The following is a 64,865-nucleotide window of genomic DNA, read 5'->3' as shown; positions in this document are numbered from 1 at the left end:
GTCAGGGCATGGGGGCGGGTATGTCAGCATTGCCTCCATGGTCCCAGCCACTTAACAATCAGATGCCTATCATATGTCCATTCCCCTTAAATTATAACCCATCCTTTGCTGCTGAAGACACTGTAATGTACTAACAATGTGTTGATCATAAAATCAACAAGAAGGGAATTGTAGAAGGGACTTTAGTTGGTGGATTAGTTGCATTAATACCCTGTATTCATTTTAACCAGCTGCTTGACTATATTTCACGGAAATAGGCACTTGGCAAAGCATGATGGATATTTAGCCTTATTTTTAGTCAAGAAGTGCTGTATGAAACAGTCAGAAGGTCATACAATGTAAACAAGCATACAGCTGCACATTGTTTTGCTGACAGCAGACAATTAATATTTTTCTTAGGCGAGGAACTCAAGGTCTGTTATTAAACTCTAACTCTGGCCTTCTCACTTTTCTGTCTTTTTGCTAATCTAAAGAATGCATTTTGTCCTAGATATTGCTTACTGTATCATATAAATTGCTTGCCTTACTTCTGTAAAGGGGGGACATTTGGAATGACGGTGGTCTCTCTAATCCCCCTACGAACTTTGTGTTAAATAAAGGATCTTTGACGAAAACTCGAAGTGCTGACATAATTTCTTCAACAATGCCCTCATAATTATGTAGAAGTCTATCAGGTCACCCCTCAACCTCTGTCGTTCCAGTGAGAAAAAACCAAATTTATTCAACCTCTCCTCATAGCTAATTCTCTCCATACCAGGCAACATCCTGGTAAATGTCTTCTGGTCCCTCTGTAAAGCCTCCACATCCTTCGGGTAGTGTGGTGGCCAGAATTGAACACTATACTCCAAGTGTGGCCTAGCTAAGGTTCTATACAGCTGCAACATGATTCGCCAATTTTTATACTCACTGCTCTGGCCAATGAAGGCAAGCATGCCGTATGCCTTCTTGACTACCTTCTCCACCTGTGTTGCCCCTTTCAGTGACCTGTGGGCCTGTGCACATGGATCTCTCTGACTGTCAATACCCTTGGGCGTTCTACCATTCACTGTATATTCCCTACCTGCATTAGACCTTCCAAAATGCATTACCTCACATTTGTCCCGATTAAACTCCATCTGCCATCTCTCCGCCCAAGTGCGAGGTGATTCATTTTGGTAGGAAAAATTTGAATGCGGATTACAGGGTCAACGGCGGGGTTCTGAGGAATGTGGAGGAACAGAGAGATCTTGGGGTCCATGTCCACAGATCTCTGAAGGTTGCCACTCAAGTGGATAGAGCCGTGAAGAAGGCTTATAGTGTGTTAGCGTTTATTAACAGGTGGCTTGAGTTTAAGAGCCGCGGGATTGTGCTGCAACTATACATGACCCTGGTGAGACCACATTTGGAGTATTGTCTGCAGTTCTGGTCACCTCACTATAGGAAGGATGTGGAAGCATTGGAAAGGATATTTACCAGGATGCTGCCTGGTTTGGAGGGTAGGTCTTATGAGGAAAGATTGAGGGAGCTAGGGCTTTTCTCTTTAGAGCGGAGGAGGATGAAAGGTGACTTAATCGAGGTTTATAAGACGATGAGGGGGAGTAGATAGAATGGACGTTCAGAGACTATTTCCTCGGGTGGATGTAGCTGTTACAAGGGTCATAACTATAAGATTCAGGGTGGGAGATATAGGAGGGATGTCTGAGGTAGGTTCTTTATTTAGAGAGTGGTTAGGGTGTGCAATGGACTGCCTGCTGTGATAGTGGAGTCGCACTCTTTAGGAACTTTCAAGTGGTTATTGGATAGGATATGGAGCACACCAGAATGACAGGGAGTGGGATAGTTTGATCTTGGTTTCGGACAATGCTCGGCACAACATCAAGGGCCGAAGGGCCTGTTCTGTGCTGTACTGTTCTACGTTCTATGTTCTAAGTTTCCGAACAGTCTAAATCCTGCTGTATCCTCTGATAGTCCTCATCGCTATCCGTAATTCCACCAACCTTTGTGTCGTCTGCAAACTTACTAATCAGACCAGTTACATTTTCCTCCAAATCATTTATATATACTACTCTTTGCATTCTATTAATTAACTAATCCTCTATCCATGCTACTACTTTACCCTCAACGCCATGCATCATTATCTTAGGTAACAACCTTTTGTGTGGCACCTTATTTGACACAATCCAAGTGGCAGCTACTGTAGAAGTGGATTTCATTTGGAACTTCGCTGATAGGGTTAATATAACAGTTCTGAAAAGCTCTGTGAAAGAGATGTCAACAGGTCAAGGGATGAAATAAAGGGAGCGTGTTCTGACCGGCATCTGTGAAAGCAGAGATGTCAGAAGGTTATGGGATGGAAAGAGGGGAGTGTGGCTTTAGTACTATTTAATGTTCTGACCGGCATCTGTGAAAGCAGAGATGTCAGAAGGTTATGGGATGGAAAGAGGGGAGTGTGGCTTTAGTACTATTTAATGTTCTGACCCGCATCTGTGAAAGCAGAGAGGTCAAAAAGTCAAAGAATGGAATGAATGGGAAGCGTTACTTTATTGCAGAGATAGCACAATTAAGCTCGTTTGACCAGTTGAGACAAATAAACATTGAAATGTAAAAGGAATGGGCTTTGGAATGAGTTAAGCCAGATGGCCATGGGATACAAAAACCTTTATTAATAGTGACTTGTGCTAATGATTATGTCAAAAATAACCTCCCGACCTCGAAGAATAATTCCATATATGTACATGTTCTGGATCCTTGCCAAATCATAGGTGTATCTAGGAATTTAAGGGGACCACCCCTAAGCTGTAAAATGTATAAAAATACAGTCCTTATTCTGGGATTTTGGCACTTCTCGAAGGTGGTTACCCGACTGCTTAGAGATTTGTCCCGGCCGTAAATAAACGAATATTCGTTACTGACGTGTTCGAGTGTTTTACTTCTGGACTGACGATCAGATACGTGAAAGTGCAATTCACATTTGGTGGCCCGTACGGGGATCTCCAGAGGGGTCTGCGCAACTAACCGGCGTAATCGACTGAGCTCGTTCAAAGTAGAGGACGAATTTGGCCCCCAACGTGAGTAAAAATTTCTTTTCCACCTTGGTATTCGCCTACTACTAGTTTGATCGTTGCTCAGCCTTGCCGTTGGTTTGTCGAGAAGCCTCTGCGAGATCCAGGTCAGTCCAGCGAACCCGTTTTAAAGAGGGTAAGTGAGTGAACCCTGCGGTTATCGTCTCTAGGGGCAGCCTGGGACTGCCGCCGTGATTCCAGGCAGCGTTCGCTGGAGTTACGGGCGGGGTGGCCAGGACTGCTAGGGGCAGCCTGAGACTGCCGCCGTGATTCCAGGCAGCGTTCTCTGGAGTTACGGGCGGGGTTATCAGGACTGCTAGGGGCAGCCTGGGACTGCCGCCGTGATTCCAGGAAGCGTTCGCTGGAGTTACGGGCGGGGTTGCCAGGACTGCTAGGGGCAGCCTGAGACTGCCGCCGTGATTCCAGGCAGCGTTCGCTGGAGTTACGGGCGGGGTTGCCAGGACTGCTAGGGGCAGCCTGAGACTGCCGCCGTGATTCCAGGCAGCGTTCGCTGGAGTTACGGGCGGAGTTCTCAGGACTGCTAGGGGACGATTCCGGGCTGTGGGCTCCGGACGGGACTGCCGCCGTGATTCCAGGCAGCGTTCGCTGGAGTTACGGGCGGGGTTCTCAGGACTGCTAGGGGACGATTCCGGGCTGTGGGCTCCGGACGGGGACTGCCGCCGTGATTCCAGGCAGCGTTCTCTGGAAGTTACGGGCGGGGTTCTCGGAGCTTATCCCCCGGTATAACCCATACTTTCACCGAAGAATTTTACCTACTTACCCCTTAATAGCATTGGTGTCCTGGGTCCTGCGTTATTAAGGAAGTGAAGTAAGCTAATAACCACTTAAAATCTGGGTCTTCTTGAGTTGTATTAGCTGTTTAAACTCGGCTGCTTTCCTTGTCTTTCTCCAGCAGGCTGCGTCTCTCTCTCTCTTCTATCTCTCTCTCTCTCTCCTGTTGCTGTGCAGAGTGCTGCTGCTTCTGCTCCCTGGGTTTATATTCTCTTTCGAAGAGTTATTAAGTTTTAACGACTGTATTGTATATGGGCTTGTTTCACTTTGATAGTTTAAAAGTATCTTTGATGTAAATATCTTACTACAACTCGTTATTCATTTCAGGCATATCGTCTCCTCTCAGATTTGATTTCAAAAATGCTTTTGTTTCAATAGTTAACTTTTATTTCTGTGATTTCAAATCGTTTAATTTTCCAATTGTCCCCAGTTCATAACTTTGCCTTTGATTTTGACTTAAATGATGTTTCTCGTAGCCAGGTCATCTCCAATTTTCTTTTAATTAACTTGATGTTCGTAGAATTTTACCCCTTAAATTGACACTAAATTCGACTGAGCATCTTCCATTCTTTCCAGCTGTTTACTAAGAGAGTTTATTTCAATTAAGGTGTGAAACTTTGCTCTTAGCTGTATGCTAAAATTTAACTTGGTTGTGACTTGAAAGACTTGCCTGTTTTAAACATTCGTCACTTAATGCAATTGAAACTCTCATCCATGCTTTTCAGATGCTTCCTGAGATAGTTACATTCCATGAAGGTGTGAGCCATTGTTTTAGCTTACCACATGAAGCCTGTGTGTCTGCTGAGACCTGCTTGTGAGCAAGAATCTGCATTTTATAACCCTGCTCTTTGCAGATGCTATTAACCTTTTGTGGGATCTTTCCCTGTACCCTCTTAAACCAGATATTGCCAGACTTTCATGTTTCAAATGACACATTTTTCTGTATTATCAAGAACCCACCGCAAAGAAATTAATTGCCTTGTGGAGGGAATACTGTCAGTTAATGAAAGATGCATCTATACTGGCTAGCTGGCAGGCAAATGCCTCAAAATTGGGTATTGGCCTCACCAAAGGGGGAATTGTTAAAACAGTAGAGGTCTTAAAGAGGGAATGTAAAGAATATAAAGAACGTAAGAATGCTACTCCTACCCCGGCGCCGGTCAGCAATGCGAAGCAAGGTTGGGAGGAGGGGGACGATGGGGATGAGGAACATCTGTTCAATTGCGGGGGACGTCAGAAGCCCCCACAGCCTCCGCAGCCCCCACAGCCCCCACAGCCTCCACAGCCTCCACAGCCCCCACAGCCACCTCCGCCACCGCCCCTGGAATGTGATCAGTATTATGAGTAACTCAGTATGTTCAGAACTACATTGGTCTCAGAATAAACAGATAAAGAATTTGTGCTGGGCAGTTTCGAAACTGCTGCGTTGAAATTGACACTGCATGGCTCCGCAGGGTCCTAGTGCCCGCTGATCACAAACAGTCACTAGCAGAACCGCCTCAAGGAGGCACTCCTCCAGGCCCCTGCCCTTGGTCGACCCTTATATGATCGCCCTTTTCAGCTCTATTGCACAGTCCTTGCCGACTGCGCCACAGCTGTCCTGACCCAACGCCACGGCGACCGCTGTCGCCCGGTTGCATACTACTCCTCTAAACTCGATCCGGTAGCCCTTGGCTATCCTATCTGTACCCAAATTCTTGCAGCTATCTACAACAGCCTGCAATCGGCTGCTAATATTACCCTCCAACAAGATATTACTGTCTATAGTTCCCATTCTGTTACGGCCTTTTTGGGACAGCTACAGACTCAGCATCTCACGATGGCTCGTCAGAACAAATATGAGATTGCTCTCCTTAATAACCCGAAATTCCAGTTTGCCCACTGCACCACTATCAACCCTGCTGACTTTTTGACGCATCCTCCCACAGACATGCTCGACCCAACTCATGACTGTCTGCAACTGTTGCAGGAAGTCTCCTCGGTTCGAGACGACCTCTCCGATATACCCCTCCCAAGTGCAGATTGTTCCTTTTTCACCGATGGAAGTTCTTCCGTCGGCGAAAGGGGGGATAGACAATCTGGCTATGCAATCATCGATCAAGACGGTGATGGAAAAACAGAGGATTTCTAACCTCCGCTGGTACACCCATCTCACACCAGCAGTTAGTAACACAGTTATTGCAGGCCCTTATGCTCCCAGACAAGATAGCGGTGATAAAATGCGCAGCGCATACAGATAGCACGGGACTGGTGGAAACGGGCAACAGGAGAGCGGACGAGAAGGCAAAAGAAATTTCTAAATCTGGCAAACTAATGGTGCCTAGAATGATGAGGCAGACTAAAACCCCCCCGGAAAAGTCTCCCTCTGAAAAACCTATGCCAACCATTGCTGACATAATCCAAATGCAGGAGAACGCTCCTGCAACTGCTGTAAATATGTGGAAAAACTTAGGATGTATATATGATATCGAAAATAAGCTGTGGGTCACCCCGGTAGGACAAACATGTATGACCGATGCATTAGCAGCCTGGGTGACCGAATGTGTACACTTTGCAACTCACTGTGGAGCTCGTGCCACAGGGGACATATTGTTAAAAAGCTGGTGGCACCCACGACTGCAAGAAATGGCCCAACAAATTAGCAGTCGGTGCCTAATCTGTCAACAGCACAACCCCGGGAAGGCCGTCCCCTGTGATCCTGGCACAACCCCCTTACCTGAGGGTCCATTTGAGACCCTACAAATGGATTACATTGAGTTGGAAAGATGTCAATGCTATAAATATGTGTTAGCCATTGTGGACACTTTTAGCAAATGGATCGAGGCCTACCCGACTACGGATAACAAGGCCTCGACAGTAGTTAAGGTGTTAATGCGAGAAATTGTTCCGCGATTTGGAATTCCAGCCCGGCTGAGCTCTGACAATGGTCCCCACTTCATAGGTTAAATCAATAAGGAATTCTGTGCTCTGCTTGGAATAAAGCAACAGTTTCATTGTGCCTACAGACCACAAGCCGCTGGAGTGGTGGAAAGGGCTAATCAGACTCTAAAGACTAAACTCGCTAAACTACAAGCAGACACTGGGGCCACTTGGCTCAAACTCCTGCCTTTAGCACTCTTCCAGCTACGTGCCACCCCCGCAGGAAAAACTCGCCTAAGCCCAGCGGAAATACTATATGGCAGACCCTTTCGAACGCCTTGGGACAGCAGTGTTCCACGGAATGTTCAATTCCATTACATGACTACCGAGATGGCTAATTATATATTAACACTAACTAGAATTTTGAAAGGATTACACTCCCGAGTTCGTGCCACCCAGGAAGAAGTCCCATCCATTACTCATGACGTCTCCATCAACCCTGGGGATTATGTCCTAATTCGAAATTGGACAATTAAAGGTTGGGAACCTCGATGGGAGGGTCCCCTACAGGTTCTACTCACTACCCCCACTGCAGTAAAAGTGGAGGGCCGGAGAGCATGGGTACATATGCACCATTGTAAGTTAATTAAGTATCCATGATGTTCTAAACTTTTCCTTTAAGTCCTAGGAACACGAGTACCAGGATGAGGCCCCTCTTCGCCGTCACAATACTCGCCACCCTGCTCTCTCTCGCTACATCCGAAAGAAGGAGATGCCTGTACGGAAGCCGACACCCACCCATGTGCCGGGAAGGAACCCCACAATGTGGAACAACGACAGATCTCCGATGGATCACCACCGCTATCAGAAACTGCCCGACCACCGTTCCTCCCGACGACCAGAAGCGCCGATTCCTGATTACGTACATGGTTCTAATGTACGATCGCCGCACATGCAGGTGGAACCACCGGTGCATTGATAAGGACAGGGTACAAATTTTACCATCAAGGACTACTCACCCCTACTCGCCTTCCAGAAGGAAGCGGGCAACGCACCATGTAACGGCAAATTCATTTCTGTTTATGTCCTATGTCTATGCTAAGAAAGTGGGTGTCTCCTCTTGCTGGGTATGTACACAGGTCCCGACCCATGCCCATGGAGGCGTTCCCTTGATATCTGTTCCTTTCTCGATCGAACAGACGGCTGAATGGGTTATATTCCAGACAGTTCAGAGAATATCACGCGTCTGGTAACCCATATCAGAGATGGAGTACAGCGCTTGCGACTCGCCGGTCAGGCTGACTGGTGGAGCTGGATGTGGTCCAATTCTTGGGCCACTTTACATGAAATAAAGGGAGCGTGTTCTGACCGGCATCTGTGAAAGCAGAGATGTCAGAAGGTTATGGGATGGAAAGAGGGGAGTGTGGCTTTAGTACTATTTAATGTTCTGACCCGCATCTGTGAAAGCAGAGAGGTCAAAAAGTCAAAGAATGGAATGAATGGGAAGCGTTACTTTATTGCAGAGATAGCACAATTAAGCTCGTTTGACCAGTTGAGACAAATAAACATTGAAATGTAAAAGGAATGGGCTTTGGAATGAGTTAAGCCAGATGGCCATGGGATACAAAAACCTTTATTAATAGTGACTTGTGCTAATGATTATGTCAAAAATAACCTCCCGACCTCGAAGAATAATTCCATATATGTACATGTTCTGGATCCTTGCCAAATCATAGGTGTATCTAGGAATTTAAGGGGACCACCCCTAAGCTGTAAAATGTATAAAAATACAGTCCTTATTCTGGGATTTTGGCACTTCTCGAAGGTGGTTACCCGACTGCTTAGAGATTTGTCCCGGCCGTAAATAAACGAATATTCGTTACTGACGTGTTCGAGTGTTTTACTTCTGGACTGACGATCAGATACGTGAAAGTGCAATTCACACTACCACTTCCATAAACATTCACTCCCTCCACCACTGGAGCAGCCATGTACTCATCCACAAGATGCACTGTAGGAACTAACCAATGATCCTTATCAACTTCCAAATCCATGACCACTACCATCTAGATGAACAAGAGCAGCAGATATCTGGGAATACCACCACCTGGAGGTTCCCCTCCAAGTCACTCACCATCCTGACTTGGAAATATATCGCTGTTCCTTTTCTGTCATTGGGAACTTTCTCACTATCAGCACGGTGGGTGTACCTACACCTCAGGGATTAAAGCTGCTCAAGAAAGTACCTCGCCATCACCTTCTCAAGTTCCACTGGGGATGGACAATAAATGTTGACAGGACCGGCAATTAACCCTAATGCCCACATCCATTTAATGAATTTTTAAAAAGATCTTCATATAGGTATGATAATCTTCAACTCCACTTTCCTGTCCTATCCGCTTAATCCTTGATTCCCTTAATGAGTGAAAATCTGTCTATTTCAGCCTTGAACAGACTTAATGACCCAGACCCAGTCTCTACAGCTCTCTGCATAAAGAATTCCACAGATTCATTACCCTCTGGGAGAAGAAATTCTTCCTCATCTCAGTTTTAAATGAACAACCCCTGATTCTGAGATTATGCCCTCTGGTCCTCGACACTCTCACAAGGAGAAACAACCTCTCAGTATCCGAGCTTCACTAATGTGTATATCCATGATGTTTATCCTTTATAGAAGCTTAAAATGTAATAACTTTAGATGTTCCTTGAAACTTTTTCATTGGAATTATTATTGAGTTGCTGTGCAATACAATGGCCCTTATATACCACTGCCATCGTCTACAATTCTACTCATCCTAACACCTTTTCCCACGACTGTGCCAGTTTTCAATTAGGGAAACAGTGCTGCATTAACATTTTAAAACATGAATTCCGTTTTCCTACACTTGTTCCAGTTTCTTTCCACATTTAAACTAGATGGTATTAAAGTTTAACGTTGCAAAAGGCCTCGGTGAACAACCTGTGTGCATTTAAATTACAATTCAAAGCATTTTCACAATTCCTGAGCATCTACATCATTTCTGTGCTTAGCAAAGTAAGAATCTCGCCAATTGATCAGCTTTTCTTTTCAACACAATAACGCCAGGTAAATCTGGACACACCCACTCTGATACATGAAACTTATCTGGATTATTGGAGCCCATTCTTCACCGCTGGCAATTCACTGCAGACGTTCTCTTCTTTCTGGAAAGCAGGTTTGAGCGACTGAGTTAGAATGATCTATTTTGCTTGTAGTTCAGGAATCATTACCGAAACAAATGGTTCTATTAATGGTCTAAATAATATCCGTGATGTTAGAAATATTTGTCACTTGTAAATGTGACCTATCTATTCTTTTTTTTAAAAATGTGCAGTAATTTACCAGGCTTGTGGATTTTTATATATTTTGTTTTCTTGGATTTTCTATGAGTTTTGGGTCTACCTTTAAAAAAGGATTTAAGTTGGTTAACGGGCTGGTCACTTGCCCCTTCATAGCTAGTTTGGTGAAGAATGTCAGGAGTGTTTTCGACAATTAAATCTTTCGGGAATATTGTTATGTCTGTCCAAAGCTGGATTTCTGTACTTGATTTTTTCGGGATTAAACTAAAGATGTCGAAAGGGCGTTTGTGCTATTCTGAGATTTTAGGGGCATTAATGGATGAGGGAACAAATTTCCCTGGGGTTTGCTGGAGCGAAGCCGCCCATCTAACAGAGCTTGGATCAGTCAACACCCCCAGACACTAACATCCAGATAGTGGCACAAACCCATAGAGTATTGTATGTGTCTGAATTTTGGAGAAGTGTATCTCATATATTTAGTTATTGTGGCGCTAACAATTGCACACAAAGACTCGAGACATGTACAATCGAGGCTTTATTGCTGTGTGATGCTATTTTTGCGGCTGCAACTGTGGAATAGGATCTTAGTGACTCACACGCATATTTATACACAAGCTCCCTGTGGACGGAGCTAGCCGGCAGGGGCTGTGGTGATAACCACTGTAGATATGCGTACTTGCAGTAGGGGGATGTATGGCTGTACCTGTAATACAGGTTCCTCCAGTAAGCCCCTGCCGGCTAGCTCCGCCCACAGGGAGCTTGTGTATAAATATGCGTGTGAGTCACTCAGACTCTAGTCTTCAGTTGCAGCTGGAGGAATAGCATCACACAGCAATAAAGCCTCGATTGAACTTGTCTCCCATCTTTGACTGTAATTGTTAGCGCCACAGGAGCTTACCGGAGGAACCTGTACTACAGGTACAGCCATACATCCCCCTACTGCAAGTACGCATATCTACAGTGGTTATCACCACATTCACCCCCTGTAAAAAAATGAGTCCAGCGGGGGTGACATGTAACTATAGTACAAAGGATGATATATTTACAAAAGGGTTCAAACAAAGAAAACCAAGAGTCCATCCGGTTAGCAGGTTACAGGTTGAGCCGAATCGGCGGTCCAACGTTCCGCTGTGATTGGCGTAGCTGTGGTGGCGACATCTGCCCAGGCGATGATGGCAACGATGGTGCAGGCGCTGGCGGTGTTGGTGCTGGCTGCTGGCGGGATGACTCCGAGAGCGAGCCGAAATCTTCCGTGTCCTCCAGTGTGGGCAGGGGGACAAGGGATGGACCTGGTGGGGATGAATACGGGGGTGCCGGGGAAAAGGAGGGTGGCACAGGGGGGAAAAGGGGCGTGGGCATGGGATCGGCACCTGAGGTAGCCAGGTCCCGGAGCGAGACTGTGTCCTGGCGGCCGTTGGGGAACTCCACGTAGGCATACTGAGGGTTGGCGTGGAGAAGGCGTACTTTGTCCACCAGGGGTTCCGCCTTGTGGTGCCGGACATGCCTACAGAGAAGGACTGGGCCCGGAGTCGTGAGCCAAGTCGGGAGTGACACCCCGGATGTAGACTTCCTAGGGTAGGCAAAAACACGTTCATGGGGTGCACTGTTAATTGTGGTGCACAGTAGTGACCGAATGGAATGGAACGCGTCAGGGAGCACCTGCTGCCAGCGAGCGGCTGGGAGGTTCCTGGACCATAGGGCCAACTGGACGGCCCTCCATACCTTCCCGTTCTCCCTCTCTACCTGCCCGTTTCCCCGGGGGTTGTAGCTGGTCGTCCTGCTGGAGGTGATAACCCTGCTGAGCAGGAAATGACGCAGCTCATCACTCATGAACGAGGATCCCCTGTCACGGTGGATGTAGTCGGGGAAATTGAACAGAGCGGAAATGGAATCCAGAGCCTTGATGACGGTGGCAGACGTCATATCCGGGCATGGGATGGCGAAGGGGAACCTAGAAAATTCATCGACCCCACTAAGGATGTAGGTGTTGCGGTCGGTGGAGGGGAGGGGCCCTTTGAAGTCCACGCTGAGGCGTTCAAAGGGGCGGGACACTTTCACCAGGCACGCGCGAACTGGCCGGTAGAAGTGCATATGACAAAACTGTACGTGAATATGTTGCTAGAAAAAACAGAAAAAAGAGTATTTTGTGCTTCATGTAGTATGTATTCTCATAGGTGTCTAAAATAAAAGATTATATTTACTGTGGTCTTTTCTGTTTTATTTCATCATTCTGTGATGCATCATGCATGTATATAATATTTCCCTAATTTTCATCCCCCCATAACTGGAAAACTATAAGGCATAGGAATTTTTTATTCACACCAATGACTTTGACATGTGAGATAATCCAGGACAGCAATTTTAATCAAAATCTGAGATGTAGTGGTTAAATTTAAAAAAAATTTGTGGTGATCTGTCGTGAAGAAAACTAACAGGCAGACAGTGCAGGGATCCCTCGTGGCCGTTCCCCTTCAAAACAAGTATACCGTTTTGGATGCTGTTGAGGGGGATGACCTACCGGGGGAAGGCCCCAGCGGCCAGGTCTCTGGCACTGAGTCTGGCTCTGGGGATCAGAAGGGAAGGGGGGAGCATAGAAAAGCAATAGTAACAGGAGATTCAATGGTTAGGGGAATAGATAGGAGATTCTGTGGTCGCGAGCGAGACTCCCGAAAGGTATGTTGCCTCCCGGGTGCCAGGGCCAGGGATGTCTCTGATCGTGTCTTCAGGATCCTGAAGGGGGAGGATGAGCAGCCAGAAGTCGTGGTGCACATTGGTTCCAACGATGTAGGTAGGAAAAAGGGTGTGGAGGTAATAAATAAGTTTAGGGAGTTAGGCTGGAAGTTAAAGGCCAGGACAGACAGAGTTGTCATCTCTGGTTTGTTGCCGGTGCCACGTGATAGCGAGGCTAGGAATAGGGAGAGAGTGCAGTTGAACACGTGGCTGCAGGAATGGTGTAGGAGGGAGGGCTTCAGGTATTTGGATAATTGGAGCGCATTCTGGGGAAGGTGGGACCTGTACAAGCAGGACGGGTTGCATCTGAACCAGAGGGGCACCAATATCCTGGGGGGGAGGTTTTCTAGTACTCTTCGGGAGGGTTTAAACTAATTTGGCAGGGGAATGGGAACCGGATCTGTAGTCCAGCAACTAAGGTAGACGATAGTCAGGACGCCAAAGCACGTAGTGATGCAGTGGGGAAGGTAACAATGACAAAGGAGAGTACTTGCAGGCAAGGAGATGGGTTGAAGTGTGTATACTTTAATGCAAGAAGCATCAGGAATAAGGTGGGTGAACTTAAGGCATGGATCTGTACTTGGGACTACGATGTGTGGCCATCACGGAAACTTGGATAGAAGAGGGGCAGAAATGGTTGTTGGAGGTCCCTGGTTATAGATGTTTCAACAAGATTAGGGAGGATGGTAAAAGAGGTGGGGGGGGGGGGGGGGGGTGGCATTGTTAATTAGAGATAGTATAACAGCTGCAGAAAGGCAGTTCGAGGGAGATCTGCCTACTGAGGTAATATGGGTTGAAGTTAGAAATAGGAAAGGAGCAGTCACCTTGTTGGGAGTTTTCTATAGGCCCCCCAATAGCAGCAGAGATGTGGAGGAACAGATTGGGAAACAGATTTTGGAAAGGTGCAGAAGTCACAGGGTAGTAGTCATGGGCGACTTCAACTTCCCAAACATTGAGTTGAAACTCTTTAGATCAAATAGTTTGGATGGGGTAGTGTTTGTGCAGTGTGTCCAGGAAGCTTTTCTAACACAGTATGTAGATTGTCCGACCAGAGGGGAGGCCATATTGGATTTAGTACTTGGTAATGAACCAGAGCAGGTGATAGATTTGTTAGTGGGGGAGCATTTTGGAGGTAGTGACCACAATTGTGTGACTTTCACTTTAGTAATGGAGAGGGATAGGTGCGAGCAACAGGGCAAGGTTTATAATTGGGGGAAGGGTAAATACAATGCTGTCAGACAAGAATTGAAGTGCAGAAGTTGGGAACATAGGCTGTCAGGGAAGGACACAAGTGAAATGTGGAACTTGTTCAAGGAACAGGTACTGCGTGTCTTTGATATGTATGTCCCTGTCAGGCAGGGAAGAGATGGTCGAGTGAGGGAACCATGGTTGACAAGAGAGGTTGAATGTCTTGTTAAGAGGAAGAAGGAGACTTATGTAAGGCTGAAGAAACAAGGTTCAGACAGGGCGCTGGAGGGATACAAGATAGCCAGGAGGGAACTGAAGAAAGGGATCAGGAGAGCTAAGAGAGGGCTTGAAAAATCTTTGGTGGGTAGGATCAAGGAAAACCCCAAGGCCTTTTACACATATGTGAGAAATATGAGAATGACTAGAGCGAGGGTAGGTCCGATTAAGGACAGTAGCGGGAGATTGTGTATTGAGTCTGAAGAGATAGGAGAGGTCTTGAACAAGTATTTTTCTTCAGTATTTACAAACGAGAGGGGCCATATTGTTGGAGAGGACAGCGTGAAGCAGACTGATAAGCTTGAGGAGATGCTTGTCAGGAAGGAAGATGTGTTGCGCGTTTTGAAAAACTTGAGGATAGACAAGTCCCCTGGGCCTGACGGGATATATCCAAGGATTCTATGGGAAGCAAGAAATGAAATTGCAGAGCCGTTGGCAATGATCTTTTCGTCCTCGCTGTCAACAGGGGTGGTACCAGAGGATTGGAGAGTGGCGAATGTCGTGCCCCTGTTCAAAAAAGGGAATAGGGATAACCCTGGGAATTACAGGCCAGTTAGTCTTACTTCGGTGGTAGGCAAAGTAATGGAAAGGGTACTGAGGGATAGGATTTCTGAGCATCTGGAAAGGCATTGCTTGATTATGGATAGTCAGCACGGATTTGTGAGGGGTAGGTCTTGCCTTACAAGTCTTATTGAATTCTTTGAGGAGGTGACCAAGCATGTGGATGAACGTAAAGCAGTGGATGTAGTGTACATGGATTTTAGTAAGGCATTTGATAAGGTTCCCCATGGTAGGCTTATGCAGAAAGTAAGGAGGCATGGGATAGTGGGAAATTTGGCCAGTTGGATAACAAACTGGCTAACCGATAGAAGACAGAGAGTGGTGGTGGATGGCAAATATTCAGCCTGGAGCCCAGTTATCAGTGGCGTACCGCAGGGATCAGTTCTGGGTCCTCTGCTGTTTGTGATTTTCATTAACGACTTGGATGAGGGAGTTGAAATGAAAAAAAATGAAATGAAAATCGCTTATTGTCACGAGTAGGCTTCAATGAAGTTACTGTGAAAAGCCCCTAGTCGCCACATTCCGGCACCTGTCCGGGGAGGCTGGTACGGGAATCGAACCGTGCTGCTGGCCTGCTTGGTCTGCTTTAAAAGCCAGCGATTTAGCCCAGTGAGCTAAACCAGCCTCAATGGTTGGTTTGAAGGGTGGGTCAGTAAATTTGCAGATGATACGAAGATTGGTGGAGTTGTGGATAGTGAGGAGGGCTGTTGTCGGCTTCAAAGAGACATAGATAGAATGCAGAGCTGGGCTGAGAAGTGACAGATGGAGTTTAACCCTGACAAGTGTGAGGTTGTCCGTTTTGGAAGGACAAATATGAATGCGGAATACAGGGTTAACGGTAGGGTTCTTGGCAATGTGGAGGAGCAGAGAGATCTTGGGTCTATGTTCATAGTTCTTTGAAAGTTGCCACTCAAGTGGATAGAGCTGTGAAGAAGGCCTATGTTGTGCTAGCGTTCATTAGCAGAGGGATTGAATTTAAGAGCCGTGAGGTGATGATGCAGCTGTACAAAACCTTGGTCAGGCCACATTTGGAGTACTGTGTGCAGTTCTGGTCACCTCATTTTAGGAAGGATGTGGAAGCTTTGGAAAAGGTGCAAAGGAGATTTACCAGGATGTTGCCTGGAATGGAGAGTAGGTCATACGAGGAAAGGTTGAGGGTGCTAGGCCTTTTCTCATTAGAACGGAGAAGGATGAGGGGCGACTTGATAGAGGTTTATAAGATGATCAGGGGAATAGATAGAGTAGACAGTCAGAGACTTTTTCCCCGGGTGGAACACACCATTACAAGGGGACATAAATTTAAGATAAATGGTGGAAGATATAGAGGGGATGTCAGAGGTAGGTTCTTTACCCAGAGAGTAGTGGGGGCATGGAATGCACTGCCTGTGGTAGTGGTTGAGTCGGAAAAGTTAGGGACCTTCAAGCGGCTATTGGATAGGTACTTGGATTAGGGTAGAATAATGGAGTGTAGGTTAAGTTCTTAAGGGCAGCACGGTAGCATTGTGGATAGCACAATTGCTTCACAGCTCCAGGGTCCCAAGTTCGATTTCGACTTGGGTCACTGTCTGTGTGGAGTCTGCACATCCTCCCCGTGACTGTGTGGGTTTCCTCCGGGTACTCCGGTTTCCTCCCACAGTCCAAAGATGTGCAGGTTGGGTGGATTGGCCATGAAAAATTGTCCAAAATTCTATGATTAACCTAGGACAAAACTTCGGCACAACATCGTGGGCCGAAGGGCCTGTTCTGTGATGTATTTCTCTATAAGAAGATAACAGTGGTTACCCAGACCTCGTTGCTGGTTGCGAAGGAGCCCCCATAACAGTTCAAGCTTCAGGGCCCCAAAAATTTAGGTCCGCCTCTGATCCTAACCAAATGCACACCAGTTTCTAAACGGAGATAATACAAAATATTCCAGGTTGTGTTTTTGCATCAAATGTGTGAAGGATTGAGAGTGACGGTTTCTGCAGAATTTCTGTCAGTCAATATATGAGCAGTCACATTCGGAGTAGAATGTTTTCTCTTTTATAAATTTCGAGCATCCAATTATGTTTTTTCCAATTAATTTAGCATGACCAATCCACCTACCCTGCACATATTTTGGGTTGTGGGGGTGAGACCCATGCAGACACAGGGAGAATGTGCAAACTCCACGCAGACAGTGACTCGGGTCCGGGATCGAACCCTGGACCTCAACGCGTGAGGCAGCAGTGTTAACCACTGCACCACATTTCCACCCTCGGGGGTGAATGTTTAATGGAATCTTTAAACATCATCTACCATTGAAACTGCTATAACCCTCAGTAGATCCACGGGGACAAGCCGATCAATCTCCCCGTGGGGCTCATGGAATGCGAACTCCCCCCTGCTGAAGGGCGGAGGCCCAACTGTGGGTTCCTTAATTCCCCGAGATAAAATAGGGAGCCGGCATCTCAGGATGGTCCCGCCTGGGACTTGGAGTGTGGCTTAGTCGCTGTATTTCCTAACTGTGAGTCGGAAATAACCTATTTCTGACTCACCTTTTCGGGACTTCTCATTGACTACAATAGAAACTAAACCCTGTGCAATTCTATCGGAAGTGGTCAGAACAAACCTGCAATATTTTCTTTGCCCAACTAGTTTGGGATTGCACAGCTCAACGCTGACCTTTGAGGGCCGTTGGTTGGCCATTGTGTCAGAACACTCTCATTGGGGGATACCAGGGGTTGGCTCAGTTTGAATACAGTCGATTTTCCTGTTTGGAAGAATTGATTTATTGGTCACGGTGCTGGTGGTGGAAAGTTTTGGAGCTCAAACATATAGAATTACATAGAATTTACAGTGCAGAAGGAGGCCATTTGGTCCATCGAGTCTGCACCGGCTCTTGGAAAGAGCACCCTACCCCCTACCCAAGGTCAACACCTCTACCCTATCCCCATATCTCAGTAACCCCACCCAACACTAAGGGCAATTTTGGACACAATGGGCAATTTATCATGGCCAATCCACCTAACCCGCACATCTTTGGACTGTGGGAGGAAACCGGAGCACCCGGAGGAAACCCATGCACACACGGGGAGGATGTGCAGACTCCACACAGACAGTGACCCAAGCCGGAATCGAACCTGGGACCCTGGAGCTGTGAAGCGATTGTGCTATCCACAATGCTACCGTGCTGCCCAAACATGTGGCATATGCTGAGATAAAAATTAGGAAAGGAGTGGGAAAGAGGGGAGTGTGAGACTGAGGGAGGGAAAATGGAGAGAGAGAGACAGAGGGGAATATGGAGAAAGAGAGAGAGAGACAGGGGAAAATGGAGAGAGACAATGTGAGAAAGGGGGAAGTGTGAGGGAGTTATAAAATGGAGACAATGTGGGAGAAAGCGGAGAATGTTAGAGAGACAGAGGGGAAATGGAAAGAGCCAGGCTGGGTGCGGATGGGGGGGGGGGGGGGGGGGGGGGGGGGGGGGGAGTAGTGTGAGGGAGACAGGGGAAATAGAGAGTGTGAGAAACAGAGGAGAAAATGGAGAGAGAGCGAGAGACAGTGTGGGAAGGGGAAGTGTGATGCAGACAGAAAGGAAATTGGAGAGAGAGTGTGGGAAAGGGGAGAATGTGAGGGAGCTAGAGGGGAAATGGAAAGTAAGAGAGACAGTCTGGGAAGACCGAAGGGTGTGGGGAGAGAGTGTGAGAAAGGAGAGGAAATTAGAGTATTTATGAGCTTAATGGCCCCAAGTACCAGCACAGTAGAGTTGGGTCTCCAGGTGAGATCCTCCTTGTGTGAAACAAATGGACAAGTCACATAAATGAACCTTTGGAGGTTTGTGACTCAGGGTCTATCTCTTGTTAGCCCATTTATACATTAATATCAGTGTGATTTGTTAACGTGCCTTTATTGTTCTGCAAAGATCTGTCCCCAAAATGCTTCTTAAAGAATCAGTATAACCTGTTGTGTTGAGGTTAACAAAATAAAAGGATGTACAATAATGAATGGAGGAATGTTCTGATTGCAATCAATGGCGGAAATTAATAAACAAAACTTGTTGATAAATCCGGGAAGCTGATCAGACTTGACAAACAAGAATTTATCCATTCCAAAAAATGAAGTTGGACTAAAGAAAACAAGTACTAAGTTTATCTCCAATTGGTGTCACTATCAAACGTTTGGCATGCTGATGGACTTGCATTTCTGGAAAAATAGGTGCAAAGATTGGATTACTAAATCCAAAATGAATACAAGCAATTAATTTTCATAGTATCCATATAATCCCTACAGTACAGAAGGAGATCATTCGGCCCATCATTGTGGGCAGCAGGGTAGCATGGTGGTTAGCATAAATGCTACACATCTCCAGGGTCCCAGGTTTGATTCCCAGCTGGGTCACTGTCTGTGCGGAGTCTGCACGTCCTCCCCGTGTGTGCGTGGGTTTCCTCCAGGTGCTCCGGTTTCCTCCCACAGTCCAAAGATGTGCGGGTTAGGTGGATTGGCCATGCTAAATTGCCCTTAGTGAAGTAAAAAATAAGGTTAATGGGGGTTGTTGGGTTACTGGTATAGGGTGGATATGTGGGCTTGAGTAGGGTGATCATTGCTCGGCACAACACCGAGGGCCGAAGGGCCTGTTCTGTGCTGTACTGTTCTATACTCTATCAAGTCAGCACCAACCCTCTGAAAGAGCACCCTACCCAGGCCCAGTCTTCCACCTTATCCCAGTAACCCCACACCTCAGTCACTACCATTCCACCTAACCTGCATCTCTTTGGACTGTGGGAGGAAACTGGAGCACCTGGAGGAAACCCACGCAACCATGGAGAGAATGTGCAAACTCCACACAGTCACCCGAGGTCAGAGTCAAACCCGCAACCCTGATGCTGTGAGGCAACAGTGCTGACCACTCGTGTAGGGATGAGGGTGGGGGTGAAGGTGGTATGGGGGTGAGTGTGGTGTGGGGATGAGGGTGGTGTGGGGGTGAGAGTGTGGGTGCAGGTGGTGAAGGGCAGCAGGTCTGGTGCTCCCCGTCGTGTCTTCTTCTGTTCCCGCGGTTGTGTGCAGCTTTCTCCTGGGGGGGGGACGATACAGAAAATGACAGTGTGACAAATGACAATGCCACGGACACAGTGCTACCTAACCACCCTGGCCGCCCTGAGGAGTTTGTGCAGTTTTTTCATGCCGTCCAGACGGTGTTACTGATGATGCTCACCGCCTCTGCCATCTGTGCCCAGGCATGCTGAACGGTGGCGGCTGGCAGCCTCCTTCCTGGGCCGGGTTCAGAGTGGCCTGCCTCTCCTCCATAGCATCCAGGAGGATCTCAAGCTTGACATCGGTGAAACATGGGGCCGCACGTCTTGCTGCCATCTGAAATGAAAATGAAAATCGCTTATTGTCACGAGTAGGCTTCAATGAAGTTCCTGTGAAAAGCCCCTAGTCGCCACATTCCGGCGCCTGTCCGGGGAGGCTGGTACGGGGATCTTGTTGGCTGGGATGGTATGTGTGTGTGGGGAGTGAAGTGTATATGCGGCTGGAACTAGTTTACAGTTTGTTAATAGCATTAGTATTGTTTTCCGCCCATGTTATTGTCATTTAATCAATCTTAATTAGTCATGAACTTGACATTGCAATGCACTGGAACGTAACAGGCTGCATTGTAGCTTTATCAGTGTGTCCAGAAAGATGGCAAAGTTATTTGGGCATTGGAATTCAGAAGTGGTATGGTGTTGTAATCTACTTTCACTTCTACCACTTACTGGTATACATTATCTAAATTCAAAACAATAATTTGCAAGTGGAGAACTGAAATTATCAAATATTTTTTTTCTAAGCAAGTGCAATGATCACCAAGCCAGATAATAGCTTTTGCAGAGGCTAAATGGAGCTCTGAGCCCTCCAGTACTCTGTAGTTGAGTAGACAAAGGCAAGAGCTGATGTCCGGTGGGCGGAATTCTCCGCAAGGCCCGACGCCGTCGTGAAACTCGGAGAGGTTCACAACGGCGTCGGAGGCCTCTCCTTGACCCCTATTCCCCCCCCCCCCACCCCAACCCGGGGGGCTAGGAGGGCCGTGCCGTAAATCTCGGCTGCGGGGTCTTGTCGCTGGTGATACCATGGGCGGGATTCTCCGTTGCCCGCCATTGAAATCGGGAACAGTGATTTGGCAGAGAATGGCTCCCGTCGTCAAAATCAGGGCAGGCACCGGTTTGATGCCGGGTCGCGATGACCCGACCCCTCCAAATCCGCGTCATCAGGACGCACACCGCGTGCAATCGCACCCCCTTGGAATGTCATTATCCAGCCCACCCACGATGCTCCGCCCACTATGAGCTGAGTTCCCGAGGGCCACGTGTGTTCTCAGTGGTCAGGTGCCTTGTTTGCCGGCTGTGGAGAGACAGAGAGGGCTCGCGGACAGTGTCTAGCGCCGCCATACCCGGCCGAGATCCGTGCCACTGGCCGGGGGAATTCTGCCAGAGCTGGGGGAGTGGTAAGGGATGGCCAGGAGGTGGGCTGTGGGGGTGGGTGGCCGCATGGTTCAGCACGTCTGGTGCCATATTTTCCGGTAGAATCGGTGTGTGTGTGGGGCGGGGGGGGGGGGGGGGGGGGGGTTGTAGGCATACGCGTGGCTGCAGCTTGTCAGTCCTGTGCATGTGCACCATGTGACCAGGCGATTCTCCAACATTTTCCGCGCGTTCGCAGGTGTTTCACGCTGCACCAGTGCTAGCCCCTCACCGGTAACGGAATCGGTGAAGGTTTGGGCTGGTTTTCCCATCGTGAAACACAACGGCGTCTCCATTGACGTCGGCACTTAGCCTCAGGAACGAAAAATCCAGCCCCATATCTTTTCAGCTGCAGCAGCTTGAGGTCCGAGTTTCAGAAGTAGAGTAGCAGCTGCCATCACTGTGATGCATCTGTGAGACTGACAGTTACATGGAGAGCGATAGCGTGTTCATAAATGTGGTAACTCCATAGCTTAAGACTGTGCAGGGAGAGATGGAACACGTGACCACCAAACTGTCAAAACCGACCAGGGATGTAGTACATCTCAACCAGTATTCAGCTTTGATGAGGGCGACGGCTCATCTGGGGGATGCAGTCAGAACCAGGTCCATGGCACCATGGTGGCTCAGCTACACAGGGTGGGTACAAGGAAGGCTGGAAGAGCTACAGCGATAGATGATCAGAATATCTAGATGGGTTTTTTTAATGGCACAGATGCGATGGGCTGATGGGCCTTTTCTGTGCTGTAGATCTCTATGACTCTATGATTCGATTGTTAGGGAAGCAGATAAGTGCTGTTGTGGCCACAAAATGTGATAGCAGGATGCTGTGTTGCCTCCTGATGCCAGGGTTAAGGATGTTACTGAGTGGCTGCAGATCACCCTGAGTGGGGAGATTGAACGGCGGCAATCGTGGTTCATAGGGTGACACAGTGGTTAGCACCACTGTCTCAGAGTGCCAGAGGCCATGATTCAATTCCGGCCTTGGGTGAGTGTGTGTGGAATTTGCAGTTTCTCCCCGTGTCGGCGTAGGTTTCCTCTGGCTGCTCCGGTTTCCTCCCACAGTCCAAATATGGGCAGGTTAGGTGGATTGGCCATGATAAATTGCCCCAGATTAACACAAAGATATGTAGGTTAGGTGAGGTTACGGGGATAGATCTAGGTAAGGTGTGTAGCCACCTGGGGTAGCCACGTCCCGATTCCAAAATGGATGTCCGCAAAGAATGCAGGGAAATTTGGCCAGCCACAGGGAAACAAGCAGGTACAAGGTTTTCTGTGTATTAAGATTTGCAGAACCCAGACAGAACCGAAACCAATAGCCATCTACATACTAATGAGCAATCCCCAGAAACAATCAGAAACATTGAATCAATCGAGACCAAACCAGACTCCCCGGCGCCAGCGGGAGCTAGGACAAAGGAAGGCCAACGGACTCGTAGGACCCTCCCAACGATCAGAGATCGACTCCAGTATTGGAGAAATCGATAAAACCGATTAGGACATGGTCCAATCAATTGGGATCAAGTCCGGGGTCCGCCCAAAAGGGCGCGAAACCCCTGGGGACTATAAAGTAGAGTCGCCAAGTTCAGTTCGCTCTCTTGGCAACTCTCAAAGAACTCTTGACTGTGACTCTCAGCGAGGAGAGACCTGCCTAGCAGCTGCACCAACCAAGTAAGTTTCCAGTCAACGCACGCTACGAGATAGGCGCTCCTAGCTACTATTCCATACCAGCTTGAAGCCTGCAGACTCAGAACCGGACAACGGCCATTGTTCCTCTGACCTGGTGGGCCATTCGAAAGCTAAGTATAGGCCTTTAGTAGCAGTGATAGTTTAGTAAGTAGAGTTTTATGCATGAGTAGCGATTGACTGTATGTATAATAAATGTGTTTTGATTTGAAACTTACTAACTGGGGTATTGAGTTATTGATCAACACTTGGCTTTGAACCTCGTGGTGGTATCAGAAAGATACCTGGCGACTCTAGAGCAAAGGTTATTAAAACAGAGCAATCAAGTAAAAGCATAACGAGCAACAGGTGCTCTTCAGAGAATTGGTGCAGACTCGATGGGCTGAATAGCCTCCTTCTGCACTGTAGGAATTCTATGGATTCTATATTGGAACAAATGGTATAGGTTGGAAGGGGGATGAGGGCCTGCAGTCAGAATTGAGGGAGCCAAGTAGGAAATAAGCAAACTGTGTCTCAAAAGTAAGAATCCCCAGATAACACCCAGAACCACATGCAATTGAGCGCAGGAAAAGGAGAAAAAGACAGATGAATATGTGGTTGGAAACTCTCTGTATAGGGGAGGAAACTGGCTCTGGGGAACTCCACAAGCTGGACAGGTTGCACCTCAAGAGAGGTGGGATTGAGTTCCTTGTGAGATGTTTGCTAGGCATATTGGGGAGGAGTTGAACTAGTTTGGCAGAGGGCAAGGGGAGCTGAGAGTAGGTTCTGTATTATTTATTGTGTCTGAATAAAGCTCGTAGTCTTACAGTTGAAGTAGATGCTTTACTTCCATGAGTTTGTTCTCTTTCCAGTGCTGACACTATGTTACATCTGAGCTTCCGTTCCTGTGAAGAGTTCCTGTTTGTCTATGTATATATACATCTCTGGTGCTCCCTCTGGTGGTTACTTAGTTGTAGTGTATTTACATTAACCCCTGTGTACATACAGTGATGTGTATTACTACATCCCCCTTTTTCTTTTACATATTTTCTGTACTTTGTTAAAGAAAATTGTACAAAACAAGTAGATAAATGATGATATGTACAAGTTGTGATGATATTGATGATTATACACAGCCAATTAATATTTATGGGGTAGGGGCTGGGTTGCAGGGGTGGTGGGGTGGGGGCACCTATACGGCCAGTGTGGCCGCAGAACCAGGGGCCAAGGTGGATGGTCAGTGGAGTGTGTAGCAAGATGGTTGCCTTGCAGGTGGCGGCAATGTTGGACACCGCCCAAGTCCAAAGGGGGTTATCCTGGCCTCATGCCCTCCCCCTGTCACTCCCTCTGGCGCAGGGCTCCCCCTGCCTACACCCAGCCAGCCGGGCCAGCATCAGGAACACAGCCCACCGTCATTCCTCTCCATGTCCTACCTCCTCTCTCTCCCTCATCAACCATGGCACCTGTTTCCCTAATCTTTCGAGGCACAAATGAACCTCGCCATCAGGAATTCTCCCCAGTGGAGATGGAGCATCACGGAGGCCCCGGAGAAAACTGGGTCAGGCCCGCTAATGATATGCCAACAGCTTTAGAACAATACAGCACAGAACAGGCCCTGCGGCCCACGATGTTGTGCAGAACTTTTGTCCTCGATTAATCATAGATTATCATAGAATTTTGGACACTAAGGGCAATTTATCATGGCCAATCCACCCAACCTGCACATCTTTGGTCTGTGGGAGGAAACCGGAGCACCCGGAGGAAACCCACGCACACACTTTACCCTACATGCTGAATAGAACACATTGATGCCACTATCATGGCACCAGAGAATTTTGTGATTTGGCGTGTAACCAGCACGCACCACAATTTCAGCGCCAGAAGCGATTCCCTGCCCAATTTCCCGATTCTGGCGTCAGCCAACAAAGAATCCGGCCAATGGATTTTTCAAGGACAGTCAGCATGGATCTGTTATCGGAAGCTCGTGTCTGATTTACTTGGTTGAATTTTTTGAGGAACTATCAAGGATGATTGATGAGGGTAGTGCAGGGGATGTGATGTGCATGGATTGTAGAAAGGCTTTTGATATGGTCCCACATGGAAGACTGTTTAAAAAAGTAAAAGCCCATAGGATCCAGGGGAATGTAGCAAACCAAATACAAAATTGGCTCAATGCTAATATGGGCCAGGGTTTAGAGAACCTCAAAGTGTATCATGGAGTTCACCTGACCCACAACTTTTACTAGATTGTGGTATGGGGAGCATACGGCCCACTCTACAGGTGTAGTGCAGCAGACATTCAGCAGTATTTTATATTGTATAAACAAAACAATGTTTATTCTATGAACTCAAGTCAACCTTTTTAAAACATACAGTGAACATCTTAGCAACCATCAATTCAAATACAATCCCCAAATAATACAACATTCTAAGTAATACTTAAACTTTCCTTTTAATATCCATAAGACAACAAAAACCTTTTAACAGAAGCACATCCGGTTTAAATTCAATACTGAGAACAATTATCACTCTGAATTCACCAAATGATCAAGAGATAGTCTTTAGATTGCCAAGTGATCGAAATTATACCTTCTTTGACTGGCTTCAGCTCCAACACTAAAACAAAACCAAAAAACACAGATACACCCAAGCTTTTCTCAAAGCAAAACTAAAAGCTGACAGACAGCCCAGCTCCACCCACACTCTGACACCACTGATAAACACCCATTTCTTAAAGGAACCCTCACATGACAGTGCTCAGTGCTGGGTACTCTGCTTTTTGTGGTATATATTAATGATTTGGATATAAATGTAAAGGATATAGTCAAGAAATCAGCAAAAGGCACAAAAATTGGCTATGTTGATAATGAGGAGGATTTCTGTAGACTGCAGGAGGATATCAATGGACTGGTCAGATGGGCAAATAAGTGGAAAATGCAATTAAACCTGGGGAAATGTGAGGTGATGCATTTGGCGAGGACAAACTAGGCAAAGGATGACAATATAAATGAGAGGAGACTCAGAGGTATAGAGGAAGTGAGAGACCTTGGAGCGAATGTCCATAGATCCCTTAAGGTAACAGAACAGATTGATAACATTGTTAGGAAGCCATTTGGAATCTTTTCATTTATTAGCCCAGGTTTAGAATACTTAAGCAGGGAGATTGTGCTGGAATTATATAAAATACTAGTTAGGTTACAACTTGAGTACTGTGTGCAGTTTTGGTCTCCCCATTACAGAAAAGATTTCATTGCATTAGAGAGGGTTTAGGGATTTACGAGGTGTTAAGAATCCTACTGATATTACATACAAGAGTGTCTCAAAACCCCATAGTATACCTTGAAACACTGGTTCTTAGTGTCGAATTTTTGTTTGGAACAATGTGAGGAACCAGTCCAGTCAATGTGCAAACAATTAAAAATAATATTTATGAAAGTAAAAGAAAATTTTAAAAAATACGACAAAAGACTAACTCACACCATGACAACTAACTACATGAATAACTAAGCACGCCTCTTGTTCCCAAAACATACACACATTCCCTGAACTCATTGAGAAACCCCTTTCCCAAGCAACATCAAATTTTAGCAACTCTCAAGGTCAAATCCAGTTAATAGTTACCACACAATATCGCTAAGGTGACAAAGTCTCTTCCTGGTTCAGTGAAGGCACAAAACTGCGCCCGTTAGAGGAGAATATCTACAATCTGCCCTGGCTTTAAATGTTAGATGGCTCCATGGCTTGGATAATAGATGGAAGAGGCCTGTCTGACTGTTGACAGGAAACTAGCTGCCTTCCCTAATGCATGTGCTTGCAGTTGTATTGTTCAATCACTTTGCTTTTCTCCTCTGTGGACTCAGCTGTCCAGAAGGGTATGCTCAAGTTCCTTGCCTTTTGAAGTTGTAATTTGTATAACCATATTTTTGACATGATCAATGTCTCTTTTAAATTAAGAGGCATGAAGGGTAAAATGACCTCCTCAGTGCTCTATCATTCTGTGATTGTAGGATTTAAAGTGGGAGGGATAAATCCCGAGAAAGAGAAATATATAAACTGAGAATGCACAGGGATGTAAGCAAGGAATTAAGAGAAAAGTGTCGGAACAGGGAAACAGAGATTGAGATGTAACTTTACAAAGTTTTGACTTTGCATTTTGATCATAGCTCTTTTCTGCTTTTCTTTGAATGTAATTAGCAGTAACCCGAAGTCTGCTTTTAAATTATATGGCAGCAGTACAACGTTTTAGTCACAAATTTGATAAATAAACACGATGCAATCAGCCATAAACTCAAGGCTATGTGGAGCAAGACTAATACACTCACACAGTCAGGGAGTCAGCAGTGGTAACCAGGCAAGTGCTGGCTGATGTTGCAGGCCGTAAAACAGCTCAAGGGCCTGAGTCTGGATGTGGGCGGCCATTTCGCGCGCTTTTCCAGGGCTCCTGCGCATGCGCGCAACGACCAAGGGGACGGTGAGGCCGACGACCGCACTGCGCAAGTGCGCACATCGTTCAACCGCACCACGGAGCGTCCTGACGTCGGTGCCATGACGTGCAGCAGCTGTGGCTCCGGCCACTTAAAGCGGCAATGTCCCGCGAAATCTCAACGCTGTCTCCAGTGTGGAAGCTTGGCCACTACGCAGCCCTGTGCAGAACTGATCAACTGCCCAACACACAGTGATCCCATCCTCAGCGCAGGAACGTCCGGTCAGTACAGCAACCCGTGGCAGACTCCGACTCCGACATGGTTCCAGATCCGAGGGCCTCACAACCCCATTCCGGGTGGGCATCGTCACCAAGCATACAATGCTTTCCGCCAACAAGGTGAAACAACTCCCAGTGATGAGCATTGATCCGGACGATGAGTGATGTGCCACCCTTACGGTCAACAAGGCTCGCATACGCTTCAGGCTGGACACTGGCGCTTCAGCGAACCTCATCTTGAAGTCTGACCTTGATTCAATCCGTGTCATGCCGACCATTCTCCCACCGGCCTGCCAGCTTCTTGACTACAATGGCAATGCCACTGCTGCCAGTGACTCATGCCAGCTTGTGGTATCCCATCGCTCGTCCAAAGCAATCCTGCATTTTGAAATTGTAGGATCCAACAGAGCTTCCTTGCTTGGTGCTCAGGCCTGCAAAATCCTGAATCTTGTGTAGCGGGTTCACACCATGTCGCCCGCTGAGGCAACGGCCTCGCCAGATGTCAACTTCCAAACCCAATTAGATGACATCATAGCACAAACCACAGCGTCTTCGCAGGTATGGGCACACTCCGCTACCGATACAAGATACTTCTGAAACCGAATGCCACACCTGTGGTTCATGCACCGCGTCAGGTGCCGGCACCCCTTAAGGACCGCCTCAAGCAGCAGCTGCAAGACCTCCAGGACCAGGGCGTCATTTCTAAGGTCACAGAACCCACAGACTGGGTTAGCTCCATTGTTTGTGTCAAAAAACTCCGCATTTGAATCGACTCCAAAGACTTGAACCGTAACATCATGAGGGAACATTACCCAATACCTAAACGGGAAGAGCTCACCAGAGAAATGGCTCACGCCAAGTTTTTCACAAAGCTGGATGCCTCCAAGGGGTTTTGGCAAATACAGCTGGACACGTCCAGTCGAAGGGGGTGCACATTTAACACCCCGTTTGGTTGTTACTGTTACAACCGAATGCCCTTTGGCATCATCTCCGCCTCGGAGGTGTTCCACCGAATAATGGAGCAAATGATGGAGGGCATCGAGGGGGTGCGAGTGTATGTCGATGACATCATTGTCTGGTCCACAACTCCTCAGGAGCACATCGATCGCCTCAAATGAGTGTTCCATAGGATCCACGAGCATGGCCTCTGACTCAACAGTGCCAAATGCTCGTTCGGTCAACCAGAAATAAAGTTCCTGGGTGACCATATTTCGCAGTTCGGTGTGCAGCCAGATGCAGACAAGGTGTCGGCGATCAACGCCATGAAGACCCCGGAAGACAAGAAGGCGGTCCTCCGCTTCTTAGGGATGGTCAACTTGCTTGGGAAGTTTATCCCCAACCTTTCATCACACACCAAAGCTCTCCGACATCTTGTTAAAAAGACAACCGACTTCCGCTCCCCGCTCATGAGCGGGATAGGCGTGAGCTCAGGGCGAAACTCACCAAGGCCCTGGTACTGGCATTTTTTGACCCTGCCAAGGAGACGAAGATCTCCACCGACGCAAGCCAGGCTGGCATTGGGGCAGTACTCCTCCAGCGGGACGCATCCTCCTCCTGGACCTCAGTCGCATATGCATCCAGAGCCATGACGCCCACTGAGCAACGATGTGCTCAAATTCAGAAACAATGCCTGGGCCTCCTCACAGGGATTGACAAGTTCCATGATTACATGTATGGACTCCCCAGATTCACAGTCGAGACGGACCACAGGCTATTGGTTCACATCATCCAGAAAGACCTCAATGACATGACACCATGCCTACAACGCATCCTCCTCAAACTCCGCCGCTACGATTTCAACCTGGTCTACACCCCAGGCAAGGAGCTCATTGTGGCCGACGCACTCTCTAGATCCATCACCACGCCGTGCGAGCAGTCGGACTTCGTCCGTCAGATCGACGCTCATGTGAAGTTTTGTGCATCCAACTTTCCGGCCACTGACGAAAGGGTCGTACAGATTTGTCAGGAGAAGGCCAGGGATCCTTTACTCCAGTGGGTCATGCGCCATCTCACAGATGGTTGGCAATAGGGGCAGTGCCCACAGTTCTACAATATAAAAGACGATTTGGCGGTGGTGGATGGCATACTAATGAAACTGGACAGGATAGTAATCCCACAGAGCATGCACAAGCTGGTCCTCGGCCAAATCCACAAAGGTCACCTGGGAGTCGAAAAGTGTCGCCGTCAAGCCTGAGAGGCAGTATATTGGCCTGGCATCAATCAGGACATCGCCAACACTGTCCTCAATTGCCCAACGTGCCAAAGGTTCCAGCCGGCTCAGCCGAAAGAGACTTTGCAGCCACATGAACTGGTGTCCTCCCCATGGACCAAAGTTGGTATTGACCTCTTTCAAGCAAAGGGCCGAGACTATGTCCTCCTCGTGGACTATTTTTCTAACTACTCCGAGGTGGTCAGACTGACTGACCTCATATCAGCAACAGTCATCAAGGCGTGCAAAGAGACTTCCGCCCGTCATGGTATTCCTCTAACCGTCATGACTGATAATGGCCCGTGGTTCGTCAGCCAGGAGAGGACGGATTTTGTCCGGCAGTACAATTTTACGCACGTCACTTCAAGCCCCCACTACCCCCAGTCAAATGGGAGAGCTGAAAAGGGGGTCCACATTGTAAAAAGACTTGTGCAAAGCTGCTGACTCGGGTTCAGATTTTAACCTGGCGCTGTTAGCCTACAGGGCGACTTCTTTGTCCACTGACCTTGTCCCCAGCACAGCTGCTAATGAACCGCACACTACGGACGACGGTGCCGGCAATCCACATCCCGGACTTTGACAATTTTCCGGTCCTGCAGATGATGTAACAGTCTCGGGCCCAATGCAAGTCGGTGTACGCGCCCACGCCACAGATCTCCCTGATCTGGTCCCTGCTGACCGAGTTCGTGTTCAGCTACCTGACGGTGGCTGGTCTGCCACAGCTGTGGTGGTCAAGCAAGTGGCCCCGAGATCATACCTCGTTCGCATGCATGATGGCTCCTTTCTTCGGCATAACAGGCGCCACCTGACCCGCCTCGCCTGCTGGTTCCCCAGGACGCGCCCTTCCACGAGGCCACCGTTCTGCCAGTTCTTTTACCGCCCTCTACATTGGAGGCAGCTCCATCCATTCCAGTGCAGGCGGCCCCTGACCCACCCTTGAGGCGTTCAACCAGAATTTGTCGCCACTATTCACACACTCACTATTTATTGACCTATACACATTTTTTTAATTGTGAAAAAAAAAGGTGGGGATGTCATAATATACAGACAAGTATATGATGGTGCACAGACAGGCATTGATTGACACACAGGATGACCAATTAACACACAGATCACAGCAACCAATCACCAGACAGGACACGACCACTATAAAGCCAGAGGGCACTAGTTTTCCCGCTCTCTTGAGATCCAGCCTCTGAGACAGTCAGAGCCCATGAGAAACAACTAGAACATACACCATGTGGTAGTAAGATAGTCTGGTCAGGTTAGCCTCAGGTCTCCAGTCAACTCAGCATAGTGTCAACCCACAGTTAAAGCATGTATGATAGTTAACTGTTCAATAAAATAGAGTTGCATTTCTTCAAGTGTTGGAAGCCTGTCTCTCTTACTGCTGCAGTAAACGCAGTCCTCGCAGACTTACCCAACACATCATTACCGTGCTGCCCCACATGACGCTGTGACTAGGACACCACCCTCAGGGTCTGCAGCACATCAGCCAGTGACTGCGCCATTTCCGCCTCGGCCTGTGCCACATTGGCCTGCACTTGGGCAATGCCATCGATTGTGACAGGGCCACGCTAAGGAGTGCCACTGCAATGTCCAGGTGGCCCTGACACATGGCTGCCGATGACATGGCAGCATTGTCCTCGTCTCGGCTACCGCTCGCACAGAGTGCCCCTGGCCTTGGACATCTTAACCCATGGCCAATACATTCCCCCCCCCCCTTCCAAGACTTCCACCACGGATGGAACCCATGCAGTGTTGGCTTGGTTGGCACGTATGATCGGCACCACCTCCTGCTCCTGCAAACGTTTGGATTTCTCCAAATGCATCTGCAGGTGCTGGATGCTCGCCGACAACCCCTCGTACAGTCCCTGGCTGTACGATTGTGTCTCCATGATTGATGGGACCGCCCTTTCCAGAAGCCCAAATCCCACCTGGATGGCAGCTAGTCCCTGGGGTTGGTCCGCCCTCTGACCGTCCGCCCCCTCTGGGGTTCCTACCTCCACCTGATGCACTGGAGCATGTGTGTGATGCGCACCAGAGAGTGTCCAGGAGCCTCTTCACTAAGGTGCCCAGCCAACATGAGTGCCTTGGGAATGGTGGAGGGTGTTGGAGACAGCTGTGATGGGAAGTCAATCTCGTCCCCAGACTGATGCTCCGGGTGTCTCTGATTGCGGGTCAAGCACTCCGATCATGTCCGCATCCTGCTCCTCCTCGCTCCTCTCCTGGGGCTGGGGTTGTGGTTGGGGTCGGGGGACACCAGAAGAGTCTTTGTCATTGCCATGTGATCCTGTAATACGCAAGACATGACATATGATTGGACAGATGATAGTAGGGGTAGAGGGTGGTGGTGGATGGTGTTAAGTAATGAGTTAACAGACATTCCAATTAGTTGTCTCATTTATATTAAACATCCAATAAATGACACTGATATGTAAAGGGGCTTCAGGTGACCTTTGAGTCAGGTGATGTGATGATAGAGTTCGTCGAACAGATGGGGCAGTGTGGAAGGGTTAATGTGGGGTGGAGGACGGTGCGGGGGGGCGGTTTAGGGTGGTTTTGCAGCAATGGAGACAGCTTGTCAATGGTTGGTGGTGGGATCTCCTGGTCCTGACAACGGGGTTTCCCATTGTATGCACCCCCTGCCACCGGAGAATTGGCAGGACCAGACGATCCAGGTAGCGGAAACAGGCCGAATGTTCTGGCCTCTGTGAATAATCAGGGTATCTCTGACAACAGCTTCCAGATTTCCCTTCTTCAGTGTGCATATGCAGACATCGTTGTTAGATTTACCCTAGGGCAGTGAGCACTCGCAAACTCTGAATCATTATATCTCTATTCATTTTTAACAAAATATTGTGGTGCCATATTTTAGCAGATTTGTTCAGCCATTTCCTCGAATGAGTTCATGAGTGAGTTACAATGTTAAAGGGATTTCATACCAGCAGTTTCTTGGTTAAATAGTTTATTTATTTATTTTTCATCTGAAACCGAACCTTGAGGCGGCACAGTGGCATAGTGGTTAGCACTGCTGCCTCACAGCTCCAGGGACCCAGGTTCAATTCCGGCCTCGGATGACTCTCTGTGGAGTTTTCACTTTCTCCCCGTGTCTGCATGGGTTTCCTCCGGGTGCTCTGGTTTCCTCCCACATTCCAAAGAAGTGCAGGTTAGGTGGATTGGCCATGTGAAATTGCCCCCAAGTGTCCAAACGGTTAGCTGGTGTTACTGGGTAATGGTTGAGGCATGGGCTTGGGTAGGGTGCTCTTTCCAAGGGCTGATGTAAACTCAATGGGTTGTATGCCCACCTTCTGCACTGTAAATTCGATGATTCTTTGATGCAGATCCTACAGCCTGGGTGTGTGAAAATAAGCACTTTAGAAAAATCCATTATTCTCTTGTGGCACAATATATACCTGTCGATGGTTCTAACATTTTTTCATCTCCTTGGTAATCATCCAGGGAATCTACAATTGCAAGCGATGAATGTCTCTCCAGCACCAATGCAAGCTCAGTTCCAGCAAGGACCATGGCAGCCATCAAATGTGATCATAAATCAACCCGGTGCCCCAGCCCCAGTGCCAGTGCCTATAATTGTACAACAGCCAGTACAACCTGTGTTTGCTGCTGCATCTTTTACTGACCGTCCTGCTCGCACAGTTTGCCCAAACCCCAGCTGTGGGTAAGAATTTATGACTCAGCTCACCTACAAAGTAGGTCTCCTGGGTTGGATCATTTTTGGGACAATGATATTCTTCGGGTAAGTGCTTTTAATTTTTTTTCATAGCTTATGCAATTTATTCTTTGTGAATGGGTTTAAAGGCTATCTTCAATCAATTAATCACATTAATGATTGAGATGATGGAAAAAAATGTAATATCTCCAAATTTGCAGATGACACCAAGTTTGGTGGGAGGGTGAGCTGTGAGGAGGATGCAGAGATCTGTCAGTGAAATTTGTACAAGTTGGGCGAGTGGATAAATGAATGGCAGATAGAATAGAACAGTACAACACAGAACAGGCCCTTCGGCCCTCGATGTTGTGCCAAGCCATGATCACCCTACTCAAACCCACGTATCCACCCTATACCCGTAACCCAACAACCCCCCCCCCCCCCCCTTAACCTTACTTTTTAGGACACTACGGGCAATTTAGCATGGCCAATCCACCTAACCCGCACATCTTTGGACTGTGGGAGGAAACCAGAGCACCCGGAGGAAACCCACGCACACACGGGGAGGACGTGCAGACTCCACACAGACAGTGACCCAGCCAGGAATCGAACCTGGGACCCTGGAGCTGTGAAGCATTTATGCTAACCACCATGCTACCGTGCTGCCCGTGCTGCATTATAATTTGGATAAATGTGAAGTTATCCAATTTGGTAGCAAAAGCGAGAAGGCAGACTATTATCTGAATGGCCATAAATTAGGAGATGGGAATGTGCTTCGAGACCTCGGTGTCCATGGACACCAGTCACTGAAGGTAAGCATACAGGTACAGCAGGCTGTAAAGAAGGCAAATGGTATGTTGGCCTCCATTACAAGAAGATTTGAGTACAGGAGCAGGGATGTCTTGCTATAATTATTCAGGGCCTTGCTGAGGACACATCTGGAATATTGTTTTGGTCTCAGTATCTGAGGAAGGATGTTCTTACTGTGGAGGGAGTGCAGCAAAGGTTTACCAGACTGATTCTTGGGATGGCAGGACTGACATATCAGGAGAGATTGAATTGGTCAAGATTGTGTTCACTGGACTTCAGAAACCTATAAAATTCTGACAGAACCAGACACGGTAGATGCAGGAATGATGGTGGGTGTGTCCAGAACCAGGGATCACACTCTGAGGATACGGGGTGGACTATTTAGGACAGAGATGAGGAGAAATATCTTCACCCAGAGAGTGGTTGGCCTGTGGAATTCATTAGGAAGTAGTTGAGGCCAAAATACTGAGGGCTGGATTCTCCATTTGGGAGAATATGGACAGGATTCTCTCAGCCCTGCGCTGGGCCAGAAAATCCCCGCGAATGGGCCATGCTGCCCTGATGACGGCATGCGATTCTCCACAGAGTTGAGAATCAGCGCCATTGACGGCGGCTTGGTTGGCACAGCGCCAGTCGCAGGCCGCTTTACGCGGCCGGCCTGCCGATTTGCTGGCCCGAATGGGCCGAACGGCTGTAAGAAAAGAGCAGTGTCCCGCCGGCATCATCCTAACCTGCTCTGGGGTGGCGGGACCTCTGTGTGTAAGGTTCGGATGGCGGCCTTTGCGGAGGTGGGGTGGGTCCAACCACGGAGGGGGGCCTCCGATGTGGCCTGGCCCGGGATTGGGGCCCACCAATTGCCAGGCCAGCCTCTGTGGCTGGGGGCCTCCTTTCCTACGTGTCGGCCCCTGTAGTCCTCCACCATGTTGCGTTGGGGCCAGCTCGATGAAGGAGGCCACTGCCCATGTCCCCATTGGCGCCGGCTCAACTGTGCATGTGCAGATCCCGTGGTGTACAGTTCACGCCGGGATCTGCAGCTGGTGAGGCGTGAACCACTCCAGTCCCGTACTGGCCCCCTGTAGGGGGCCCGTTCACGCCGTCGTAAAATGTGATGGCGTTTAAGACTGCGTAGACACTCTGCCATCCCAGCAGTCGGCTAATGGGGCTTCCCATTGTGGGCTCCGCCACACTGTCGAGAAATCCATGGGCGCGAGTGCCCTGCCGGCGAAGCGGACGATCCCACCGACAAGAGTTCTCCCACCGGAACTGAGTTGCATCAGTTTTACGACCCACTTGCAGTTGTAAAACGGGATGCAATTCAGTATTCCACTCCATGCAAATTTATGCATTGTATGGAATATGAGGGATTCCCAGGGAATCTCGCTATCAGGCCGCCATCTTGAGAGGCAGCCAGATGCCGATGTTGCAGGCCCACAAGCCCCCCGCACTGCAAATCAGCCCCAATCCTCCCAACCCATTCTGCAAATCAACCCAGACCACCCCTGCACTGCAAATCAACCCCCTCAACACACCACAAATTGGCCTCTAATCCCCGCACATGGGCACCCCTGTAACAGGAGGACCTCCCACAAGGCCTCCCTGCTTAAAGCAACCTCCTCCACAGACACCCCCTAACCATAAAAAGGACCCCATCTGAAAGCTAAAGAGCAGTCTAGACGGGGCTGTGGGGAGCATTATAGCTGTAATACTTACCTTGCAGCTTCATATGTCCATTCTTCGAGGGAGAGTAGCTGTGCCTGCATCTGGTTCCCACAGATCCACTACTGCAAGCCATTCATAGCTTTTGAGTAGTTGTCTGTGATTGACAGCTTGTAAAACTATCTGCAGCTTTGATCCATTCATATCCTTTCAAGCTTCAGTGGCCTAAGTGGTGAAACTCCAATATTTGCAAACATTGACCACGTTGGGCAGCATGGTAGCACAAGTGGATAGCACTGTGGCTTCACAACGCCAGGGTCCCAGGTTCGATTCCCCGCTGGGTCACTGTCTGTGCGGAGTCTGCATGTTGTCTGTGTGGGTTTCCTCCGGGTGCTCCGGTTTCCTCCCACAGTCCAAAGACATGCAGGTTAGGTGGATTGGCCATGCTAAATTGCCCTTAGTGTCCAAAAAAAAGGGAAAGTGGGAGTTACTGGGTTACAAGAAGGAAGGAGCAGTGCTCTGAAAGCCAGTGATTCGAACAAACCTGTTGGATTTTAACCTGATGTTGTAAGACTTCTTACTGTGCTCACCCCAGTCCAACAAGAGGGTTTAATGATCACTGGAATGGTGGCTGATGTCAGTGATATCTGAAGTGCAGTGATCATTTAATAAAAAATATTTTTATTCGCATTTTTCATATTTATAAACAATCGTGTATATATACTGTAGTAATCCACGGGAGGCAGGAGTTCCGTCACCACACCAATATTTATTTACAATAACGATATTACAGGAGCAGCTACAAACAGTGCTGCTAGCAGTCCAGTCAACTAAAGACTGGCTCACAAAGCCTACACAGGAGATTATATGGGCCCCCTCAATGAGCTATCATTGAGGGAACTCATACTCCAATTGGCCAACCAATAAAGCTAATTGGAGTTCATTACACCCCCCCCCCCCCCCCCCCCCCCACCCAAGGTCCGAGGAATTCCTGCCAGCTGGCATTCCTCTGAGCTTCTTCCTGCTCCTCATGTCTGGGTCTGTCACCTCTGTGTCGTCCGCCGGGTCGTTCTCCGAAGTGGGCGGGGTGTACCTTATAGGTGCCCGTCTTTTCCTTGATGACCTCCTTGGAAGTTGTTCTTCCTCCGCCTTGGGAGAGGTGTCGCGGCGGCCTCGTCGAACGTGCCCATCTCCGACTCTGACGACTGGATGACGGGGTCTGGAGAAATTGCTATCCCAGCTTTAGGCGGTCCTGCTTCGCCCGCCTCCAGGTGTGGTTCCGCTGCCCTTATTTGGTCTACGTGTTTCTTCAGCACCTTGCCTCCTATTGAAACCTCATAGGATATGGGCCCTGTTTGGGACTCTACCGTGCCTTTGACCCACGTTGGTCCATTCCCATAATTCTTGACCCAGACCGGTGCCCCCAACTGGAAATGTCTCTGCTGCCGACTATTATCATGCCCCCTGCGTTGGGCCTCCTGTTGTTTCTCCACTTTCCCCGCTAAATTTGGGAAAAGGAGACTCGGCCTCGTTCGCAGCCGCCTTCCCATTAAGAGTTCAGCTGGCGGTATGCCCTTGTGGAATGCGGTGTGGTCCTGTAATCAAACAGCCAGCGGGAGAGCTTTATGTCCATTGACGCTGCCGGCTGCTTCTTGAGTCCCGCTTTAAGTGTCTGGACCGCTCTCTCTGCCAGGCCGTTGGTCGCTGGATGGTAAGGGGCCGTTTTGATGTGACGGATTCCGTTTTCCTTCAGGAATTTTCCAAATTCCCCACTTGTGTATGCCGTTCCGTTGTCCGACACCAATACCTCCGGAAGTCCATGTGTTGCAAACGAGGCCCTGAGCTTTTCAATTGTCGATGCTGTGCTTGCCGTGTTTACCCGGTGGACGTCCAACCATTTGGAGTGGGCGTCCACTATCACCAAAAACATTGAGCCCATGAAAGGCCCGGCGTGGTCAATATGCAGGCGGGTCCACAGTCTGCCTGGCCATTCCCACGGGTGCAATGGCGCCGCTGGTGGCACTCTTTGTCCCTGTTGGCACTCCTGGCACCGATGTACCAAGGCTGCTATGTGTGTGTCCAAACCTGGCCACCAAACATAGCTTCGAGCTAGCATCTTCATTTTAGACACCCCTGGGTGTCCGTGATGTAACTCGGTTAAGATTGTCTGACGGCCCTGAGCTGGGACTATTACCTGGGCTCCCCATAATAGGATACCGTCTTCTACGGTTATTTGGTCCCTTCTGCTCCAGTATGGGTGCATCTGGGGCTCCACTAGTCTTTCCAATTCCCCTGTTAGCAGTAAATGCTTCATCTTGGCTAAAACTGGGTCTTTTTGCGTCCATAACCGAATAGGTTGTGCGTCTACTGGTAGGGTGTCCAAAAAATTTAGAGTCATTACTGTCTCCTCTACTTTTGGTATTTGCGGCGGAGTGGCCGGGAGGGGAAATCTGCTCAAAGCATCTGCATTTGCTACTCGCGTTCCCGGTCTGTGCTCCAGAACGTATCTATACGCCGCCAGTAGCAATACTCAGCGTTGGATTCTAGCTGATGTAATCGGAGGTATTGACTTGTCTTCTTTTAATAACCCTAATAACGGCTTATGGTCCGTCACTGTGGTGAATTTCTGCCCGTACAGATACTGGTGAAATTTTTTCACCGCCAGTCCTTCCTTCTCGATTTGGGTGTACTGCCTCTCAGCCATCGCCAAGGTCCTCGAAGCATAGGCTATTGGCCATTCTTCCCCATTCCTTCCTCTATAGGCTAAGATGGCTCCTACCCCATAGGGGGATGCATCACAAGTGACCACCAACTCCTTCCTTGGGTCATAATGCTCTCGGACATTTTCGGATGACAGCTGTTCCCTAATGTCCCTAAATGCTCGGTTTTGGCGGGCGGACCATTTCCATTCTTGCCCCTTTTTTAGTAGCTGGTGGAGGGGTTCTAGGATGGACGCCCAATTTCAATAAATTTTCCATAATAGGTTACCAACCCTAGAAATGATCGTAACCCCTGGACCGTGGTGGGAGCTGGGGCTTCTTTTATTGCCCTTACTCTGTCTTCTAATGGGTGTAAGCCTGACTCGTCTACTTTATATCCCAGGTACGTCACTGGTGGGGCCAGAATAACACATTTTTCCCTTTTTAGCCGTACGCCTGCCTTTGCGAAACGCCTGAGCACTTCCTCCAGGTTCCTTACGTGTTCCCTGTTTGTCCTATCTGTGATTAAGACATCATCCAAATAAATCGCCACCTGCGGTAGTCCTTGCAGTATATTTTCCATCGTACGCTGGAATATAACGCAGGCTGATGACACTCCAAAAGGTAGCCTAATATAACGAAAAAGGCCCTTCAGGGTGTTGATCGTAGCGAACTTCTGGGAGTCCTTGTCCAGTTTTAGGCGTGGCTCATGTCCAGTTTCGTGAACAAAAGCCCACCTGCCATTTTGGCATATAGGTCATCTATTTTCGGGATTGGATATTTGTCCAGCAGTGCGTATTTGTTTACCGTCCATTTGAAATCTCCACAGAGACGTATCGAGCCGTCTGGCTTCAAAATTGGTACCACCGGCGCTGCCCATTCCGAGAACTGTACTGGTCTGATAATGCCGTCGCGCCGTAACCTTTCTATTTCGACCTCTACTTTCTTCCTTAATGCAAAAGGTACCGGCCTGGCCTTACAAAATTTTGGAAGGGCTTCTGGGTCCACGTGCAAAGTTGCTTTGGCGCCTATGATTTCCCCAAATCCTTCCTGGAAGACCTCTGGGTATTTTTGGAGTACTCAACTCAACTGCCCGCTTCCACTCTGGAAAATTTTCATCCAATCTAATTTTAGGTCTTTCAGCCAGTTGCGTCCAGTTAAGCTCGGTCCGGAGCCCTCTACTATCGTCAACGGTAATCTGAGCAATTGTTTCTCATATTCCACGGGTACATGAGTCGTGCCGAGAACTTCCAGGGGTTCCCCCGTTTAGGTTTTAAGTTTCGTCGATGTTTTTGTTAGGGTTAGTGGCTGGAGTCCATCTTTGATTTTTCTAAATGCTGCCACTCCCATTACTGATACGGCTGCACCCGTGTCTATTTCCATTATTGTCGGCCGCCTGTTCACCCATGGGGTAATCCTAATGGGTTCTGCTTTCTTTGTTGCAATATTATATAATTGTTCCCCTTCGGAGGAGGATGGGGCGTCTAGGTTGTGTACTTCCCTGCGTCCCCACCTGCTATTCCTCTTTTGCTACCTCTTTCTAGGGTTTCTGTCGCTGTTACCCCACTCTGTCTGGTGCCAGAAACGGTCCTTCTCTGTTGGGGGAGCCTCAGCCGGTAATTCCCTCTGTCTCCAGTTAGTCCTAGCAGACTTGGGGGCAGTTCTGGGGTTTTCCTTTTTCCCTCTATTCCTCAGGCTTTTCCTGAGAGCGGCTATCTGGTAGCAGGACCCGTTGTGGTAGTCCCTCTCACAGGTATCTACCTCCATTGGCGCCCCACTTGCTGCCTTTTCTAGGGACAGTGTGAGCTGTAACGCCTGCCTGCAGTCTAGCTCCGTTTCCGCCAACAGGCGTTTCTGTATTGTGAGGTCGTTTATACCACACACTAACCGGTCCCGAAGCATTTCATTTAGCGTCGGGCACCCCTCGCCACCGGGAAATCTGTGTGCCAGAGTGGGTCCGGAATTTCCCACCAGTGTGAACATCTGGTAAATCCCGCCCCATAACTCGAATACTCTGCAATTTTCGTCTCTTATTTGAGGAAGGATGTAAATGGGTTGGGAATGGTTCAGAGGAGGTTTACTTGATTGATACCTGGAATGAGTGGGTTGTCTTATGAGGAAAGGTTGAAGTTTAGAAGACTGGGGGGTGACTTGATTGAAGATCCTGAACCGTGGACGTTGAAATGATGTTTCCTCTTATGTGTGAGTCCAGAAATAGAAAGTACAGTTTGAAGGTTAGGGGCCACCCTTTTAGGGTAGCGATGAGGAGAATTTGTTTTCTCTCAGAGGATTGTGAGAGTTTGGAACTCTGTGCCTCAGAAGGCGATGGAAGCTGAGTCACTGACTATATTTAAGGTGGAGGTAAATAGATTCTTGTTCGACGATGGGATCAAAGGTTATTGGGGATAGATGGAATTCAAAACACAAACAGATCAGCAATGATCTTACAGAATGGTGGAGCAGGCTCGAGGGGCTGAATGGCCTACCTCTGCTCCTATTTCACATGTTGGAATGTAAATGCGATTTCCCTTTCTTATGACACGTAAATTCATGATGCATTCCATATTTTCTTTTTTAATGGGTGGCACGGTAGCACAGTGGTTAGCACTGTTACTTCACAGCGCCAGGGTCCCAGGTTCAATTCCTGGCTTGGGTCACCGTCTGTGCAGAGTCTGCACATTCTCCCTGTGTCTGCATGGGTTTCCTCCGGGTGCTCCGGTTTCCTCCCACAAGTCTTGAAAGACGTGCTGTTAGGTGATTTGGACATTTTGAACTCTCCCTGTGTGTAACCGAAGAGGCGCCGGAATATGGCGACTGGGGGCTTTTCACAGTAACTTCATTGCAGTGTTAATCCAGTCCAAGGGGCCGCACGGTAGCATGGAGGGGCCGCACGGTAGCATGGTGGTTAGCATAAATGCTTCACAGCTCCAGGGTCCTAGGTTCGGTTCCCGGCTGGGTCACTGTCTGTGCGGAGTCTGCACGTCCTCCCTGTGTGTGCGTGGGTTTCCTCCGGGTGCTCCGGTTTCCTCCCACAGTCCAAAGATGTGCGGGTTAGGTGGATTGGCCATGCTAAATTGCCCGTAGTGTCCTAAAAAGTAAGGTTAAGGGGGGGGGTTGTTGGGTTACGGGTATAGGATTGATACGTGGGTTTGAGTAGGGTGATCATTGCTCGGCACAACATCGAGGGCCGAAGGGCCTGTTCTGTGCTGTACTGTTCTATTCTATTCTAATGTAAGCCTACTTGTGACAATAAAAATTATTATTATTATAAAATTAAAAGGGTAGAATTCCATGATTCAGAAGTCAGAATTCCAATAGAAAAGTCTCATTCTTGCACCTTTACCTGCACTCTCGCCCATGTAGAGCCTGTAATAGGAGTTTTGTTGTTCTCACCAATCAGTCTCATTGCATCTGCCCCCCCCCCCCCCCCCAACAATGTTGTGTCCTCCTTTAAGTACATTATCCCTTTAACCTCCAATGCTCGAGTTCATAAAATCATCAAACTTACAGTGCAGAAGGCAGCTATTCGGGCCGAGTCTGCGCCGGCCCTTGGAAAGAGCACCCGACTTAATTCCATGCCTGCACCTTATTCCCATAACCCGACCTGACCTTTTGGACACTATGGGGCAATTTAGCATGGCCAATCTAATCTGCCCATCCTTGGACTGTGGGAGGAAACCAGAGCACATGGAGGAAACCCATGTAGGCACGGGGAGAAAGTGAAACCTCAACACAGACTATCACCCAAGGTCAGAATTGAACCCGGGTCCCTGGTGCTGTGAGGCAGCAGTCTGACCACTGTGCCACCTTAACTTACATTCCTGATTCCTTCACTTCATTTAAGTTCTACATTGCTGCAAATGTAATACTGAGGTACGGATCCTCATATACAGGAATTGATTTTGTTAGCCCTTATTAAATTACTCATCTTGTAATGTTAACCGTTTCTCTGTATTGAAAGTGACACTGTGCTTTTTGACAGATGCTGGCTGGGCTGCTGTTTTATACCCTTCTTTGTAAATGATCTGAAGGACGTGGAACACACTTGTCCACGATGCAGTTATAACATTTACACCTACAAGCGCATGTGATGATCACTGATCGGGGTAACTCTCGTTATCAAGTTTGGCTGAACACATTTTTATGAAGGTCAAACTTTGCACTTTCTCTGAACTGACTCTACTTCATTTACAAATCTATTTGCTTTGGGTTTTATGGATCAGCAATAAGTTAATATACCATTTTCGATTAACTGTGTATTACTTTATGAATGTCCGATATCAGGCTGCTATTAGACATCAACTATTATTTCAGACCAGTAACTAAGAAGTATGCTCCAAAGTCAGCAGATCAGAGTTATACTGTCGGCTGTGCACCACATTGAGGCCAACAATAAAAATGCACATCTATTTAGGTGAATGAGCAATGCTTTGATCAACAGTGACTAACTTATAATGGAAAGACAAGGGCCAGGGGTTGGGTTAGTTTCTATTAACATTGGGCAGCACGGTGGCACAGTGCTGCATCACAGCGGCAGGGACCCGGGTTCAATTCCGACCTTGGGTGACTGTGTGACATTTGCACATTCTCCTTGTAGCTGCGCGGGGTTTCCTCTGGGTGCTCCGGTTTCCTTCCGCTGTCCAAAGATGTGCAGGTTATATGGATTGGACTTGCTGAATTGCCCCTTAATGTCCAAAGGTTAGGTGGGGTTACAGGGATGGGGTGAAGGAGTGGGCCTCGGTGGAGTGCTCTTTCAGAGGGTTGGTGCAGACTGAATGGGCCAAATGTCCTCCCTCTGCACTGTCGGGATTCTATGATGAATAACATTTAGTTCCAGGAAGTCAACCAAAATCATTTTAAAGCTGTAGCTTTATGTCAAGATGTGGAGATGCCGACTTTGGACTGGGGTGAGCACAGTAAGAAGTCTTGCAACACCAGGTTAAAGTCCAACGTGTTTGTTTCAAACACGAGCTTTTGGAGCACTGCTTCTTCCTCAGGTGAATCCCTGAGGAAGGAGCATTGCTCCGAAAGCTAGTGTTTGAAACAAACATGTTGGACTTTAACCTGGTGTTTCAAGACTTCTTACTGTGATTTGTGTCAAGCCAGGGTTAGACTAAAGCAAATGGAAACTCAAATGTCTGGAATGAAGCTCATAGATTATTTTAATGGGATGTTAATTAGATTCAGATACAAAGATGAAGGGCATTGTTTAATTTACCTTGTGCACTTATAAAGAGAAACTGGTGGTACACAGGGAGAGTAGGAAGGAAGCAGACATATGCTATGCGGCATTTGATCAATCAAGCTATTATCAAGAAAATTATTTGTGTCCACTTTCACCCATCACCAACTGCTTTAGGATTGTGTTAACAGATTGGGGTTCATGTTACTTGGCTTTATCATGCTGGAGATTCTGTTTGCTCAATTTGTGTTAATTAGTTACCTGGCAGGGGTGAAACCATGATCAAGAAGGTGGTCCGCCCAGGACGAGGCTAGCCCATTGTACCTCCAATGTGCCGACGCCTGGGATGTCCCCAAATGCTGATACTCGCCTGTAAAATCTGTGGTAGTGGGGGACTGTGTTGGGTGGCACGGTAGCATAGTAGTTAACGCTGCTGCTTCATAGCGCGAGTGTCCCAGGTTTGATTCCCGCTTGGGTCACTGTCTATGCAGAGTTTGCACTTTCTCACTGTGTCTGCGTGGGTTTCCTCCGGGTGCTCCGGTTCCCCCCCGCAAATCCCAAAAGACGTGCTTATTAGTGAATTGGAGCTTCTGAATTCTGCCTTTGTGTATCCGAATAGGCGCCAGAGTGTGTCAATTCGGGGATTTTCACAGTAACTTCATTGCAGTGTTAATGTAAGCCTACATGTGACAATATTAAAGACTTTTATTATTACTATTAGTTGATGCAAGACTGGAAGTACGACTACAATCTTTATGTGTAAATATGTTGATGCTTCTCATGGAGTAATGCCTCATTTGGTTTGGTGAATGTTAACGACTCTACTTTATGTATCCTTTGGCATTTAGTCCCAGAATCTGTCCCACAGCCATTCTCCTCCCCTCTCTACACCAGGTGGGCACTCCAGGAGAAGGGTGAACAACCCTGACACCTGTTCTAATAACCCTGCCCCAAGGAAAAGGACTGGAGAAGGGACTGAGGCAGAGCGACACGTGAAAGTTGAACCGAGCTGAAAGTCTGAAGCTATTGTAGCCAAAGAGAAAAACTATTCTGAAGAATCACAAGAATGGGAGATGTAGGCATTAAAATCTTATGATCTGTTGCTGTTATAATTGTTTTGAAACTCCAATTGTACTGTAACAAAATCAGTTATTTAAACTTTATTCTAAAATCTATGGGAGTTTTGATCAATTTGGATATTTTGTAACTACAATCGCGGGAACTGAGAAAAATGCATCTGCCATCACTGAGACAGATTTGCCAGGTTGATTATACTTTGCAAATTCTGTTACTGCGGCTTGCTACAAATCTATTCATCCAGAATGTACTTTGCTGTAATTGTGTGGAATGAGAATTAGAATACTGGACAATCAATCAATGACCAGCAAATTGAAGGTTGTCAGGACTGTAATGTTAGATAATACTTACCAAAAAGTACATAAAACCAGATCATATTGTGCTGATTTGCATGCAATTTACATTACGTTTGTATTTCAATGTGATTTTCAATTTCCCAAATTGACATTTTCTATTATTATTCATCTACATGAATTATTTTCCACATATTTGCGGCTGTGTTTTATACTTTGCAAAGCAAAGTGTTAGTAATTATCTTGCAAAAATATGCAAATACGTATCTCACAAAACTTTTAACAAATAAAACAACCTAACTGCAGTGTTTATTGTTTTATTGAGCTCACACACTCTTGTGCAATGTCCTTATTATGACACACATGTAGGATGCACATATAATACATAATAAATTACATAAGTACATGATATAGGAACTATTTCACAGCACTGGATTCATTTCCTTACTTCTATTGCTGGGACATTTCCTAATACATTACTGGCCTTTAGGTTAACACTGGGGCAATGGATCATGTTCATTTTGGGTGGGGGTGGATTTTATCCCCCACCACTAAACAGGTTAGGAGTGGGATTCTCCATTGCGAGCCCCCTCCGCTACCGCTGTTGGTGAGGAAGGAGAATTTGGCCCCCCATTCGCTGCTGGCGGAACCAGAATTTCCTGCCGCCAGCGAACAGCTGGAGAATTTAGAGCCAGGAGTTAAAGTGGCACACATGTTGCTCTGTTTATATTCTGCAGCCCACTTATTTTCACCGCTGTTTCTCTGGGAGGTTGAGGCGTTGGCTTAACTGAGGTGGGCAGCTCATAAATAGATTCAAATCTGATTCCGTCAGTCAGGAGGGAACCAGAGTTAGGAACAGAGCAACTGGTCTGAGTATTCCATTCGAAAAGGATGTAAGTTTGATACTCACCATTGTATAGCCAGGGTCAATAGGAGTGCTCCTGTTTCTATTCCCACTCATTTAAATCTGTGGGGAGGGATTCTCTCAGCCCGGGGCCGGGCTGGAGAATCCCCGCGACCGGTGCGAATCGCGCCACGCTGCTCCGACGTGGTTTGCGCGGCGCTGGAACCGCTGCCACCCCCGCCGATTCGCGGCCCTTGATGGGCTGAGCGGCCATCGTAAAAAAGCCCGGGTCCTGCGCCGTCTGCCAGCGCCGTCCACACCTGCTCTCAGCCGGCGGGAACTTGGCGTGGAAGGGTCGGGGGGTGGGGGGGCAGCCTCTGGGGGGGAAGAAGGGGTGTCCAACCCCGGCGGGGCCCCCAATGTGGTCTGGCCAGTGATCGGGGCCCACCGATCGGCGGGCTGGCCTCTATGGCTGGGGACATCCTTTCTTCCGCGCCGGCCCCTGTAGCCCTGCTCCATGTTGTGTTGGGGTCAGTGCGTTGAAGAGAGCCACTGCGCATGCGCACGTTGCATTCGTGAACCGCTCCAGTGCCGTGCTGGCCCCCTGTAGGGGCCAGAATTGCTGATCCTGAGGCCATGTTGACGCCGTTGAGAAACGCGACGGCGTTTCCGACGGCATCAACACTTCGCCTCAGGATCACAGAATCCTGCCCCTGGTGTCTGATCTGCCACTGGAAATAAGGGACCGGATTCTCCCCTACCCGGCAGGGCGGGGGGTCCCAGCGCCAAGGAGTGGTGTGAACCACTCCGGCATCGGGCCACCCCAATGGTATGGAATCCTCAGGGCCTTCAGGGGCGAGGCCAGCGCCGGAGTGGTTTGCGTTATGCCGGACGGCGGGGAAGGGGCTTGGCGCCTTGCTAACCAGCACCGAAGGGCTTCCGCCGGCCAGCGCGAGTTGGCACATGCACGGGAGCGCCAGCATGTGCTCGCGTCATCCCAGCGCATGCGCAGGGGTGTTCATCTCCGCGTCGGCCATGGCAGAGGACCACAGCGGCTGACGTGGAGGAATAGAGTGCCCCCACGGCACCGGAGAATTCGGCAGCCGGCAGTGGCAGAATTCACGCTGTCCCCGGCGATTCTCCGTCCCGCCCGGGGGGTCGGAGAATCCCCCCCCCAAGATGTAGTACATTGCCAGATCAGTACAACTTGTGATTGGCTGCATTTGTTTGTGCTGCAACACTAGGGGAAGCACTCTCCACACATGGGCAGACACGGGCCTGGATTTTCCACTCCTGCCATAATTCAGCAGGCCTGGCACATCAAACTTTCCATACCGCCAGCGACAATTCTCACAGCGCCTGGCTTAGGAAAAGCTCGCCCACCAAGTCAGTCTGTGTGAATCAGCCTGTGACTTTATCATTAAACATTCGCCCGGTCACCTCAAGTAAGTTTTCAGATGCAAACTGAAACCTCGTATTCGGAAGTAAATTAACACAGAACCACTTTGGGATTGACAGTACTCCAAAATGCCCGATTAATTTTTTTTCAGTCTTTATTTTTCAAAATTCTCATCAGAAATACTGCGGGATGCTGGGTTCTTGAACAGGACTTGCTGCAAATGCAATCAAAAAGATTTATTCTACTTTCCACAAATGAATATATTCCTCACGGTAGCATGGTGGTTAGCATCAATGCTTCACAGCTCCAGGGTCCCAGGTTCGATTCCCGGCTGGGTCACTGTCTGTGTGGAGTCTGCACGTCCTCCCTGTGTGTGCGTGGGTTTCCTCCGGGTGCTCCGGTTTCCTCCCACAGTCCAAAGATGTGCGGGTTAGGTGGATTGGCCATGCTAAATTGCCCGTAGTGTAAGGTTAATGGGGGGATTGTTGGGTTACGGGTATACGGGTTACATGGGTTTAAAGTAGGGTGATCATTGCTCGGCACAACATCGAGGGCCGAAGGGCCTGTTCTGTGCTGTACTGTTCTATGTTCTATGTTCTATGTTGATACATAAATAAATTTTATTACATTTTTTAAAAAGTTGTGAGGTTTAAACCAATAACTCTGGGTTTAAGAAGCCCCATTGAGCTTAGCCAGGAATTGTCTCCACCTAGTCTTCATAACTTGCCTCTGTTACTTAAACCTACGTTGACTATTTCCATTTTGTTTAACTGCGATGTATTGTGAATCCAACAAGTTTATTCCCCGACAACAGAACAGAAGTCCAGAACAGGGATTTGATGTTCTGCAGCTGCATGCACACCACTGGTTCTCCTGGAGCCAATGGAGAAACAAAGATATTGGAGTGATTTGCTGATGTCTGGCAGATGTTGACGAGCCACCTTACGGTGGAGGCACCCTCACCTTCTATAGAGAATCCCTACAGTGCAGAAGGAGGCCATTTGGCCCATCGGGTCTGCACCAACCCTTCGAAAGAGCAAGCTACCTCGTCCTTCCTTTTCTCTGTGCATTTATCATGGCCAATCTATCTAACCTGCACATCTTTGCATTTGATAAGGTTCCCCATGGTAGGCTTATGCAGAAAGTAAGGAGGCATGGGATAGTGGGAAATTTGGCCAGTTGGATAACGAACTGGCTAACCGATAGAAGACAGAGAGTGGTGGTGGATGGCAAATATTCAGCCTGGAGCCCGGTTACCAGTGGCGTACCGCAGGGATCAGTTCTGGGTCCTCTGCTGTTTGTGATTTTCATTAACGACTTGGATGAGGGAGTTGAAGGGTGGGTCAATAAATTTGCAGATGATACGAAGATTGGTGGAGTTGTGGATAGTGAGGAGGGCTGTTGTCGGCTGCAAAGAGACATAGATAGGATGCAGAGCTGGGCTGAGAAGTGGCAGATGAAGTTTAACCCTGACAAGTGTGAGGTTGTCCATTTTGGAAGGACAAATATGAATGCGGAATACAGGGTTAACGGTAGGGTTCTTGGCAATGTAGAGGAGCAGAGAGATCTTGGGGTCTATGTTCATAGATCTTTGAAAGTTGCCACTCAAGTGGATAGAGCTGTGAAGAAGGCCTATGGTGTGCTAGCGTTCATTAGCAGAGGGATTGAATTTAAGAGCCGTAAGGTGATGATGCAGCTGTACAAAACCTTGGTCAGGCCACATTTGGAGTACAGTGTGCAGTTCTGGTCACCTCATTTTAGGAAGGATGTGGAAGCTTTGGAAAAGGTGCAAAGGAGATTTACCAGGATGTTGCCTGGAATGGAGAGTAGGTCTTACGAGGAAAGGTTGAGGGTGCTAGGCCTTTTCTCATTAGAACGGAGAAGGATGAGGGGCGACTTGATAGAGGTTTATAAGATGATCAGGGGAATAGATAGAGTAGACAGTCAGAGACTTTTTCCCTGGATGGAACAAACCATTACAAGGGGACATAAATTTAAGGTAAATTGTGGAAGATATAGGGGGGATGTCAGAGGTAGGTTCTTTACCCAGAGAGTAGTGGGGGCATGGAATGCACTGCCTGTGGAAGTAGTTGAGTCGGAAACGTTAGGGACCGTCAAGCGGATATTGGATAGGTACATGGATTAGGGTAGAATAATGGAGTGTAGATTAATTTCTTCTTAAGGGCAGCATGGTAGCATTGTGGATAGCACAATTGCTTCACAGTCCCAGGTTCGGTTTCGACTTGGGTCACTGTCTGTGTGGAGTCTGCACATTCTCCCTGTGTGTGCGTGGGTTTCCTCCGGGTACTCCAGTTTCCTCCCACAGTCCAAAGATGTGCAGTTTGGGTGGATTGGCCATGATAAATTGCCCTTAGTGTCCAAAATTCTATGATTAACCTAGGATAAAAGTTCAGCACAACATCGTGGGCCGAAGGGCATGTTCTGTGCTGTATTTCTCTATCTATTTCTTTGGACGGTGGTAGAAAACGGGAGCACCCGGAGCAAACCCACGCAGACACGGGGAGAAAGTGCAAACTCCACACAGACAGTCACCCAAGGCTAAAATTGAACCTGGGTCCCTGGCACTGTGAGGCAGCAGTGCTACCACTGAGCCACCATGCCGCTGACATACATGAGCAGCTCCCACCATGGACCGTGCGCCTAAAAAGGCATCATTGATGCAGGGAGTCCATCCATTGTCCTTAATTGCACCAAAATCATTTGGGATCTACAGACTACACCCAATGCACAGTGGTCAGGACCCAGGTATCCTCCCCCAATAGGATTCCCGACCAAGGAAGTAAAATCCAGCTTCACCTCCTTACACTTTGGGAGACTTACACTAAAAGGGTGCTATATGAATCCAAATTGTTGGAGCTTCCTGTCGCTTTTTTTTCATCCGAATCTGTTTCTGGCATCAGATGTAAACATCAGGGGTGGGATTCTCTTGGGCCGGAGAATCCCCGTGACCAGTGCGAATCGCGCCACACCGCCCCGACGCCGGTGTGGCGCTCTACTCCCCAGAGCAGAGAATCGGCGCCGTTGGCGCCGCCGTGGTTGGCACGGGACCGGTCGCGGGCCATTCTCCGTGGTCGGCCCGTCGATTCTCGGGCCGTGATGGGCTGAGTGGCCGTCGTGGAAACACAGAGTCCCGCCAGAGCCGTCCACACTTGCTCTCAGCCAGCGGGAACTCAGCGTTGAAGGGTAGGGTGGCGGACTGTGTGGGGAGAGGGGTGTCCGACCCCGGGGGTGGGCCTCCGATGTGGCCTCGCCCGTGATCGGGGCCCACCAATCGGCGGGCCGGCCTCTCTGTCTCCCGGCCTCCTTCCTTCCGTGCTGGCCCCTGTACTCCTGTGACATGTTGCATCGGGGCCGGCGTGGACAAGGGAGACACTGCGCATGCGTGTAAATCGCGCCGGTGGGACTGCGCATGCGCGGGTTCACGGCGGACCCACTGCGCATGCGTGCATCCCCCGGTGCCCATTCCATAGTCGGATCAGCAGCTGGAGCGGCGTAAACCGCTCCAGCGCCCTGCTGGAATCGACAGCGTTTCCGACGGTGTCAACACTTAGCCTCAGGATCAGAGAATCCCACCCCAGATGTAAATTCTGTGTAATGGGGCAATTGAATTTACCAATGCTGTTTGCCGTCAAAGCCACTCTGTAATCTGTCATAAAACCATGTTGTTATGATGGGTGGGAAATGTTTACTTGGAAACATTCTTTACACTCATTGAGCTTTATGCCTGGGATGTACCAATTTTAATATGCTCACCTGTTTCCTGATGACTTTAGAACATGTTTGTCAGATTAATTTTCTGAGTTTGGTCCTAAAGTAACAACAGTAGACCTTAATGCTTCTACTTGTCCCACATTAGCCGAGACATAGATTTAAGAGCAGGGTGGTTATGCTGGAACTGCATAAAATGTTAGGCCACAGCTAGGGTATTGTGTGCACCGTATGCTTCACCTGATGTCTGTGTCTATGTACTTACATTGAATGTTTATCGTATATCCTATGTTTTATCCATATGTGGAACGATCTGTCTGGACTTCACGCAGAACAATACTTTTTACTGTACCTTGGTACACATGACAATTAATCAAATCAAATCCAAAATCTAAAATCCAGTTCTGGAATCCACATTATAGGAGGGATGTGATAGCACATCAAAGGGTGCAGCAGAGATTTACCAGAATGTTGCCCGGGCTGGAGAGTTTTAGCTATGGAGAGAGATTGGATAGACTGAGGTTATTTTGCTGTGAGCAGAGGAAACTGAGGGGGTAAATGACTGAGATGTATAAAATTATGAGGGGCATAGATAGAGTAGACAGGAAGAAATGCTTCTACTTGCGGGAGGGATCAATTACCAGGGGGATAGATTTAAGGTAAGGGGCAGGAGATTTAGAGGGGATGTGAGGAAAAACCTTTTCCAGAGGGTGGAGGGACTCCGAGACTTGATGCCTGAAAGGCTGGTGGAGGCACAGACCCTCATAACATTTGAGAAGTATTTAGATATGCACTTGCGATCCCAAGGCATGCAAGGCTATGGGCCACGTGCTGGAAAATGGGATTCAAATATTTATGTGATGTTTTTGACTGGGACAGACTCGATGGGCTAAAGACCCAATGCAATGTAACATGACGTTCCGTGTTTGACTGATAATATTCATACAGGACTGCTCCTTGCTCACATTGGAAGGTCGCTAGATTCGTGGGTGGATGGGAATTGACATCATGGCTCTCGAGTCACAGAGAGAGAGTCTTAGAGTTGTATAGCACAGAAAAGACCCTTTGGCCCATCCAGTCTGCACTGACAATAACTACAGCTAATCTCCAGCTAACCCCACTTACCAACCCTTGTCTTACAACCTTGAATGTGATGGTGTTTCAAGTGCTCATCTAAATGCATTTTAAAGGTTGTGAGGTTTCCAGCCTGCACTACCTTCCTAGGCAGTGCATTCCAAATTCTCACCATCCTCTGAGTGAAATGTATTTCTCTAATCCTTCAGAGTCTCCTGCCCCTCACCCTAAAACTATGCCCCCTTGTGATTGACTCCTCAGCCAAGGGGAACAGCTGCTTCCTATTTACCCCATCCAAAACCCCTCATCATTTATACACTCCCTCAGCCTTCTCTGCTTTCAGGAAAACAGTAAGAAGTCTTACAACACCAGGTTAAAGTCCAACAGATTTGTTTCAAACACGAGCTTTCGGAGCACTGCTCCTTCCTCAGTTGAATGAAGAAGTACGTTCCTGAAGCATTTATATAGACAAAGCCAGAGATGCCAGACAATGCTTGGAATGTGAGCATTTGCTGTTAATCAAATCGTTACAGATTCAGAGATAGGGGGTGATCCCAGGTTAAAGAGGTGTGAATTGTCTCAAGCCAGGACAGTTGGTAGGATTTTGCACACCCAGGCCAGATGGTGGGGGGTGAATGTAATGCGACATGAATCCAAGATCTCGGTTGAGGCCGCACTCATGCGTGCGGAACTTAGCTATAAGTTTTTTAACTCCACCGACTGGAGTACTTCCTGTAGACACTATCACATTCGACCTCTCTTCTGGAACTGAGGCTTCAACCTCCTCTGTTTCAGTTGGAATAATATTCCTGCCTTTCCCAGGCTCATTGGAAATGTAATTTCCTCGGCAGCCAACATCACCTCCAGGTGGCAACAGCAATGAAGCTGTAACACTGAGCTCCTGGGGTGCCTCTCGCCGACGCAGAAGGTCTCTTCTCCTTCAGCGATCACTCGCTAACGAGTATGGTTGTCCACATGTAGCCATGCTGGCCACGCAAAATGGACACTGAGCCAAACTAAAATGGAAGACAGCAGGGGAAGCCTGTTTAGTGAGAACAGACAGCCTGCTCTCAACTAATTAGCATTTTGCAAGCAGCAAACCAGTTTTCTGGCCAGGTGCAGATCTTCAAGCCAAAGGTGTTAATGGCAAAACGCTTAACATTCTGATGAGGCAGCCCAGATCCAGGCACACACAATGGCAACATTTCCATCTCAATGTAGCACTTAATTGGTGGAGCAGACAGGATGGCACCAGAGTAACGAATATCGAAACCACCCCCCAACATCGAGGGAAGCCCCCGCATTGGAGGATTTCGAAGGTAGCCGTTTGGAAACGTTCCAATCGGTACCGAAAGGTAGAGCCCGCCTAGAAGGGGGCAAGGACATTAGAGAGGGGTATAAAAGCAAATTCCCCACAGAGCCCGGTCTGTTAAACTCGTGCTCCGGCTCTGACTGACATCTTGCATCCTGACTCCAGCCGTTGAGCACCAGCCGCCGAAACCGTAAGTTCAACGCTCGCTACGCGATCCAAGCCCACTAGACTCCCAAGTACCAGAACGCTTGCTGAAGGCTGCAGTACAAGACCAGGACGAAGGCCTCGTTCTCTGACCTTGCCTGTTCCTGTTAGATAAGTATTCTGTTTGCTTAAGTTTAGTTATAGCTTAGTCTCTTAGTGTGTGCATGAGTATTTATTATAACTGTATAATAAATATTGATCGTTTGAACTTTACTAATCGGTGTATAGCTTTTATTCGTTTGAACCCTTGAGGACCTGTGTTTCGTGCAACATTTAGTGGCGACTTCCTGACGGGACACGGTTGTAAGTGGAAACCCCACACCGTCCAGGACCCTGAAATTTGAATTAGAACTCCAAATTGCAGAGAAAGAAAGAGATCACAAGTATTCAAGGTGTTCAAAATAATAAGCGAAATTCGGAAGTGTGTTTAGTGCATGCGTACTAACAGGGCTGTAAGGTAAAACTGAAAGCTTTTTGTTGCGACAAACTTTCGGTAGTTTTGTTAACGGAACATAGCGTAAGCCGTACCCGTTTCTCGAAACACAACCCCAACAACCCCCTGTTCCAAATTATACAAAGTGAGTCAGAGGAAATGGCCATGCAGGCAATGGAACGTCTGATGGATCCAGCAAAGTTTGTGGTCGCAGCGACCAGCAGTAGTAGCAGAGTAGGCCAGTGTCCCACGTGGGAGCTGGAACTCCGCAAATATTTACAAGGAAAGGGATGGCCCCTTTGGAAAGAGTTTTGTGCAAATGAGGAGACAGGTCCCGGGAGTATAGGTCATACTTGGTGGGAGAACCTCTCTCAAATACACAAAAAGAATCTAGGTAAAGCACGCAAGCCGATGGCGATTGTGTCCTGTTTGGCACAGTTGCGAGGCGCAGAGGAGGTCATCAGGACGCTCCGGACAGATTTAGAAGAGCGGAATAGGATGAGTAAGGTCGATGTCAGGGACATCGAGAAAGAAAACCTGGAATTAAAAGGGAAGTTGGCAGAGAAGGATAGAGAGGTGGATGATGCCAAAAGGGCTCATCAGTCTTGTCTAGCTCATCTGAGCAGTTCCCAGACCCAGTATGAGAAAGCCTATCAGGACGTGCAACGTGCCGTTCTGATAAGACAGGAATTGGAAAAGCAGGTGGAGGCATTGCAGAGGCAATGTTCTGATCTCAAAGCAGCTTTGAGAGCACTCCATGCTGCAACGACCGAACAAAGACAAAGCACAGTTGACCACGCAAAATGCAGGAAACAGATTGCGGAATTGCAATCTCTGCTTTCGGTGCAGAATGGCTTCCAAAGCACCTTTGGAGCACAGTTAGATGGAGAAAATGCCCCAGATTGGCAGGAATTAAGTGAGACAGCGCAGCGTTATGTTCAGGGAACATGTGCGCCCGCAGCTCAGCAGAAACGACAGGCACCCCAACCCCCCACAGCTCAGACCATAACCGCACCCATGAATCCCGTAACCACGCAGAGAAAAGCCGAATCCGAAGGCGCCCCAGACATAACTTACACCACCCCTTTAACAGTAACCCAGCTAAGGGACGCTTGTGAAAAGATCACTCCGTTCCTCCCCACCGCAGACCCCCACCAGTTTTTCGCTAAAGTAAAGCAGCATGCTACCATGTACGGCCTGGATGAGAGAGAGCAGGTTAAGCTCACCGTGCTGAGTTTAGACCAGAGTGTAGTAGCAGCCCTCCCCGACCCACAGAACGTGGCAGGAGGCAGCCTAGAGGAGATGCACACCGCCATTTTAGATGCCATCGGGTACAATAGAGGTGACCCCGTAGAAGGATTGAATAAGTGCAGGCAGAAAAGATCCGAACACCCCACAGCATTCGCAGGAAGGCTGTGGATTCATTTCAGCGCAGTTTTCGGACAGTTAGATAGAGCGCATTTAACCCGTGAAAACATGGTTAAGTGGACGCGCACAATTATCTCACACGCAACAGAAGCAGGACAGAGCGCTTGCAATAGCTATGACCCCTCAGAAGAGGCCCATAACGAGAAATGGGTCCTGAAAAGATTGTCCCGCGCTTGGGAGCAATCGCTTCAGGGAAAAGGAAAAGTTAGATCCCCAGAAGAGGCTCAGGCTGCTGCAGATATCCAAGCAGTCAGAGAGCACCAGAAGCCCGCATGGGTAAATGAAGGCAAGAGCAGCCCACAACAGAAAGGACAGGAATGCTTTAACTGTGGACAGTTAGGGCATTGGGCTAAAGAGTGCAATGCACCCCTGCGATCTCAGAGAGGCCAGCAGACAGGCAGTCTGAACCGCAGTAAGGCAAAACCCATCCACAATGTAGCAGTACAGTCAGGACCCACCAATGTGGACGAGACGAACTGACGGTGTTCGGGCTCCCCCACTTGGGTCTGTGACACACTATGGGACTCATCAGGGAGGCCCGTAGTCACAGCAAAAGTCAAAGGGAAGCCCATAGAGTTACTGTGGGACACAGGAGGATCCCGCACCACCATTAACTCCACAACCACGGCACACGCAGACACGTGGCCGACCACCTCCACCATCACACTTAGCGGGTTCACCGGACACTCGCAGCAGGGGCACATTACAGCACCCATAGCAATTCAGCTAGGGAACATTAGCACAAGGCACCCCGTAGTTCTAGTAAATCTTCCCCGGACAGCAGAGCACATCCTGGGGATAGATTTTATGAACGCTCATAGCTTGTCGTTCGACCCAGTGAACCAGTGTGTCTGGCGAATGGCTAGATCAGACAGAGCACCAGCCACCCTCACAGTAGGAGACTACGCTAATCGGATTAGCGCAGTGGGAGAGTACTCATTCGACCTGACTACGCTCCACACCGACAGACAAATTAAGGCCCTACTAAACAAACACAGGACAGCATTTGCAAGTCACCGTCATGACTGTGGCAGAATGACTGGACAAGTTCATGTTACCGGACAGGACCCCCGACCGCAAAAGCAATATAGATTTCCCCTTGAAGCAGAGGTGGAAATAGAAAAAGTTATAGGTAGCTTGTTGGACCAAGGTGTACTGAGAACGGTAGCCTCCACCAACAATGCCCCTATTTGGCCAGTGAGGAAGCCCGATGGATCATGGCGTCTGACCATCGATTATCGGGAACTCAACAAAGTAACCCCCGCAGTAGCCCCAACGGTAGCTACTAGTCCCGAGACCATGCTCAAGCAGGGTCTCAACGCCAAGTACTTCACGGTATTGGATATCAGTAACGGATTCTGGTCCATACCATTGGCAAAAGCGTGCCAATACAAATTCGCATTCACTTTTAAAACTCAGCAGTACACGTGGACATGCCTCCCACAAGGATTCCACAATTCACCCTCCATTTTCCACCGACAGCTGGCAAGTGGATTAGAGAAATTTTCCCGACCCGAATGTCTGGTACAGTATGTAGACGACCTACTACTGCAGACAGACACAAAGGCAGAGCACATTTCGCTTCTGGCCGAACTCCTGGAACTCTTAACTGAAATTGGCTGTAAAGTTAACCCGAAAAAGGCCCAAATATTGGAAAGTAAAGTGATGTATTTGGGATCAGTCATCACGCACGGCAAACGCGAGATCGAATTCAAAGGAATTGATTCGATTGTCAAATTGCCCCTTCCCCAGAATGTTTCAGCCCTCCGGTCGTTTTTAGGACTGGTTGGCTATTGTCGGAACCACATAGACGGATTCGCGACAAAAGCCGCCCCACTTTCAGACCTCCTTAAGAAAGGAGCCCCCTGGGAATGGCTTCCGCAGCATACAGGCGCTGTGGAAGAGTTGAAACGAGCCCTTAGTGCAGCACCCGCGCTGCTAGTCCCCGACCAACTTTCCCCGTACGCAATCGAGGTAGCTAGCACAGATCTAACCCTCTCGGCCGTGTTGCTTCAGGAACGGCACGAGCAGCTAAGACCAGTGGCTTATGCCTCCCGACTGTTAGACCCGGTAGAACAAGGATTTTCAGCCTGTGAGAGGCACCTCCTTGCTGTCTTCTGGGCAGTACAGTACTTTTCATACCTAACCGGACTAAACCCCATCACCATTCTAACCGAACACACACCCACACAGCTACTACTAGACGGTCGACTGAAGGACGGTTCAGTTAGCCAGATTAGGGCAGCTAGGTGGACCCTACTTTTACAAGGACGGGACATTACAGTAAAACGGACACGCACACACACATACTTAGCAGACAACCTCCAATACCCTGGACAGCCCCATGACTGTGAAATTGTAGCTCCCCTGCATAACACAGGACCCTTTTTAGCAAAAACACCCCCCAGGAAGATAGGGAACCCAAAACAAAGACCCCAGCCCACAGACACGTGTGGACCCTTGAGGATTTATGTAGACGGTTCCTCCACAGTTTTAAATGGTGCACGTATCACAGGATGCGGCATCTATGTAGAGGACGCGCAGGGGCGCGCTCTCGAAGAGATAGCTCTTAAGTTACCAGGTCACTTAGGCGCGCAGGCAGCAGAGCTAGCAGCCATAGCGTATATAGTGGACCACCCCGATTCTTTCCCCAGCCCAGCAGACATATATTCAGACAGCTTATATGTCTGCAATAGCCTAACAGATTTTCTGCCCCTGTGGAGGACACGAGGTTTTGTATCCGCAGACGGAAAACCCTTCCATCAGCCCCTTTACTCCAGCATATCCTAGAGAAAGCGAAGGACAGGACCTTCGGCATTATAAAAGTTCGCAGCCACCATAGGTCATCACCCCCTGGGAATGTAAAAGCCGACGCATTGGCTAAGGCAGGTTCCAGGAGAGGACACTTATGGACCCCCCCAGCTAGCGCACCAGCTAGCGCCCCTGTGAGTGCAGTACAAGTCTCACAAACAGAGGTTAAAGATCTCGTAGCAGCACAGAAACAGGACGGAGACCTCAGGGAGGTTTTCAAGGGAAACTTTGTGCCTGCGTACGAACACTTTAAACACACACTGACCACACATGAGGGTGTGATCATTAAGGACCAACTTTATGTGGTCCCGAAGCAGGACAGGAATCAGATGATTGCCTTGTTCCATGATGGACACGGGCATCAGGGAATTGATGCAACAACGAGGCACCTCAGGCAACTCTGTTGGTGGCCTAATCTCAGGACTGATGTCACACATTACATAGAGAATTGCCTGATTTGTGCTCAGAATAACCCGGAGAGGTATTCTAAGAAGGCACAACTTCGGCATACTCGCCCAGTTAACGGCCCTTGGAAAAACCTCCAGATCGATTTTATAGGTCCATTGCCCCCTTGTAGGAATGGCTATAAATACGTTCTGGTGGTCATCGACACCTTTACCAAATGGGTAGAGGCATTTCCCTCACGAACAAACACAGCTAAGACAGCTGCAAAGATCCTGACCCACCACATCTTCACGAGATGGGGTTTACCCCGAAGTATCGATTCGGACCAGGGATCTCACTTTACAGGACGGGTCATGAGGAACGTCCTGACAATATTCGGCATAAAACAAAACTTCCATATTGCGTATCATCCACAGTCCAGCGGGATTGTGGAGCGCATGAATCGGACCCTAAAAACGACCCTCAGGAAAATGGTTCAAGAGAATAATTCCACATGGGATTCAGTGCTCCCCTTTGCACTTATGTTCATAAGGAACACTGTCTCCACATCTACAGGATACACACCACATACACTCATGACCGGACGCCCTATGAAAGGTACAGAATTCCTTTTAGGACTGGACATGACAAGCCCCGAAGTGACGGCCCTCACACATGAAAAGGCAGTTAAAGATCTAGTTGAGACTGTGAGGTCTGCACAGATCGCAGCCGCAGTCCAGCTAGGGAAACGCCGACAGCAACGTACTGCCTGTTTCAATAAGACCGTACACACCACAGAATTCCAGGTTGGGCAACAGGTAATGTTATCTGTTTATAACCCCAGCAGTTTTTTGGCTCCAAAATATTCCGGTCCCTACTCAATTTCGGACAAAATTAGCCCCTCCGTTTACAGAATAAAGTATCCTAATGGGAAGACCGCGTGGTTCCATATAAACCAGTTAAAGGCATATGGAACACAGGCCAACCATGCTCACCATGTCCTGCTGGATGCAGCAGAACACTTCACCCCGCCCACCAGAGACACTTTTCCACCATCCCCCTCACAGACTAGTTCATCCACGGACTCGCCCACGACTCCGCCCACTGACCACAACAGACCACGCCCCGACACGCCCACAAGCTGCCACAGCAGAGACAGCAGGACTGACACTGACTCTGAAGACAGCGACAGCACACAGCCATACAGCCCACACTGCACCAACTACGACCCCGACTCCAGTGACCCCATGGAAGTCACTTACCTTAAAAACCCAGAACCACCACCCGACCCCGACTACCCCGACAACACACTCGACACTACACAATGGCACAGGGACAATTCCTACAGACTTGTCCGCAATGATGAAAGTGACCCCCGGTCACACAATTCCAAAGTTTCATGCCTGATCCACACAAGGGTGTGGGATCCGGGAGAGCAGGACGACACGGTGTCTGACTCCCGACACGGCAACCCCTTTGTGACCCTGTTCACAGAGGCAGAATCAAAGTGAGGTGTCCAGATGATGTAAAATAGGAATCGTTTGAGGGAAACGATGTCCTTTCTGATGGAACCTGCACGTATGTTTGTCTTCGTTTTATGTTTGTTTGTCTCAGGATTGTACATTGTTCAGCTGGAGGATGGACATCTTCTTTTCAGCTGAAAAGATTGTGACCACCTCACATACACGTTAGCTTGTCTGCCGAAACTTTTGAGAACTTCGGTTTGATTGGAGATCTTTTCCAAAGTTGTAAGGCCACACGCCAAATAGCTTGTCCGCAGATATCTCTGAGAACTTCAGTGATGTCCTCAGTTGGAGCATCTTGGCTCCCTTGGTTTTTTTTTTTAGGTGCCCCTCTATTCGGCGAAATAGAAGCTGCAAGTCATGGTCAACACATTCGTACCCGTTTCTTTCCAGGTTACTCAGGCAGTGGACAAACGGCACTGAGGACCCGCCCTGTCTGAGAACCAACCCTTGGTCAGCCAAGCTCGGGTATGGCACAGCACGCCCTACCCGGGGATCCCATCCAACTCGTACCCGTCGCGGCCCATACGCAACTCATTCGGATGTTTGTTTCAAAGTTTGTTTTCATTTTACGTTAGGTAGCCCTTCGGCCACCATCCCACATGCTATTTACATCCGGGAACATTCGGATGGTAAATCAGCAAAGCCTGCGAGACGGCTCGCAGAAGGAAGGATTGTTAGGTGTATGCTGGTCTTTAAATTCGCTTTTGAAAAAAAAAATGAGGGGAGTCACAGGGTGTGACTTAGCCAGTCATTTTAAAGGGTCAATTGGGTTTTGAAAGACAGATGCACTAACAAGTAAAGGTCTTAAACTGTGTATTGACAGATACTGTGCTTGATCCCAAAGGTTTCAAAGGACGAGACAGAGGTCGAAGCCAGGATTGTCAATACCGGAGGAAGAAGGAAGAGAAAGAAGAAGAACAGCAAAATGATGGAAGCCCACGTATTACTGTTTAATGTTATATGTGTATGTGTGGAAACAAGACACGTTTCCCCCACAACCCCCACCGTAAATGTTTCAATTACAGCAAACCCCCAGTGCTCAGCTCTGATCAGCGAGGTTCAGACCTGGTGTACTAAATTCATGACATGGTACTCCATGTCCTATATAATCGAATCACTGTTGGTGATCGCGATCCTCATCATACTAGTGCAGACCCTCAGGTTGAGGAAATGGAAGAGGAGAGCCTCTCGTTCCAACACCTCACCCATCTATAGAGTTCAATCCCCCATCTTCGGATTCCACCAAACCCCTCAACCCCTCACTGATTACAACACTCTGTAAATAAAAGGTTCAGCCATGTATTATATTGTTCCATACTCGACTGCCGAGTTGGGAAGTGTGATGTTGTGGCGTGAATGGTTAAGATTTTAGAGTGATGAAATGTTAAGTGAAGGTTAAGGTTAATAGTGATAGGTAGAGGTTCCCAGTTGTAGTAATGCATGTCCCTTTGACATAGGGCCAAGTAGAAATGTTAGTTAAAATTTTTTTTCTCTTCTTCCCATAGTTTAAGAACAGAGTAGAACAGGAACTGGCAAGAGGTCAGAACACAAGGAAGGCAAAGTACATAGGTGATCCTTCACAATAGTATGATTGTGAGGATCACAAGGAGGGAATGTAGCCATGCTGGCCACGCAAAATGGACACTGAGCCAAACTAAAATGGAAGACAGCAGGGGAAGCCTGTTTAGTGAGAACAGACAGCCTGCTCTCAACTAATTAGCATTTTGCAAGCAGCAAACCAGTTTTCTGGCCAGGTGCAGATCTCCAAGCCAAAGGTGTTAATGGCAAAACGCTTAACATTCTGATGAGGCAGCCCACATCCAGGCACACACAATGGCAACATTTCCATCTCAATGTAGCACTTAATTGGTGGAGCAGACAGGATGGCACCAGAGTAACGAATATCGAAACCACCCCCCAACATCGAGGGAAGCCCCCGCATTGGAGAATTTCGAAGGTAGCCGTTTGGAAACGTTCCAATCGGTACCGAAAGGTAGAGCCCGCCTAGAAGGGGGCAAGGACATTAGAGAGGGGTATAAAAGCAAATTTCCCACAGAGCCCGGTCTGTTAAACTCGTGCTCCGGCTCTGACTGACATCTTGCATCCTGACTCCAGCCGTTGAGCACCAGCCGCCGAAACCGTAAGTTCAACGCTCGCTACGCGATCCAAGCCCGCTAGACTCCCAAGTACCAGAACGCTTGCTGAAGGCTGCAGTACAAGACCAGGACGAAGGCCTCGTTCTCTGACCTTGCCTGTTCCTGTTAGATAAGTATTCTGTTTGCTTAAGTTTAGTTATAGCTTAGTCTCTTAGTGTGTGCATGAGTATTTATTATAACTGTATAATAAATATTGATCGTTTGAACTTTACTAATCGGTGTATCGTCTTTATTACTTTGAACTTGACCTTGGAATACTTGTGACGTTGCCTATACGGCAACTGGCGACTCCAGAGCTAAATAATTACATACAACAGAGCCTAGTAGTGTTAAGCACACGTCGAACTCGGAGGCGTGTTAATACACTCCAATAAACGCGTTTTACAACCACAGTAAAACGTGCAACACACCAAAGACAGTGCTTTTCAAACATTTCCTCCCGGGACCCATTTTTGCCAAACGGTCGACCTTTGGGATGCACAGCACACTCGCTTACCCAGTCATTCCTGAGTCAAGGCCGTGTTTGGGAGACTGAAGTTTTCTTGCCCCAGGCAAGGAAGGAAAGAAAATCATCTAGTTTTCCTGTTCTTGTTCACTGTCCAGTATCCCCTGGTGCATTGATTTCATGTCAGCATTGGGTGAGGATGGGATCAGACATGCCTGTGATGTCCTCCTATCTGTAAACGCCACAGCCCAGAGTTACACATGAAGAATAGTTACTCATGAGAGATACTGGAGGGCCACCAACAATTATGAACCTGCTTTCATCATGGGACACTGCCTTGAGGGAATAAAAAAGAGCAGAAGGAAGAAGACTGAAGAGAGGAGAATATAGACCAGCTATCATATATGGTTCTTAAAAATTAAACAGCCATATGTCTGAAGATAGTGATATTAAAATCTGATTGGCTTAAATGCAATTCAATTACTTGATGCAAGATTATTCAACTTCAAAGTACATGATTGTAAACAAGTTCAACAATATTGATGAATGGTGACAACACTAAAACTGCCCCACAGACAACTCTGCGAGCTCTCTCGAACAGATCCACATTTACTTAACTTACAATCGTTCTAATCTTTTCCCTATTATGTATTTTCTTTTATTTCCTTTTCATTTCATGTACTTAATGATCTGTTGAGCTGCTCGCAGTAAAATACTTTTCACTGTACCTTGGTACACGTGACAATAAACAACTCCAATCCAACTGACAGACTAACTGTTCTGGTTATCATTAATCAGAAAGAATGGACATTGAACAAAGTTTTCTCAGGTTTAAATGATTTTCTCAGATGTTCAATGTGGCACTGTGATGTGCTTATGTCTCCCCAACCAGAAGACATGCCCTTGCAGACACTTCATGGAGACTGATGTCTCCAATAATGGAGCTTTTGCTGCAATGGCAGCCGATTCCCTCCCACTGAAGGTGCCTCCATGGTGTCGCAGACACACATGCTGGTGGCCCCTCAGCAGCAACCACACTGCAAGAAGTTCTGCAGAAGATCTTTCAAGTTATTTGTCTGTTTGGAGACATTGCCACCGGATCACTGTTCTGCATTAGAGCGGTCCATGTCCAGGGGGATGGATGTACAGATAGAACACATCTGAGTGAAGTCTTGGGCCGCAGCTGTGGCCAGGATGGGACGAGGTATCTGCTAAAGGTTCCACGGGCCATGGTTTTGGAAGTGAAGCTGCCGCCGAGAAGAGGGTGGTGGTAGTGGAGTGAGGGGGTGGTGGGTGGTAACCGGGAGGTTTACAGGAGTGACATTTTTAAATACCCCCCATTTTAATATTACAGTTTCACTGGTGGGATTGCTCAGAGGCCACGAGATTGAGGGTGTTGCTGCAATCAGTTTCAAAAATATCCTGCAACTTCTCTCTCCATCTTCTTCTGTCAAATAATTGCTCCCTGTCGAGGACTGAATTGTTATTTTAGCCAGGATGTTTCCTGCAGGATTCTGAATGCTGCTGTTGGGAAGCTCTGAGTTAACAGCTGATGGGCGCAGAACGCCACGGCCTTTAGCTCCATGACCCATTTGAGATCAGCTCGCGACCCACCCATGGGGCCTGCCCTGCACTTTGACAAACCCTGACCTCGGTGTTGCTGGTCATGGGTTCTGTGGCTGATGAGGCAGATCCTAGAGGGGCACCTTCGACGCCAATCTATAAATCTCTGGGGACTGATATCCTCCACACCTGCAACACTGTCCTGATCCAAGGTTGTTGATTCATCCTCCTGAATCTTCGACCTCAACCACCTTCTGCACCTGCTTCCCTGTTTAAACTGGTCTCTTTGCTTTTGGTGCCATTGCCACCTGAAGCATCTTACCCTAATTGGTGGTCTACGCCATTTTCACGCTCTGAAGTTCCTGGGAGCC

The 64,865-nt window shown here is 48.2% G+C and overlaps 1 long non-coding RNA gene and 1 other non-coding gene across 2 annotated transcripts; both read left to right on the top strand.

Annotated features, from left to right (window-relative positions):
* The first annotated feature begins 9,832 nt into the window (after nt 1-9,832).
* Nucleotides 9,833-45,491, top strand: LOC119979027. Its single transcript, XR_005463621.1, has 3 exons — nt 9,833-9,886; nt 33,259-33,556; nt 44,665-45,491. It is a non-coding gene; the product is annotated as an uncharacterized LOC119979027 (long non-coding RNA).
* Nucleotides 44,070-44,236, top strand: LOC119979169. Its single transcript, XR_005463669.1, has one exon. It is a non-coding gene; the product is annotated as a U1 spliceosomal RNA (small nuclear RNA).
* Nucleotides 45,492-64,865: the final 19,374 nt, after the last annotated feature.

This window comes from Scyliorhinus canicula, chromosome 15 (assembly GCF_902713615.1).
Source record: "Scyliorhinus canicula chromosome 15, sScyCan1.1, whole genome shotgun sequence".
In the NCBI taxonomy this organism is placed as follows: Eukaryota; Metazoa; Chordata; class Chondrichthyes; order Carcharhiniformes; family Scyliorhinidae; genus Scyliorhinus; species Scyliorhinus canicula.
Note: the sequence above shows the minus strand (reverse complement) of the source record. Positions and strands in the feature narration are given on the sequence as shown.